The following is a 72,089-nucleotide window of genomic DNA, read 5'->3' as shown; positions in this document are numbered from 1 at the left end:
ATAATTGTTATTTTACCTATATTGAGTGATATAGTACTTTTGTGTTTTTTTGGGGGGGTTTCTTAAGCAGTGGCTTACAGCCCTTTTTTCCTTCTTCCCCCCCTTTTTTGTTTTTGTTTTTGTTTTCTGTTTTTTGTTTGTTTTTGTTTGTTTAGTAGCTTGAATCTGAACACTGAATGTGGGACTTGAACTCCTGACCTGGAGATCCAGAGTCACGCCCTCCACTGACTGAGCCAGCCAGGAACCCCTGCCCTTATGTTTTCACATCTACTTCTCTGTTGCCTCAAACTTAGTTTCTCTATTCCTTATCTTTAACTAAGTAGTTGTCTTGTCAGTACAACATCTTTGATGTGCAAGTAGGTTGGAATTTGTTTAAAACATGTCCAGAGTGGTTTAGATTGAAGAGAAAAGAGACATTTTTTTTTTTTTTCAATGAAATAACTTCTGTAACCATCATGCTTCAGCAGTGGAGTGGTTCCTGTCCAGTAGAATCTTTCATATACCTACAGTAATTTCACTGAAAGATTGCCACAGTACAGAGTAATAAAATTGCATTAGCAAGTTTGCTTGTTTTTCTTGCCACCTTTCCAGCTTGAGTTCTGAAAGTTGGCTAAAAATTTCCAATTTTTGATGAAATAACAACTGTATAATTTTTCTTTCCCCTTTGAAGGTAAAAAAAAATTAAAGCAAAAATAAATACTTAACTTACTTAACTCTGAATGATTGACTCTGATTTACTAGTCAAAAAATGGAAGGCTTTGAAAATGTACTGAAATCTACCTGTGCTGTTGGGGGTTGGCAAAGGGGATTTATGTGTCAGCCAAACAAAAAGCTGTCAGTGTTGCTGTCATAGAATGTGCTTGTTTAAGTAGCTGAAATTGGGGGCGCCTGAGTGGCTCAGTGGGTTAAGCCTCTGCCTTCGGCTCAGGTCATGATCTCTGGGTCCTGGGATCAAGTCCGGTGTTGGGCTGTCTGCTCAGCAGGGAGCCTGCTTCCCCCTCTCTCTCTGCCTGCCTCTCTGCCTACTTGTGATCTCCTTCTCTCTGTCATGTAAATAAAAAATAAATAAATAAATAAAAAATAAGATAAAAAATAAAATAAAATCTAAAAAATCTAAATAGCTGAAATTGATGGGGTCATATGCTGTACAATTGGATACATGGTTATTAAGTCAAAAGAAGGAATTTAAGTACTAGAGTCTGTTGCTGAGGATCCTGCAATAAACAGAAAGACGAAAAGTCTGCCTGTGTGCACGCGCGCGCGCGCGTGTGTGTGTGTGTGTGTGTTGATTTTGCCTTGTAGTTAGGGAGTGGGGAGGGAGATTGTGTGTTAGTACATAGTGCATAGAAAGTCCATTTTTCTCTTGCTGGCAAATGGGAAGTAAATCAGTTTGTGTCACCACAGATTGAGAGAAGTATTAAAACAACCCTGTCAGTGCTATACAATAGTTTTCAATTCCATCAATTCCTGATGTCCCTTTGGATAATAAATTACTGTAGGGTGACCTGGAAATAGGGATGTCTCTGCCCCATTTCTTTGTTTTGTTTTGTGGAAGACTTTGAAATAGTGGCTTGGTGAATGAGGATAACCTTGATCTCAAAGAATCCACTTTGCTGAATGTGAGAACAAGATCTTATCCTATTCATAATGATCAGTTTGACGTTATATGAACAAAACTGGTTTGCTTTTAGTATTAAAATGATAATCCACATGTATTGCTGCATTTGGGGTTGTGGTTTTACTAATTAGGAATATTTTCCAATGAAGAAGCCAACATATGGATGTTTAAAAAAAATACCTCAGACTTTCTCCTTACCCTCTCTGTCTCTGATGGGGCCTTGTTTGGCTTTTGAAACGTGCTGAGTTTTGCAGCTTAACCCTGAGCTCCACCACTACCCATCCTGTGACTTTTAAGGAATAATTTTCTTTTTCAGTCACGTTCAAACGAACCTTTTTGGTACTCCATACAACCTGATTCTGATTATGTAGCATGCAAAATTCAAGGGATCAAATCACCAGCAATTTGCTTCCCCAAGTTGCTTTCTTAAATCAGCTTTTAAATAGATTTATGTTGCCTGTGGATATAAAGCAGTAGAGTAAAACTAAACCTTCCTGATTTCCAAATCAGCATTTAAAGAGCTATAATTCATATTTAATGAAGAAAAACAGCTAAATAAGCATCCACAAGCATTTAACTAGAGACTTTATGCTCATAAAGTTTTTATCCTCTCTAAAAGCCCCTTTACCGTATCTTTTTATTATACTTTGATGCAAAATGCTAAAAGGAAGTTGGATATTGTTAGACTCCTATTAAATTATAAGAGAACAAATATTAAGAATAAATTTTAGCTCTGTTAACTAGGGCAAGACTGGCAATTTTCCTAACTGGTCCTCAATATTGAAGTTTTCCAAGAGAGAAAATGTTTTATTGCCAACAGAACACAATATTGAGGCCAGATGTCTCTGACCTTTTGTCTAAGAATAAAGCCCCTTCTATTTCAAGGCCAGGCACCCTGTTTATAAATGGCTACATCGTGGTGAAAATGGACTTTATTTTACCTGTGAAATTGGGTTTGGCCATTTCCCCTGAAATAAAGATGGGTGGTTGAGAGCTGCTTGCCACAGCAAAAGATCAAATTGATAACATAATGTACATCTATCTGGGGCTTGGTTGCTGTTTAAGTGTACATGGCTGGAATCTCCCATCCTTGAATAACCTCTTGTCTCAATATCAAAGCCAAGCCCAGGACTAGCTGAAAAGAAAGAGTATACTGTGAGAAAACCAGCTGATCCCTAGGACATTTCTTGATTGGCTAAAGTTGTCCAATTTGCTTCACATTTGGTCTTCCTTCTAAAGCAGACTTAAGAAAATGAATAATAAGCAGACAAGATCTGCTTAGAAAGTGTGACGGATCCAGGCTATTAATTTAAATAAATACTGAGATTTCAGCAGGGACATTTGGGCCGCTATTGATAACACTTAGGGAAGCGCCATTGCTTCTTCTGGGCATGACCAGTGTCTTACATATTTCATTACTTTAGGGAAGTAAGATGATGCCGTTGGCCTCAAAAAAATTCACTCCATCACCTCATCAGCTACAACCTCAAAACCAGTCTTACTAGTATTAAAGGCATTCACAGAGCTTTAACTTGTATTTCCAACTCTTTATGAAGTCATCACATGTAGGAATTTTTAAGTCGAATCACATTGAAGATCGGGATGAAAATAGCTTAAGTATTGTATTTCAGTCTTCTGAAAGGTACTCGCTTTTCCAGAAAATGCTGCAGGACCCGTGGTGGCACTTGATTTTCTGTCTGTGCCTCGGTTTTTTGATCACTGCCCAAGGACGACTTACTCCTGAGGAAATAGCCATATGGTTGGGAGTGAAATTTTAAACTGACCTCGGACTCAAACTCTGGTGCAAAAGGATGACTGTGAATTTCTTCTGCATTGGATGGAGTGCGCCATTGATCTTTGGAATGAAGTACAAGTGGTACCCTGTGGACTGCTATTTTAATGCAGCAGAGCAAATTCAATGAATTGCCCAATTCTCTAGGGCCCTTTAGAAAATGACTCAGAGCATGGTTTTAATGGAGAAATGGCACAAGGAAATGGAGCACAGGGTCTCCCAGTTCTCATCCATTAAGGCCAGGACATCTGAATGATTGCCTCAGGATTACTTATGGCCTTAAATAGAAGAGTTTAAAGACTGGACGGGGGTCTGACACTGAGACCCTGGATTGTTGATGTAGAATGACTCACTCTGTGTCTGAAGGATATCTACATCTTCTGACCTATTGATTGGCTTATGAAGATGAGAGAAGTCTTTAAGTGTCAGGATCCTCTATAGAACGTATTCTAATTGGCCACCATGGGAAACATAACACACTTGAGAGGATAGTTAGCTTTGGGCACTCTGATTTTGTGTCTCAGGTTAATATTTTTGGGCGCCCCTTCCATCTATATAGTCCTTCTCATGAGCTTGAAGTGGGCCCTTCCTGTGAGTGGAATGGGCACAATTATGATAATGCCATGTGGGAGTGCATTGAGTTCTTCATCCATATGAAATAACATTTTAAAAATATCCAAGGTAGATAAAATGGCTTGAATAATGTGTATATGGGGCATTGGTGTTGATTGAGTAAGGACATGGTACATACACCTTGAATCTGATGATGAAAACTAGACCTGTGTGTTAGAGAAATTTGGAATTTTTGAAAAAATCATAAAGCAAAAACTCTTACAGCTTAAATGTATTTGTTTTATTAGAAAGCCAGGGGTGGGGGGGAGAGAGAGAGAGGTGGGTAGAGCGAGAGAGAGAAAAACATGGCGCTGGATCTCCTGACCCTGAGATCATGACTTGAGCTGAAACCAAGAGTCAGGCACTTAATCGACTGAGTCACCCAAACACCCCTCAATATTTCTTATATGAAAAATATTCTGTATATGTTAGAGTATGTGATTTACCTTCCATTTTTACATGTTGTACACATTAATAATTCTACATGATTATTTTTTAATTGCTCTATCACATTCTCTATAACATAATTCATTTAACCAGTTCAATAATTTCAGACCCCTGTTTCCAAATTTATAATGTGATAAGTACTGCTATGATAGGAGTAACCCTTCATAGAAATTTTTGTTTCATCTTTGCTGCTTCCTCAGGATATTTTTTTTTTTTTAAGATTTTTTATTTATTTATTAGACAGAAACACAGCTAGAGAGGGGACACAAGCAGGGGGAGTGGGAAAGGGAGAAGCAGGCTTTCCACTGAGCAGGGAGCCCTATGTGGGGTTCCATTCCGGGATTCCAGGATCATGACCTGAGGCAAAGGGAAACGCTTAACCCACTGAGCCACCCAGGCGCCCCCTTCAGGACAATTTTTAAGAATGCAAGTATTTTAATACATGGGGTGCTCATTCTAACTTTGCTTAAATACATTGCAAGTTGCCTACCGTAGAGAGCAGGCCAACTTTTATTCCCACAAACATATTAGGAGAATTTATTTTCTCATACCATAGCCAAAACTGGGAATTAGTATTTTTTAAAAATAGGCCAATCACCAGACAGGAAATGTCTTCTTTTTAAAATTGGTACATTTGATCGCTGATTACTTAATTTTGAGTGGTTTACACTTACTAATCAGCAATTTACACAGCTAACTTGGTGCCCTGTCTATGTTATCTGCCAAAGTCTTTCTTACAGGGTGTTTGCTTTATTCTCTAATTTTTAAAGACCTCCTTATAGTCTAATGGTACCAACATATCTTTTTGTCATAAGTATTAAAATTTTTTTAATCAGTGTGGTTTGGAAAGGGGCACTTTCCAGCAGGTTTCATTTTTTACATTTTACTTAGCATCATTTATAAATGGGCAGGCACAGTGACTCAGCATTGGAGAAGGAAGAGAAGCCAAGGGATGTGTTGGACCTGAACTAATAGTGGAGTGAAGAGAGGTGATGAGAGACCAGAGTTCAAGTTGGTGTATTGTGAGCTCACAGAAAGGCGAAGAATTTATTGTATGGTCTTATATAAAATTTATTCCCACAAAGAGTAATTGGTGGTGGGAGAGAGATGAACTGGCAAATGATAGGTCAGGTTGAGGTGAGTGAACTCTTCTGCTTGAAGAAGGTGTCAATTAGAGAGTCACATTCACTCTGAAGCTCGTTAGGCTTCCACATGGTATGCTGCTGTCGAAATTTATAACTGACCTTTAAAAGTTGGTGAACTTTCAAAAGCAGCTGTGTGTGTGTTTTGTTTAAAGAGTGATTTACTTGATGAAACCCACCCAGTGGGACCTGGGGTGCATGTGGGACCTGTATTCCTAGGTTACTAGATCCCATATCTTGGGCTGACAACATTAAGCATGATCAGATTGCTGAAGAGGCTGCCTTTGGTCCCCAACATTGTCCATGTGTCTGTCTGTCTGGTATGTGGTAAGGAATTATTTTTCTCCAGAGCTTTGTGGTTCTAGCTGAAAAAATTTTGTCCCCTCCTGGGAGCCTTGTTTGTTTCCTTTCATTGCCATAGCCACTACTCCAAGGACTTTAGAACCATTAGGGAGACGGATATTGCATGTGGTTCCATAGAAAAGAAATTCATTCTAATCAAGAGGCTGTCACTCTTCATTCTGTTCATGAAGGGATGGAATGTTGAATGGACTTCAGTGACAGCTTTCATGAGCCCATCGTTTAATTTAATGGATAAAATAGAACGTTTTATTGAAATAGGGTTCATTTCCTAGAATGGCATGAATACACTCATATCACTTTTGTTATCAGTACAAACATGTGGTCAAGGGGGAATCGATTAACAGATATATTGTGATATATTTTCTGGTAACTCTTGACTAAGTTTTTCTTTTCCCTCTTCCTCCTTAGTAGGACAAATATGGCTGATGTCTCTTTGATCCCAGCATGCCATCCTGAAAAAGATACTCTACGTAGCTTAAGTAGATACTGTACAGGAATATTGTGAGGATTCAGAGTGATAAAACTTGGGAAAGTGCCTTAAAAAAACAGCGTAAAGCACTCAAAAATGCTAGGTACAGAGATGATTATTTGCAGGCAAAGTACAACCTCTTGGCCTTTGCTCCAACTTTTGAAGAGGTCATTACCACTGACAGAGATTGAATGAATGAGAACATTGATGAGGGTAAAGATGAAGGATAAAAACACGAGGACAGGAGAAGCATATGTGCTAAAATAATTAAACATGAAGGAGGAAGAATTTCTTTGTGTGTGTGTGGTGGGGTGTGTGTGTGTGTGTGTGTGTGTGTGAACGGTGGGGTTGCTTTGTTTTTGCTTAGACATCTGTATAGACATTTAATCACGACGTGGAGCCCAGGAGTGCAGTCAGTTTTTAAAGTTGCCCCATCCATCATGCTCTTCCTTCATGGACTTGAGTCAGCATGTTATAAAGCAGCCTGTGTTGCAAGTCAAGACAACTGACTGTGAGTCCCAGCCATGCCACCAATTATGTCAGCAGCCCTGGGACCCAGCTGGTTCATCTGAAAAGATGTATGGGAGGAGATGAGTATTTACAAAGGTGAGATCTGTATATAGTGATAGCAGTAGAGATGATTTTAGGTGAGAGATGCAATGCATTATTTATTTGTTTTATGTTAGAATAAATATAATTACTATATAAAGCATGAGTTTTCCGAGTATTAATGTTAAGTAAAAAAAAAAAAAAAAAGGTGAGAAATGAAAAAAAATAGTAAAGTAAAATAGAAATAAACTCGAAGAGACCAAACTGGTTGGTTGGTTGTCAGAAAGGAAGGGGATTGGAAGGATAGGCAAAATAGGTGAAGGGGACAAAGAGGGGCAGACTTCCAGTTACAAATAATTAAGTCACAGCAATGAAAAGTACAGCCTAGGGGACAGAGTAAGATTGTAGTGACCTTGTATGGTGACAGATGGTAACAACATTTGTCACGCTGCCTGTTGTAGAAAATTGTCCAACTGCTGTTTGGTACACTTGAAACTAATAGAACTTTGTATATCCAACTGTACTTCAATAATAATAATAATTTTAAAAAGGTAAAAATATCGGCAGGATACAGACAGAGCAAAAATCATGAAGAAAGGACATTTGGGAAATGCTAAGCTAGATTATCTCCAATTTCATTTGAGATCTACTATGTAAAGTATGTGATTTTTTTTTTAAAGATTGATTTATTTTAGAAGAACAGAGAGCAAACGAGTAGGAGGAGGGACGGGGGGAGAATCTTAGGCAGACTGATGTTTGAGCACAGATTCCCATGTGGGGCTGGATCCCAGCACTCATGTGATCATAACCTGAGCCAAAACAGAGATGCTTAATGAACTAAGTCACCCAGGTGTCCTAAATTATATGATTTCTTAAGGGACATACCGTACTCACAATCTTATAGAAATATCTATTTTTTTATAAGAGATTTCTGGTCCAGATTTGGCCATAGGTATTCTCTATGTGGCCTCAATCATCGCAAAAATTTCAGCATGATCCTAGACCGCAATGAGTAGAGTCTGGCATGAGCCTCAGTGGACCTCAGAGACAGGACACAGAAATGGGAGAACTGGATCCAGGATCATGCCAGAGAAGTGACAAACCTCTAATGCACAGGATGGCTCAAGGGCCGCTGACCCCCTCTGGCCACGTTGGTCCCATCTTCTCTGGGAAGCCAAGACTGCCTGGCACACTCTGCACATCTCCTTGGTTCTCAAAAGCAAACTATCCCTTTCTAGAATAGGGAAGACTGAGAGATTGCCAGTGATCCTTTTTTGTCTTCTTGTGCCATTCTCTTAGCCAGATATTTTACAGAAACTCTATTCAAAGAATTCTTAAGTCTTTTTAGGTACCACGTAGAGCAGAATTTCACCCACCATGAAATTGCTTCAGGATACCCTAAGCGTCTGGTTGTCTTTATTTTGGGGGGATGGGAGAACCCCGAGCTTGTGTTGTTCCCTGCTGAATCTGAGAGACCAATGATCAGGGACATCCACTGGGTTGACATCTACTCATCAACAGTAATCAAGCATTTTATAGAACTCACAGCAAAAGTAACCAAGTTACCTGTCTCACCTACTTTTGGGGGGAAGTAGAATTGTAATTGAATACTCTCTTGATTGCTTTGCTCTTTCTATTGAATCTATCAGCCCACAAACAATGGTTGATTGTACAGATTCTAGTTCAGGATGACTGCTCAGTGATCCCCAGGTGAATCCCAGGCAGAGCAAATGGTGAGAGGAAACGTCTGCATTTTCTGACAATTAGAGCAGCTTTTGTGGAAGCTCTGCCAGTGACCTCTGGTTACACTGGTGGGAAGAGGATTGCAGCTCACAGCGCTTAAGATATTGTGCTGGGGTGTAGTTGAGTAACCTGCTAAGAATACAGTGGTTTTAACCATTTCTTTTAGTTTGGGGAAAAGATAGCAAGTGTTTCTGCCATCAGGGATAGATCCTTCATCAACTGACACTTTCCTTAATTTGTTTGGAACATGATCATGCTGGAAAGACAGTGTCCTGTGGTAGTTAGCAGGCCACATGGTCCAGCTGACTTTCCTTCCAATCTCAGCTATCCTAATTAGAAGTAGTGTAGCTTGGGTTGGGTTAAGCATTACTTCTTGGGGACTGGTAGGGTAGAGATAGTAAGAGTATCTAGCTCCCAAGTTTGAAGTAAGGATGAAATAAAGTATCAGGGCCTCTAAGGTACCATTTTGATTCTTCTTAATCCTATTAATCGTTCTTAATCCTATTTCTCATTCCAGCTTCTGGGCAGGTTCTGTGCTGATAACTTTCACTTCCTGCTCTGGGGGGGGTTCTCTGATGCCTCACACAGAACCCACGGAGCTTGCTTGCTATCCTTGTTCAAGGTTCGTGTTTTGTATATGGGGTAAGACAAGGGCCAGGGTTCTATTTTTTTCTTTTTTTCTTTTGGTTATTGAGTTGATTGAATATTGTTTGTTGAAAAATTGTCTCTTTCCCATTCATCTGACTTGTCCCTACTGGGAAAAAAAAAAAATCCATTGACCATCTGTGTGTGGGCCTATTTCTGGAATGTCCTTTCTGTTTCATTGATGTAAATGTTTATCTTTCTGCCAAAACCAAATTACCTTGATTGCTGGGGTTTATACTAAGTCCTGAAATTAGGTAGGATAAGGACTTTAATTTTCTTTTAAAAAATGGCTTTGGTTATTACAGGACTTCTAGATTCCTATGTAGATTTTGGAATCCAGTTGCTAATATTTGTAAAACTACTTTAAGAAAAGTTTTATGTAGTCGTTTTAATTTTTTTCTTAATGTATTTTAAATGTATTTCCTCCTAGAAATTTCCTTTCTTGAAAGCTATAAGGGGTGCCTGGGTGGCTCAGTTGGCTAAGCGACTGCATTCAGCTCAGATCATGGCCCCGGAGTCTTGGGATCGAGTCCTGCATTGGGCTCCCATCTCCACGGCAAGTCTGCTTCTCCCTCTGACCTTCTCCGCTCTCATGGTCTCTCTCTCTTTCTCTCTCTCTCTCTCTCTCAAATAAATAAATTATAAAAAAATCTTTTAAAATCTAAAAAAAAAAATCTTTAAAAACAATCTTTTAAAAAAAAAACCCTTAAAAAAAGCTATAAGGATATTTACCAATGTTTGCTTCTAGAAACTTAATTTCATTTTTTATAGATAAATGTCTATTAATATGTCCATATGTAGATACATTTAATAAATAGTTGTCTAGTTGTCTCAATATCCTTTACAGAAAATACTCTTTAATTTTTGAGTGAAGATATACCATCAAATGAGGTTTTCTATATTTACTTTTCTCCATTTCTTTTTTTTTTTAAAGATTTTATTTATTTGATAGAGATCACAAGTAGGCAGAAAGGCAGGCAGAGAGAGAGAAGGAAACAGGCTCCCCGCTGAGCAGAGAGCCCGATGTGGGGCTCGATTCCAAGACCCTGGGATCATGACCTGAACCGAAGGCAGAGGGTTTAACCCACTGATCGACCCAGGCACCCCCTTTTCTCCATTTCTCAAGCATAGCTTGATCCCTAAATCTCCCATTGTTTGGAAATAATAACATAATTTATAATGTCCATTATATATATAATGTGTGTATTTATCCATATATATATACTTAAAGTTGAGTGTCAATGTGTATCCTTGCCATTCTGCTTAACAGGTGTTATACTCCTAGTTTTGCTATTAAGACCTTATTGCTATTCAGCAAATGGTTTTCTTTCCCACTTAGACAGGGATATACCTTGAAATTTATGCATTGATTTGGTACAAACTCTTTACATGAAAGGCACAGATAATGGCTACTCATTGTATACCATGGCTGATCATAAATGAATGATACATAGTGTTTCCAGGTAATTAGTGTTTGCTGAAAGGTAAAGAATGATTTATGGAGGCAGTTTCACTTAGAATATTGGGATATTATTGCTGAGAGGGAGAGAGCAAATGAAAATTTCTGAGCCCTTAGAGCGGTAGGCACCATGCCAGGTAATTCTGTGGCTTATTTCGTTTAATCCTTATAACAAATCTTTAAAATGGCAGTATTAGCACCATTTTACAGATGACATTGCAGGCCAAGCGATGTATATTAAGAAACATGACTATGGCCTGTTCAAGACCTTAGATTAAAATCTGATATCTGTAATTTTTTTTTCTTTTTATAGTATTCCTGTGGTCTGGGGGAGGATCAAGAGCAACTTCTTAAAAAACATTATTAAAAGGAATGAACTTGGAAGAGTTGAGTTTTTGCTCAATTTTGTGAAAATTATGACAGATCCAGGACAGATATGCACTTTTTTTCTTGCTTCTTAATTCTTAATAATTTTTACCTTGCCTTTTTTACCCAGAAAATGACAGCATTGACTCACTGTCTGACTTTGAGAGCAGCTTCATCATTTACTGGATATGTGATCTCAAAAGTCTATAAAAATGGTTATATAAACAGAATCTACCTCTTAGGGTGTTGCAACTAAATAAATGTATAGAGTTTTTGTACAAAATAAATGCTCAGTAATGGTTATTTTGCCACAGGTGGTAAACCCAGGACCATTTTCTCTCTCCTCTCTTACCAGTGTCCAATTACAAGAACAAATCAGTTGTCACTTTTTACAAAAATATTTATTTATTTATTTTAGAGAGAGCAAGCAAGCAGCCAGCCAGCAGGGAGGGGATGGGCAGAGGCGAGAGAGAAAATCTCCAGTAGACTCCCCTCTGAGCCCAGAACCTGATGAGGGGCTTGATCCCAGACCCCCAAGATCATGACCTGAGCTGAAATCAAGAGTCTGCTGCCTCACTGACTGAGTCACCCAGGTGCTCCTCAGCTGTCACTCTTAAATACACAGATATAAATTTAATCCCATGTGTTAGCTTTCCTATAGATTATTTTATGTCTTGTACCTCATTTTGTCCAGATGTGCAAGCTATAGCAATGAGATGGAAAGGCGATTCAGAACATGTGTTGGTACAAAGAGAGGATAAATAGGCATTTTAGGGAATTGCCGGAATCACATTGCTTGACACAAAGCCATGTACCAAGTGTATGCCTAAGGCTTACAGTGAGATAAAGACAGTCTATGTTTAAGGATCATGTTCCATGGAGGAGCAGACATACTCAGAAGCACATTCTTGAATGACAACATAGGACCTGGCAGGGGAGTGAGCTACTTGGAGATGCTAGCCCAGAGCTCTAGGAGAGTTCATGTGTGCAGCATTAGTACCAGAGGCAAACAGATGTTGCTATTCAGATGTGTACTGGAAAAAGAGCCAAGGTGATCCATTATTTTACGGAGCTGAAAAACAACAACAGCTCTACATTGAGTTGTAGGGGGACTGTTTTTGAATCATGACCTCGATACTGCATCAATTTTTCAGAAAAACCACTTCAGCCTGTCCACAAACAGTAGCCACAAGTTGCCTATGAATAGTTAAGCTTAGAGTGATTAAAATGAAATAAAAGTGGAAACTGAGTTTCTTTGTTGCTTTAGCTGCCAGTGGTCATGGATCCCATGTCACTACAGGCTGCTAGGGATAACAGGGTAGAATATTAGTTCCGTCATGGTGGCAAGTTGGTGACAACACTGAAAACCTGGCCTTCCCGTAGAGGAGACTTCATGGTTTCTCCTAGTCTACCATTCCAAGATTTGTGGGATGACCGCTTAGACTGGGATGGGAAAGGTCAGCTAGTTTTCTATGACGGTCTCTGTGAAGTTTCCAGGAATGTGTGGAGGAATTCTGTGGGGAGCAGATGACCCTGTCACCGGTAGGGACTGCATTGTACTTCGCCTTCCTCGCTCCCTGCTCTTTCAAGATCAAGGCCGTTCTATCCACATCACAAAGGTCAGCCAGCACATTCCATACATGGCACCTTTGTAAAGGTGGCATTATTTGCCACTCTGAACATGGTGGTACTAATGAAGACAGGCTGGATTATAAGTGTGACAAACAACTCCCAAACTCCGCTTAAAACACAGGTTTATTTCCCTCTCACATTAAAAACCCACAGAGGCTGTCTGTGGGCTCGGTTTTGCATCATCTTTATTCCTGGATGCACCCTCTGAGAGCAAGCAGTTCTTCAGCATAGCAAAGAGGAAAAGGGAATGGTGAATCACAGCTTGGCATTTAAAGCTTCTTCCCATAATACAACTGAAAGGAATACAAGTGGTTACTTACTGGTGGCAGGAAAAAGATAAGACAGGATTGTAGTAGCGATTCTCAGATGTCTTAAGACAATTTTGACTATTGAGATTACTAAATATGTCTACACAATAAAATGAGTAAAATGAAAAAACTTGAAAAATTGCTGGGTTGGGGGAAGAGTATTCCTTTTTTTTCTTTTTTATTATGTTAGTCACCATACAGTATATCATTAGTTTCTGATATAGTGTTCCATGATTTGTTGTTTGCATGTAACACCCAGTGCTCCATGTAATCCGTGCCCTTCATAATACCCATCACTTTGCTAACACTTTCCCCACAACCCTCCCCACTAAAATCCTCAGTTTGTTTCCCAGAGTCCCCAGTCTCTCATGGTTCATCTCCCCCTCTGACTTCTCTTCCTTCATTTTTCCCTTCCTTCTCCTAATGTCCTCCATGTTATTCTTTATGTTCCACAAATAAGTGAAACCATATGATAATTGTGTTTCTCTGTTTGACTTATTTTATGGAGCATAATCCCCTCCAGTTTCCATCCACATTCATGCAAAAGTTGGGTATTCATTCTTTATGATGGCTGATCAATATTGCATTGTATATATGGACCACATCTTCCTTATCCATCCATCTATTGAGGGGCATCTCCGCTCCTTCCACACTTGGGCTGTCATGAACATTGCTGCTATGAACATTGGGGTGCATATGGCCCTTCTTTTCACTACATCTGTGTCTTTGGGATAAATACCGAGTAGTGCAGTTGCTGGCTCATAGGGTAGCTCTATTTTTAATTTTTTGAGGAACCTTCACACTGTTTTCCAAAGTGGCTGCACCAACTTGCATTCCCACCAATAGTGTAGGAGGGTTCCCCTTTCTCCACAGCCTCTCCAACATTTGTTGTTTCTTGCCTTGTCAATTTTTGCCATTCTAACTGGCAGAAGGTGGTTATCTCAATGTGATTTTGATTTGAAATTCCCTGATGGCTAATGAACACTATTTTGTGTGTCTGTTAGCCATTTGTATGTCATCTTTGGAGAAGTGTCCATGTCTTCTGCCCAGTTTTTGACTTGATTATTTGTTTTGGGGTATTGAGTTTGAGAAGTTCTTTATAGAAGAATGTTCTATGCCATTTATTCTCACATTTCTTTGGCCAAAGTGAATTCATGGCCAATATAAGCTCAAGGGCTTAGGTAAGTACAATGCTAATACGTCCCTGAGAAGCCAATAGGAAATATTGGATCGAGAATATTAATGACCCCCACAATATTCATAGGCTAACCCTATAGGAATGCTGCCATGGGGCCAACAAGGAAAGATCAAATACTTGGGCTATAGTGGTGAGTGGCATCGGCTGCTGTGAATTACAGACTTCATGTCCATTGTCCTGTGAATTGATGCTACACAGAAATGTCTGATTGGGTCTTTTGAATCTCCCTCCTCCTCCTCTTCCTACCCTTTCTCATCTTCTTCCTTTTCAAGAGAAGCTAGAAATACATATTGTTATGTGAAGTAACTTCATTTAAAAAAAACTGGCTCATTGTTTATGAACAATGTATGGATGAAAGAATGTACAGTAATGCCAAGTAGAGTGTGCATTCACCAGGCTCTGTTTGACTTATTTCATGGAGCATAATCCCCTCCAGAAATGTCTGATCGGGTCTGGGAGGGAGGGCAGGTGAAGGAGACAATACAGAGATAGTGGTCTGGAAGATGGGTGACCTGAGGACTGGTCCTAGTATTATGGCAAACTATGTGACATTTGTTTGAGTCACTGAGCCTACCCCCTTCTTCATCTATGGAATAGGTAGCCTGGGCAAGATCCATGACAAGGCTGGGTATTTAAAATGATCCCTGCAGTTTTAGGAGCTACTTGAGTAATAGAAAAAGTTGTTTCTTCATTCACCTTGCTCCTGGTTCCATAAATTTTATGAAAATGACACCATACTTTCTTTCTCTATTCTGCTAGATACTGGTGCAGAGGGGACCAGTGATCTGAGAGAAGGTGATGGAGGTTTCACAGAGATGTCAGTACCCCAGACATAGACTGTAGTCAGAGATTGCCTAGAACAATGTAGTCTCTTGTTCACAGAAAATTAGTGGCAATGTATGGAGTGTTTTGAAAGATGGGACAGTTAATAAGAGTTTTGACTGTGGTTTTAGATTTGGGTTTAGACTGAGTTCTCCTAGTTACTAACCTGATGTCATCACTCTTCTTTCTCTTCCTCTGTTCCTTCATCCATAAAATTGGGATGAGAAGTAACAGCACTTACTTCATAAAGCTATTGGGAAGGTTAAATTAGACAATATATATGAAAAGCCTTCTAATTAATATTTCTTTTTTTTCTAAATTTAAACTTTTATTTTTTCAGAGTTCCAAGATTCATTGTTTATGCATCACACCCAGTGCTCCATGTAATACATGCCCTCCTTAATACCCACCACCAGGCTCACCCAACCCCCCCCAAAACTGTTTGTTTCTCAGAGTCCACAGTCTCTCATGGTTCATCTCCCCCTCCCATTTCCCCCAACTCCCTTCTCCTCTCCTTCTCCCAGTGTCCTCCGTGTTACTCCTTATGCTCCACAAGTGAGACCATATGATAGTTGACTCTCTCTGCTTGACTTATTTCACTCAGTATAATCTTCTCCAGTCCCTATTTAACATTTCCGAGCCATTGTTGCTACTGTTGTACCCACATCTCTTCTACCCACTCTCTCCCCGGCACAATATTTCTGGAATAGAAACCTGTCTTCCTCTGATTTTCATGGAAATGGTACTCAGTGTGCAACAGAAGAAAACGCTGTGTTTTGACTTCCTTTTTTTCTGATCAGATCTTATGTAAATGTAGCTTTGTGCCTCTGTTCTTAGGAACCCAGAAAGAGATGTCTTCAGGAGGATTCTTGTCCTGCATTTGTTATACCATGAACATTTCGGTTTTAAAATCCTACTTATAGGGGCGCTTGGGTGGCTCAGTGGGTTAAAGCCTCTGCTTTCAGCTTAGGTCATGGTCTCAGGGTCCTGGGATCGAGCCCCGCATCGGGCTATCTGCTCAGCAGGAGCCTGCTTCCCCCTCTTTCTCTGCCTGCCTCTCTGCCTACTTGTGGTCTCTGTCTGTCAAATAAATAAAATCTTTAAAAAAAAATAAAATAAAATCCTGTTTATACTAACAAGAGGGGATTTTCATTGTGCTCTGAGTCTGGTAGAAACATAAAAAGTAGCAGCTTAGAGCTTCCCACATCACTGATGTGAATCCAAGTGGCATAACCAAGACTAGCAAAACTGTTCTTGGGACTCTTGTGTCTCGAAGTTAGAATATTTGAAACATGCTGGTAATTATCAAAATCACTATTGTTTGGATTTTACTGAGGTTGTATTTTTCTTGTGATAAATTTGGAGATTGCTGGGTATCCAGGCCAATGGGAATCATCTCAACTTCAAAGTCCTTTCCTTTGATTTGAAGCAGTGAGGATCTGAAAGTTAAGGTACTCTGGCATCATTTTCTTGGGTGCAGATTTAGGCTCCCATTACAAGGATCAGAGCTGATCATTCATAATGGAGTATGAAGAAACTAATCACATGCATTATATCCATGATGCTAGGTAAAGTGTACTTCCACTAGAAAAGAGTCTCTGCATGTGTTAGATTATATTCAAGTAAAATGTCTTCAACCAGTTGTTACATATACCATATGATTTGAAACTACTTACTTTAAAGATGACTTAAGGTAGTTTTTGTTGTTGTTGTTTTGTTTCGTTTTTTAATCATGAACACTCTACTCATCTGTTAAGACATTTGGCTTTTATTACACTCATTTTGTTTGTGGAGAAAATCCACTTTGTTTCTCAAAGGCAAAATTGAGTTGCTTTTTCTCCTTCAAGTAGGTACTGTCATAAATGCTGGTTATTAAATTCAAAAGGAACCTACACATTTTGGAATCAAGTAAAATTTTAAGTCTGTGTTGGAGTGGTTGTAACAAAAGACAAACTCTGTGTGAGTCTTTTATAGATGTACAATGTGTTCTTTAAAAAGGTGTACCGCTTTTTACCCAGATTTAAAAATTATATATGTTCATTGTAAATACATAGTTGTATCACATTACCTTACCATGCAGAAATCATACTGTTGATTTTTGGAAATGCTTTTTTGTTTTTTTTCCCATGTATGTAGCAACCTAAAAATCACAGTCCCAAATAATCCCAAATTACTTAAAACAGATTTCAGTGGGGGCATTTTTACATGGTTCTATTTTATTCTGCCTTTGAAATATCTAGATTCCTTGTTACAGAAGACATTGGCTGGTAGAAACTGTAATTCTTCCTTCAGTCTTCAGGGATACAAATTTATTGATGGATTTTCTTTGCCTTTTACTCACCTTTTCTTTCTTGAACTGAAGCTGAAAGTAATGGAGAACAAATAGATAATAATTAAACAGTTAAATGTACAAGTGGAGGGTAAGGATAATAAGCAAATGACATCTGTAATGTGTTTGTACCTTTTCTAAATCAATGTAAAGCCTTAACACAGCAATAAAATGACAACTGTATTTTAATTGAGATAATTGAGATAAAGGTAGTTAACCATGTTAAAAACAAAGTCTTAAATCCAAATGTGTCTGAGAGTCATATTCTGCTTTTTCTGGAAAAACTATTGTTTGTAGAGCTTTGGTTTTTCCTTCACCAAAGTGCCTATTCTTATTAAAAAATGTCTAGATTCTGTACCTACATAAGTTATATATTTATTTTTAAAGTATTCCTGTGCACATCATCTTATGTGGACTTCAGCAGTTATCTGAAAGGAAGTTTGCCTGCCTTCTGGGATCAAACATTGGTTACTCCATATTCAAAGGACTATAGGCAGGAGACTGTTAGACTTGTCTGTAGCTTGGAAATCCATAGATTGTCACACATTGGAACATAAGAAAGTGAAGCCCAATAGTTAGCATGACATTGGGCAAGGATTCACTGAAGTCCTTGAAGGAACAAGAGAGCATCTCACTGTTGCTGCTGGTGAGGGACTGTACTCTTCATGCTTTTCTAGGTCAGAGAGAATCATCTTTTCAACCTGCTGCTTCCAGTGAGTCAACTGTTGATCAGGTATAAAGTTATGAAATGTAGTTAAGGAACATCATTCAATTACCTGTTACTATTAAGAGCTTGTCTCCTTCAAGTCAGAGATGACCCCGTTTCTTTCAACATCCATGGTCAGGAGGTGACTCACAAATAAAGGTTAGAATTAAACTTGTAATATCCAAATCCATTTTATGGTCTTGAACTAGAAATGTCTCCTCGCAGCCTGCTGGGCAGTCTTCCCAGTTCCCCTGCTTTTTTTCCAAATGGCTGAAGCTGGAAATAATTCTGCTTTGACAATCAGCTAATGAGCCCTTACTTCCTCTTTCCAGCTGCCTTGTGCTAAATGGAAGTGATCAAAACACAAAAGAATATTCATATATCCAAAGGTATTAAGGTACCTACTTTCTGTAGGTTCTTTAAAGATGAATTTGGCTCTTTCCTATCCTCCAGTTCCAATTCCATACAGTATCTCTCTGCATAGAGGTGAACTCTGTTGAAGTTTGGTCATCCATTGCTTTGTGCAGCCTTCACAATGCTTTGAATTCCTGTAAAATAAACATGAATGAACGAATGAAAAAGCTCTTCAGAGACAAGAGCTACAAATGAGGATGTGTGATGGCCATCAGGAAAAACACAGGAAGCCATTCCAAAAGGGGTAAGAGAGCAAAAATTCAAGGGTGAGGAAAACCTAGTGTGTTTCCAAGGAACAGCAAGCCATTCATTTTTGACTGAAGGTAGAGTGAGTTAGTGAAGAACAGACTGGAGAGTTTGGTTCAGTCTAGATTTGCCCAACCTTTAATATCATATAGGGATTTTTATAAAAATTTCTACTACTGGCTTTTACATTTTACCATCCCTACTAGAATATAACCGTTAATCCACAAATGAAAGCCACATAAGCCTAGAATGCATGTGGTCCATTCTTAGCTTGGAGTTAAAGTAACTGCAGTCCAGTTGGAACACATGCATTTCATGTATATGATGATGATTACACTAATACACACACGCAAAGATAAAGTAGCAATAATAATCAGTTGAAGACATTACTGTACAGCCCAACTGCTTAAAATTCTTAAAGTTTGTTCTCTTATTTCTGAACATTCCTACAGTCTGGCTAGTTCTATGGGTACAGTATTCTCTCTTGCCTTTGCATTTCCTCCTATATTGAAATAGAGCTCTTTCTCCCTCTCCAAGGCCTAACTTGAACTTTGTATTATGTAGATCACCTTTGCCTCTGCGAATCTGGTCTTAAGGTTCCCCTCCTGCTTCTGAGATTCTAAAGGAGCATCTTGGATCTCATTTAGCAAAAGACCCTTAGCAGGGGGTCAGAAAATGCAAGCACCTTCTCCCCCCTTAAGTCTGCCATACAAATAATTGCTAATTGGGAATAATGTGCTCGAGAGGAAAACAAATGGCATTGGAGGACCAGGGCCTAAGTCTACAATTCCAGTCTTTCTCAGTGGGTTATCTTGGGCCAATGATTAAACACCAATCATTGGGCTCCTCATCTGTTAAATGGAGATGATTATACTAATTTTACAGAGAAGAATGTGTTGTGTGTTTTCAGTTGCAAAGAGCCACATGAGTGACTGACAGTTATTAGTTACTGTATTTGAGATGATTGGTAGAGTTCATTCCTTAAGTTCCTTCGGGGAGAAAATCATCTTTTCAGTTTCTTGGAAGATCCCATCCTCACATTTCCAGTGATGATCTGCGGTGTTTCTGTTCAGTCCTGGGGGATCCTGTGAGGGCTCTTGGCTGCCTAAATGCGCTCCCTATTCGGGGTCCTCATTAATACTCTGCTTTTGGGGACTTTCTTGTCCCAGACACATGGTCTCATTTAATGCCTATTTTTTCTCTTTGTGACAGTGCCATTATCATTTCCTGAGATTCCTGCACCTTGTTCCCAAAAGTTAAAGGCTGTTTTCTCCATCTGTAAGCATGCGCTCCCTCTGGAAACTAAGCCTTACACTGTCCCTTCTCTGTCAGTTCAGGATGAGGTAGTTTCAACCAGTGACTTTTGTCTTCCCCCATTTAAGTAGCTGTAACCAAATACCACTGACTGGGTAGTTGATTAGTCACAGCAATTGATTTCTCAGCGTTCTGAAGGCTGGAAGTCTGAAATCGGGGTACCAGCATGGTTGGATGGGCCCTTCCACAAGATGGCAGGTCTCTCTTTGTATCCTCCTCAGTGGAAGGGAAGAGGATACTATTGGGCCTCTCTTAAGAGGATGTAAATCTCATCCACAAGGGCTCCACCCCTCATGACCTAAGTATCTCAAAAGTGGCCCGCACCCTGACACCATCATAGTGGGGTTAGATTTCAGCAAAGGAATTTGGGGGTGGGGGGCGGGACACACACATTCAAACCAGAGCAACTTTGATTAAAACGAAACCAATCCAGAAGGAAACTATATCCGCTTCCCTTGTGAAAAGCACCAGCGGGAATTGTCAGAATATACAATTTATTGCTTTTCTTCTATTTCACAGTGAAGGGCCATTGGGGCGTGAAGCTATGTTTTAAATAGACTCGGTGTACTCTTGTGCCCTCTGATATCTATATTAACAAGGTCAAAATCAAACAAGGAACCAGGAAATGCTCATAATGGGGCTAAACGTGATTTGGTCCCTGACCTTGTGCATTAATCGCTATTAGCTATGTCTTAGTCATACTTTGATCTACTGCTAGTGCCCAAGGAAAAGACCTGTTTTGAGTCAATAGAATGATTAAATCCATAACTCTGATGTCATTATTTCTTAATGATTGAGATTCTAATTTAATTTACGTGCTACTTTAGTGCAGGAAACTAACTGACAGGTCAATTTGTTTTAGGCACATAATTGTAAAGCACAGATGTGTAGCAAGGCTTTCGAATTAGAAAGGATATTACTTAACTTCATCCCCTTTGTGATGGTTGGCTTTTTATTAATATTTTAGATGTAAAATCTGATTATGTGAGATTACGCAAGTGGAAGCCCCACGAAGTGGATGGAAGCCAGGGACGAGGTCTCTGGGATCTATTCAGGTCCCTCATAATGCGAAGTAAAGCAGAACTCATCATGGAGACTAATCTCTTATCCTATGGGGAGTGGCTTTTCCTAGGTTGTCTTCAGGGGGCAGGTGGTTGCCAGGACATGAGGACAGGGAGAGGCTGACAGCTCATCTGTACCTGTTTTGATGATGGTCAGCTCGATGCAGGGATTTGTGTTCTGAAAATATGCCTTCTGTCTACCTCATGCCATAGGAATGCTTTCTGTGGCTCTCAGGACTGGTTTTCTGGGGGTGAAGATAGGCGGAGATTCCTAGATCTAAATGCACAGCACTTTCCATTTTAATACACACCTGCAGATGGGTCATTGCACTGTAGGTGCCTAGACTCTAGTTGGGGTACTCTTAGGAGAATTCATGGAAGAAAAACATAGGCACACTGTTTTTAGATGCCCTTAAGATCCTCCTGAAACCTCTGTTTCTTTTAGGATCATGAACTTTGGACTCCATCTTACTTGTAAATTGTTTTCTAGATAAAGATCTAAATAGCTCTGTGACCCAGTGGATACCGCTTAAAAATGACCAGAACCCAGTTACTTATTTTTAAAACTGAGCACTTGAGATGTGTGTGTGTGTGCGTGCGCGCGCGCGTGTGTGTGTGTATGCGTGCGCGTGCACACACACCTGAGTGATTGAGAGGATAAAGAGGGAGGAAAGAGAGAGGGATAAGACCTCAAGCTTAAAGTAGGGCCTGACACATAGGCACTCAATATATAGTCTCCTATCTTTAATTAATCTCACCTTCAGTGATTGGCTCACTCTGACTCTGAAGCTCCTTGTAACCTATTTGTTCCAAGCAGGGTGTTTTCTCGGATCCCGACAATGTAAGTAACAGGAGTTCTGAATCAAAGTACCATTTTTACAAGATGAGGAGGGGACAGACTCAGAGCCGAGAGGAAATAGATTAATTTCAGCTTCAATTTTTATAACTTTATTGGTGTGACATAGTACAAATGGGCTGCCAAGGCGAACAAATTAAGTGTTGGTGTCTAGGGACAGATTTTAAATCACATCTCTCCCTGTCTCACTAGGTACCATCCCCTCCCCCACCCCGAAATTCAGTTTTGATTTTAGCTGTTCAGCTAACTCTGTTTTCCAGGGCAGAATTTCTGTCTTTGGAAGAGTGTGTTTTCTTCCATGTTTAAAAAATATGAACTGAGATACGGAGAGTTGAAAGGTCCACAAGAACAGTGATGAAAACCATGGCCTGAATAAACAGATCTTTAAAGACAGTCTAAAGTAATTCTGGTTATTGAATCTCAGGAGGAGAGTTTAAAGGTGATGAGTGGAATCAACAGCTCTGCGGTAAGTAATATACACAAAGGTATGAGTGTCTGGGCTCTATCTCCCTTTGGGGAAAGAGAGGGCTTCTTTTCATTACCAAGACTGATTTGGATGCAACTGTAACACACAGTTCTTGCCTGTGATGGTTAGCAGATCCGGGAGCCCATGAGAGTTCTTCCTCAAAGGAATGTTGTTGAAAAGAAGATTCAGTCATTCTGATGTGGATGAAGAGGGTTTTGCCCAGGGGCAAGTGAGTTGGCCATTTCTCCCCTAGGAACTATGGAAGAACTCTCTCTAGATACAAATCTCAACCTGTACTCTGTTTTCAGCCCATTTCTTTGTTCAGAGCTCTGTGTAAGATTTGTTTAGGAGTGATGAGCCTGGTGAAAAAGTATTTAAAATGTACTGGTATAATGGGAGCTTCAAGAGTTGAACTATCATTGGCTAAAGGAAATGAAGACTGTGTATGGTGCTTTGGAGATTTTCCAGATACCATTTCATTTACTCTTCACCAACAGTCCTGTGAAGTAGGCATTATTATTTTTGTGGATAATGAGACAGAAACTTAGGGAAGTGACCTCACTTGTCCATGCTCCATGTGACCTCCACTCCTGAGCATCTGTGGCTGAAGATGTGAAGGCGGGTGACACCTATGTCTTCTCTGAGGGCACTCCCAAGTATATAGGACAGAGACCATGTTGAGAGGATGGCTTTTGAAGAGTTCTTCTCTTGGGTTTTCCTACTTTTTAAGAAAAACTGTCTTGTGATTCCCTAATTAGAAAAGTAACCTTCCAGAAATGAACATAGACCCTAGGATATATCTGAAAATGGGAGAATTTAATAAGGTAACATTAATTTTTATACTTTAGTATTATCATTTGGATACACATGTATTCATGGGTTCATTTTTTTATGACATTATACATTCATGTGTTAATATTCTTAATATGTCAAAACATACCTTTTCAGGGAGAGATTTTTAAATCTTGGGAACATTTCACCACTGGGTTAAAGAGAGTATAAGGACACTTTCCAGATGACATTATTTGTGGGAATGTAAAGGAGAAAATGTGAAAAAAAATTAAGAAACAGGAGAAACTCAGCAAAGAGAAAATAAACAAAGATCTAACACTTGGCTTCTAAAGTGAGAAATCTCTCTGATTCTATGTAATTTTTTAGAACCAAAGCCTCTTAAATTCATGGCTTCAACCCCAGACTAATCCATGACTTTGCTTGTGTTCTCGTCTTGATCTTAGAAAATCAATGTATTCCAAAAATGTCATCATTGCTTTATAATGGACAAAATTTCAGAATGAAATTAGTTCATCTGTATTAAAAAATATTTTTGAGTGATTTTTTTCCCCCCCGTTAACACACTGGGAGGTGGGTGATAATTTTTTTTCTCTTAATTTCTAGAATCCTCATTTTTAGGGAAACCTAGTACTTACTGTAAAAATATATAAAACTAGAAATTACCCAAATGCCGAGTAATAGTGGAATGAATAAATGTGTTCTGTTTAGAATTTCACACAGCAATTAGCTTGAAGCTGTATATCTACCTGCAACAAAATGAATGAATGTCACACATGGGATGTTGGGCCAACAAATCCAGACCCCAAAGAGTCCACAGTGTATAACTGTATATACTCTCTAGTTGTATTCATCTGAAAGTCAAAACTATACAAAACTAATGCCATTGAAAGTCAGCCCAAGAATTGGCCCTGGAAGGGAAATAGGAACTAGGAAGGAGCCTCAGTGGAGTTTCTGGGGTTGCTGATAATGTTCTGATTTTTGTTTTGGGTCCTTGGTATAGGAGTGTGTTCAGTTTGTGATAATCCATTGAGCTGTGCAATTAGAATTGTATGTGTTTCTATATCCATGATGTTTCAATGAAATATTCAGTAAGAGTTTAAACAAAACAAGTGACTAGAAGTGAGATACACTTGATTGGAAGTTTAGACACCAATACTAGTCTTTTCATATTAGAACACCATGTAGGGTTACCATATTTACTGATTTTTATAGGGCACTCACTTTGAAATTGTATCATCTTTGAAATGAAAAGATGTATCATAGTTCATAATCTTAGCACTGGTTTCTCCTTAATTTTATATAAAATAACGGTGCCTTGCTATTGATGGTGTGCTAGTTTTAATGAAATACAGTATTAAGAACATATTACCCTATTTGCTTAAATAAATGGTAAGTTGATATTTACAGAGATGAACTTACTCTGTTCCTTTTGAAAATACTAAGGAGGGTTTATGATATTCTGTAGCACTTTAACGAAATTTGTTGGGATGAATCAATGTGTAAGCAAACCCTAATTTTTTTTTTTAATGTGAAAGAGAGAGAGAACAGAGGGAGGGGAAAAGGGAGAGGGAGAAGGAAAGAAGCTGACTCCCCACTGAGCATGGAGTCCTCCCCAGGGCTTGATCCCCTGACCTGAGCTGAAATGAAGAGTCTGGTGTTTAACCGACTGAGCCACCCAGGCACCCCCTAAATATTTCTTAATAAGACAAAGATTTAATTGACTGGATTTTAGATACTGTTCTGAAAGTACAGAGTTACAGTGAAATACAAAGGTAAAAAAGTAGTGTCTTTGAAAAAAAATCATGAAATATGTAGGAGAATATAACATATATCGAAAGCGGCATTTAAAATCAGGGTGGAAAGTTTAGGGGGAAAAAAGAAATTGAATGAAATGTGGCTGGCCCTTCCATCTGTCACTTTGAGTCTGTGCTTCCCAGAATTATGCATGAGAGGTAGGAGGTATCTGGCTTGTGGCTCATGATAGACTAGCCTGTGGGTATGATAACTGCTCCTCTCTATAGAAAGTGCTTGTCTTTGTCTGAGCACCATACTTGGCTCCTTTCACTTCTGAGATCCCATATTAACTCCTGGATGGGCAGCATATGAATGTATTAGTTCATCAACGGAGAAGAATCTCAACCCTGAAGAGTCACTTAAACAAATGAAAAAAAATGGCATCTGAAAGTTTGCTTGCTGCATAGATTTCATGTGATGACCCCCTAAATTCAAAAGGATCCTTCCAGTCTAACTGCTGAGATTAACTGATACTTGAAAAGAGGTGTCATGAGGTAGGGGTGATTGGGCTTTTTGAACATACGACTTATTAAGGGGAAAGGATGGTTTCTCCTGGAAATAGACTTTCCTATTTCTTATTAATGGAGTAGATGAAGCTCAGAAGACATTGCCCTGATTGCTCTCTTGTCAGTTTAGGAAAAAAAAAAAAAAAAAAAAAAAAGTTAGATCAGGAGGGAAAAAAAAAAAAAACCCAAAATTTCAATTACATTTACAGCAGCAGCTGAAGGGGAACAAAAATCAATGAAAGGAGCATACTTATTAGAGACCTGCAGTTGCCATAAAACTGAAACTAAATCACAGTGACAGTGTCTGAACTTCAGATAAATTGCTTTGAATTCAGAATGGGAGCCTGGAGAAATAATGGAAATGATATTGCGGTTGGTAGGGGAAACTGGGTTAGAACTTTTTATATCCTTTCCTTCTCTGGATCTGGTAGATATTGTCAGGATCAAATACTGATTTGTGGTCTTTACTTACTTATTTGTTTGTTTATTTTTTATTGGGGGGGTATTCTCTTTTGGTAATTCCAGATAATTCTGTCTCCTCCGTTTTCCTGGCATGGAGAGGACGGAGGATTATGGGACTCAGATGTTCAGGGTGGAAGGTGACCTTCAGTAAGAAGCCTGTTCTCTCTGAAGAGTGGGCAGGTTGACAAGGGGATGGGTGGAGGGTCAGCCAGCCCTGCTACACTTCCTCAGTGTAGACACAAACCATCTCAGTCCAGAGATGTCTCCTAAACCCCGTCCTAGTGCGGAAAATCATGATGTTCCGCTCCCACTCCACTGCTCTGCTCCCTGAGCTGTCTCTTTTGCTAGGCTCATTGGGCATGCCTCATGCTGGGCTTCCAAGCTTTGGCCCATGGTGATGCTGTTCCTGTTCTTGTTAAGCACAGAGGGCTTACCATGCACTTTTCACCTAATTCCTGATACATATGTATAATGTAAATATTGCAACTAAAGTAGTTACATTGATACAACTAAGGTAGTTACTGTTACTTTCCTTTTTTCCATTCTCTCTTTTTTTCTTTGTTTCTGCTCTGTATCTTCCTGTGGGTCACTTAAACATTTACTTAGAATGTTTTATTTATCTCTAAAGAATTTTAAAAAATATTTGTATAGCTTTTATAGGAATGGCTCTAGGTAGTACTTCATGCATGTATAACTTAACGTGAGCCTCATGTTGACGTTACTTTACCATTTGGAGAGATTTACAGTAACTTTACCTATCTTTTTGTCCCTTTACCCTCTTCTCTTTATAGTAAAATTGTTTTAAAAATTTCATCGACCTATGTTTAGAACTACGTCCGAGAGCATTATAGATTTTGCTTCTATAATCAAACGTAATGTAGGCAACCCAAGAGGAGAAGGAAAGCCTATTGTATTGACTAAATATTTTTGCTCACAGTGTTCTTTCATTGTACTAGAGTTCCTTCTCCTCATTTCCATTCTGTTTAGAAGATTTTCTTTAGGGGCACCTGGATGGCTCAGTTGGTTAAGCATCAGGCTCTTGATTTCGGCTCAGGTCATGATCTCAGGGTGATGAGATGGAGCCCTGTATTGGGCTCTTCACTGGACATTGAGGCTGCTCCAGGTTCTCTCGCTCTCCATCTCACCATCCTCTCTTTCTCTCTTAAAATTAAAAAAAAAAATTTTTTTTTTTCCTTAGCTATTCTTTCAGGGTAGTGATTTTCTTTTTCCCCTAGTGTAGGGATGTCGATAAGAGATTCGTAGCTTTCCTTTATCTGAGAATGTCTTGTTTTGCCTGCTATTCCTGCTATTCTGGGGGATGTTTTTACTGGGTAAAGAGTTGGGTTGACAGTTCTTTTTTAGCCCTTGAATATAGGATACTACTTCCTCATGACTTTGGTTTCTAATGTGAAATGCATTGTCATTCAGATTTTCTCCTATAGATAAGGTGTCATTTTTCTCCTGTAGCTTTCAAGATTTTTCTTTGTCTAATGTTCTAAAATCCAATTACAGTGTGTCATGACATAGATTTCTTTGTATTATTGTGTTGGTGTTCATTCAGTTTACCAAATCTGTAAGTTGGTATCTCTTGCCAGATTTGAGATGTTTTCAGCTGTTATTTCTTCAGGTATTTTTTTTAGCCCCTCCTTCTTCCTCCTCTTCTTTTTATGACATGAGTATCAGCCCTTTTGTTTGGCACCACAGGTCCCTAACTCTCCCTGGCATTTTTTTTTTTTAACATATTTTCCCTATGTTTTTTAGATTGGGTAATTTCTCTTGCTTTGTTTTCTAGTTCACTGGTCTTTTTGTTCCTTCCAGTTTGCTCTTGAGCCCACACACTAAGCTTTTTATTTCATTTAATTTGTTTTCCAATTCTCAAATTTCTCCTTACTACTTTTTTACTGATACTGTCAATATCTCTGCTGAGACATGCTATTTTTTTATTTGTTTCAAGTTTATTGCTAATTACAAATTTTTATGTTCTTCAACATTACTTCTTTAAACTCTTTGTCAGATAATCACAGTATCTTGTCCTGTCCTTGTTGGCATCTGTTGGTTGGTTGTTAAGTTTGTGATCTTCCTGAATCTTGGTATGAAGTGTGATTCTTTGGTTAAAAGCTAGACAGTTCATTTTATGCTGTGAGTCTCTGGACCTTATTTAAATGTTTGGCTTTAGCTAAGTTCTTCTAATAACAGGTGTGTGAGATTGGAGTGTGCCATCTCATTCTTGTCAAGTGAGTATAAAAGTCCGGGCTCCCTATTCTGTTGACTCCCAAGGGTTGGGGGTTTGGAGGTCCTCATAACTGTCAGAGGGTCAAAAGTCCAGGATACATATACAGTCTCAAGTGATCACTAACAGTGTTGAGCTGGTTACCTCCTATTGATGCCTAATTACAGCCTGTGCATGGGGAAAGTCTAGGGCAGTCCACTCAGTCTGGGCTGGCATGCATGGGTGGGCTCACAGGTTTTTTTCTGTGGTGTTGGGCTGGAATAGAGTGGCTCATGTTTCAAGTTTTCTATATTTTTTTTATTTTTAAAAATTTTATTTATTTATTCCAAAGAGAGCTCGTTCGCCTAAGCAGGGGGAGCAGTTAAGGGGGGAGGGAGAAGCAGACTCCCTACTGAGCAGGGAGCCTGATGCAGGGCTTGAACCCAGAATTCTAGGATCATGACTTGAGCCAAAGGCAGATGCTTAACCAGCTTAGCCACCCAGATGCCCCTCAAGTTTTCTATCTTGCTAAGCTATCCTTTTCCTCATTATTTGGCAAGAGAGGGCAGGCTTTTGTCTGTCTGTGCTTGTTGGCATTTCTGGTTTAATGGCTTTTTCAGCTCCAAGTCTGGGATACGGGAGTCCAGAACAAGACAAAAAACAAATAAACAGACAAAACCAGGGAACTTACCACTATGAGTTCCCTAGACACCCTGAGGTCCCTAGACAGTCTGTCTTCACTCCAGCTCAAAGAGTTTTCTTATGTTTGTGTTGTGTATAATGTCCAGAAGTTTTAGTTACACTTAGCAGTGGAAATAAGGAAAAACTGGACTGTACCGTATTTTCCCTTTAATATGTTTTTATTCTTTTTTTTTTTTGCCATTTTAAAATCTTTATGCCTTGTTAACTATGCACTGAATTTATGCTGCAGTCAATATGAAAAATGTCATTAATGCAGATGCCATTGGTAAGTTATTTCTGAGAGTAAATGCATTTCATTACCTTGCCAAATGGAAATAGAGATAAATGGTTCATGGGCTCCCAGTGTGAGTCTGTGTGAGTCAGATAGCACATGAGAGACTATGTGAAGAAATAGTGTTTGTTATTAGCCTAATGTGAAACTGGGTACAATGACATGCTTCTGCTGACTCAGAAAAGACTGCCATTGTCTAAATTTGGCAGTTGTTAGCATTGACACATTTAGGAATCACTCATTTAGAATGAAAATCTTGTGAATAGCTGTTGTGGGTAGCTATTGTGTTGGGCTATGTCTCGATCCTGCTTGAAGAGTTTAGACCTTGTTCTTTGCTCCTTGTGTGGGTTTCTGGAGGCATCGTGCACGACATAGCTGCTCTTATGTATTCCTAAAAGTTGAAGATAATTGCCAGTTTTTGCTACACTTCATTTTACACATTTCCTATTCCCAGTAAGATTTTATCTAGCAAGTCAAGCAAGGGTAAATATGCATATTTTATTTTTTTAAGAGTCAAGTTGCAGTGAACTCTTAAAACTTATTTGCAAATTTGCTTCCCTGGGCTATATTCCCAAAGAAAGTTTACTTGAATTTACATAAGACCATAATGTTTGTCTTGAAAGAGCTCAAGACTTCCTAGAATTGCTAAGAACACATGCACTGAATTTCCCCAAGAGGAAGGAACTCTAGGCGAAGCTCCTAAACCAAGAGACTCCAGTCTTTCCTGTTAGCTTATTTTCTCTGGAGGAAGCGTTCTAATTTATTTTCCATCTGGTAGCCTTTGCTGAGATGGAGTTCAGAGCCATGCACCCTCATGGCGTAGATCGTCCTGGCACGTAACCTGCCTGTGGATAGATTTCATCAGAACTCGTGGGAAGATGAATGTGTTTACGTCTGAATCCAGAGCTTGTCTCTTACCAGAGTTGCTCTGTGACTTAAGACATGAGACAGAGGGTAAAATGAGACCACGGGCAGATTAAAGGTAGCCAACATGTGAATGGATTAATGACATCTTCTGTAATTAAAAGGAGATCTCACAAAAACAATCTGGGGCTTAGACTGGAAGAAGCAATGTCTCTGTATTACAGTCTGTTCTCTGTCGTTTTTGCTCTTTCTTAGGTACAAACAGATTGGTGTTTCTATTGGTTATGTCAAAAGCTCCATGTAGAAGAAGTGGTATTTCTGGAGCTTCATGCAAGTGCATGATGTCCTACACCACTAACATGCTGTGGTAGCTCGGTAAGATTTATTGACTCAGGAGCGGAGTGGTAGTAAAAAGAGTAAGATACATCAAGTGTGGGTGGTAGCTCAACCAAGAACATTGCCCTGACTACAGGTTGGAGGTGCTCCAGGAAGCTCTCTGGTAGGGGTAATCCCCCATTTGTACCAACTTATATAGGTTTAGGCTAGTCTAAGTGGATATGGAGGAAATACTCTTTATCAAGTAAAAGTAGCTGTTCTGGGCATCTCCAGGCCCATGGAACAGTAGCAGGTGACGTTGGGAGCTAACCTTGGGAGTTGTGTACTAGGGTCACTCATCGACCAGATGTCTTCCATCCTTTCTCCAAACATACAGTCCAGCTGGGCCACGCTTCAGGGAAGGGGGAGGGCAAGGAAGTCCTGTCAGTTTTCTTCCAAGACCAAATGAGGGGCTGTGTGGTGAGCAGCTAGAGAATCCAGGCAAGAGATGACTGACTGGGGGCTCTCCTAGGGTACTGTTAATAAAAGGGGAAATTGAACTATGGGGCTTGGCATATATTTGGTACTTCTGCTGAAGGGGATGTAAGGGATGAAATTAAGTGAGAAGCCAACTGGGTGTCTTGTTGGAACACCTAGGTGGATGGCAGTGTCATGTCATGGCGGGGAAATGATGGGGGAGGAGAGGGAGCAAGACCCAGGGACTTTGCCGTATTAAGATGGTGGTATTTATTAGACAATCCAGGGGTACTCTCAGGTACAAAAATGGGCATCCACAGTTGGGAACTCACCTGAGGAGTTATGAGGCATTTGGGGGCACACAAGCCAAAAGCTTTGGTGAAGGTCTATTTCTGTAAATAAATCTGGGGCCAGAGTTTCTTTCTGTGATCAAAGCTTGAGCAGGGAATTTGTGCTCCTCGTTTCAAGACTTGTCAGGGATTCATGTGTTACTTCTTAGAAAAAAAAGTTTAGGTGAAACATCCTTTCTCATGTCAGGAGAGAGAGGAGTCCATTCTTTGGCTTTTTTCTTGGGGATTCATTCAGACACAGGATCTCACATTCTTGGATTTTATTGCCTCTGACATCAGTCATTACATTTCTATAGAAGTTCAAGGCGAATGTTGTTGAAAAGTGTGTTCAGTTCAGTCTGCCCGTGGGAACAGGAAGGGTATGAGGTGAGGATGAACTTGGGAAAGATGACAGCTGCCCAAACACAAGTGGTATTTTCAAAGAAAGTTCAAACTGAGCCTGTTTAAAATGGACAATGCTAAGGTGGGAATCAAATCTGTTCTCTGGCAGGAATTGTTCAGTGATTATTTTCATTGGGTTCTAGTTTATAGCTTGTTTATTTATGCCTGGCTGGTTCTCCCCGCAATCTGAATTTGTTTTCCAAATATTTAACAAATGTGCAGAGGGGATGAGCTGGGCTTCCCGACCTTACCTATTCTTTATTGTGAAAAGTAGAAAACAGAAAAATACCTCTTTTTGAACTCTTAAATACAAATATACTTTGGTGTGAGGGGTAGCCAGAAAAATGTCAACTACTGAATTCTATCATACCTCCTTCGCTAGTGACTTTGAAGAATAATGTTCTGCAAGACCCAGGGATTATTTTTTAAATCAGTTTTGAGAGGTGTGTGCTTTAATAGTATAATAGGAATTCAAAAATTAGAATGTGTCTTAGAATTATGCATGTGTTGGGGCACCTGGGTGGCTCAGTGGGTTAAAGCCTCTGCCTTCAGCTCAGGTCATGATCCCAGTGTCTTGGGATCGAGCCCCACATCAGGCTCTCTGCTCTGCAGGGAGCCTGTTTCCACCTCTCTTTCTATCTGTCTGCCTCTCTGCCTACTTGTGATCTCTGTCTGTCAGATAAATAAATAAAATCTTTTTTTAGAAAAAAGAATTGTCCATGTGTTTTATTTCTTAACAATACATAAAATAATGGGGTGTTTTACAGTGGAAGACATGGTATGCTGCTGAAGGAAACTAGTGAAGAGAATTAACATCTGAAAACTGATAGAGGACCAACATGTGAAAAAGAGAAATGGATGTTCAGTGCCACTCTCTGAATGAGGGATATAAAATGAGAATTTGTTGGCCATTCCTTGATTCTGATATGTTTTTGAGAGATAACCCATTAATTTTATTTGGAACACCCAAAGCAAAGCTTTTATAGTGACATGTAAACTGTTTTCTCAAAAAAATTCTATTAAATATTCATAAATTTGAATTTTAAGGAGAGGCATTTAAAGCTTTAGATGATGTTACAGGGCTTATGGTTGATTCTTCTTGACCAACTCACCTTATCTCCAGTGACTTAAGAAATCCAACAGAAGACAGAAAGAAAAAATCTCAAGTTTAAAAACCTGTAGATCCAGGTTGATTTCTCTTGGTTAGACATTTAGGAATTATGGGCATACTTTTGCAGGCTGAGTGATACAGTCCAGAGATTCTTCTTGTAATTTATAATAATAAATTGTTCATTAGCATTTTCCTCCTTAAATAATGGGTTCAATAACTCATTTCCCAGAAGCTGTCAATGACTCTCTATGCCTTGTGCTTTGTAGTCATGCCTTGATAAAGAATCACCTGGATTGGGTAGGACTTCTGTCAATATCGGATTTATGGGTGATGGTGTTGGCCCAGTCATGCCACTTTTCTAAAACCTTGACACCTAGTCCATCAGTCTGCCTGTAAAAGGACAACTCAATTTCCAAAGCTAGTGAGTCCATTCGTTGTAACTCAGTCAGGTAGCAAAAGCTTCCTATGAAATAGAGCACAGAGGAAAAGGTGAGAGATAGGGGTATAAATTTAAGATCATCAGGAGAGCTCAGTTTGATGAACAGAGCTAGATATTAGTCTACCTCTTAAGTCAATAAAAGAATTTCTTGGAGACAATCTTTTGATTCCAACCCCATGCCCCATAAGCCAACAGCAACTTGGCAATTTATTTGCAGATGTTCTCTTGTCACTCTCTGACTAGAGAAAAGCTTTTCTGGGAGGCAGGGGCCCACGTGGTGTTTTCCCTACATTGTGCAGTGTGGTATGGCTGATGGGTTTTGCATATGTTGTTTTTATTGTGGTGAGACTCATATTTTTCTCTTCACGCTTTCCTGGAGCAAGACACTTTTCTGCCTCTCTCCCTGGGCCCCAGTCCATATCCAAGATAGGATAATAATCCAAGGAGTTTTTGCTAGAGAGAGAGGAGAAAAAAATGTTTTGGCATCATATACCAGAGCCTTGCAGAAGGGATAGACAATATTAGCAATAGAAAGAGGAGTTTCTCTGGTAGCTGCTTCACTCTGAGGTGAGGCCTGAAAGGACCATTTTCTTTCATTTCTTCCTTCAGTGAGACCTGAATGGTGGAACAGCCCCACCTTGGGTAGAGCACCAAAAAAAGGCAAATGAGGGTTTTAGTAACCCTACCACCAGAACGCCCATTGGCCCCCATTCCCAGAGTCATGCTGAACTATGGTAAACAAATAAAAAACTCTTAATTAATGCTTGTATTATAAATAGAGTTTTAATAAGTCTACTTGTCTCTACATCCCACCCCATCCCCACTTTACAAGCTCTTAAATACCATCAGTGTAGAAATTCTGGAATAGCCCCAACTCCTATTAGTGCCCTTGGTTGAAAACCTATCTTTAATGGCAGCTGGGGGCAGAGGCCATGAGGACAGAGGAGTAGGACCTTCTGGGCTGGGCAGAGGAGGAAGAAAATCTGAGGGCACCATGTAGGGAACAGATGTGTGGGGATGAACCAGAGAGGAGTTTCTCTGAAGTTGGCTGAGGTGGGCTGTGCATGGATGGGAGAGGGGGAAGAGGTTTAATTGCAAGAACTTTTAAACAATGGACTGATACATTCCACTGTTCCCAATGGTAAGGGCGTGGCTCTGGGGGTCACATTATCTTGGGTGAGAACATGGTTAATAATGGTTAATAAGAGTTGTTAAAGCCGGAAAAGTGACTCTGGTCTTTGGCACTGTCTTGAAATGAGAGGAGAAATTATCTATTTCTGAGAACCTGAGCTAGCTAGCTAGTCAGTGATCTGTTTTGGTGACTCCCCCCACCCCCCCAAATGTAACGTAGTAGCATTGGATCAGATTCTAAGTCCTAAAGTCTGTCCATCTCCTTAGAATTCCCTATGCCTGGATTTTAATCCTGACTAGACCATACTTCCTGTTTGTTAGCTGGGTAACCTCTAGTACTTATGTACCTCAGCCTCTGTTTTGCTAATATGCATAACTGAGATGGTTTCCTTTGACAGTTAAAAGATGTGTGATATGGTGCCTACTCCATGGTTGGCTCTCCCAGGATGGTTATGACGTAAGTTGGGCTGTGATCTTCTCTTCTCTTCTCTTCTCTTCTCTTCTCTTCTCTTCTCTTCTCTTCTCTTCTCACTCGTGGCTTCCCCTAAGCTAAAACAACACCTAGATTTTGTCTGATACAATATGATTTCTCTCCTCCTTAGTTATATTTTGTGTGATAGTGAAGGAGTATTTGCAGAATATTTTACAACTGTTCCTTAGAATTTATCATTTTTATGGGTGCCTGGTAGTCCTTTATTCAGTGACTTGAACTTGATGCTAAAATGTTAAGTACATGGAAGGATTTGACTAATTGGGTGATAAAGAAGAAGTCATGGAGAGCAAGTGGGATGTTTATCTATAGTAGTTACAGGACCTTTTTCTATTACTCTAGATACCAGACTTGTTTGGGAGGGACCACAACTGAGCTAACCTGTGGGGAGATGTAGTACTGATTGGAGCCATTTCCCACACTCCTGAGCTCATAAGGAAGCTATTTTACTCAGGAAATATTTATTAAGTAAATAAAGCTCAGTGACAGATGTGAAGGAAATAGGAAAAAATAGACCAACTGGTGTAGGAAGGACTCCCAAGGGAAGACAACATTGATACTGGGTGAATAGCAACTTGGATCATCTGGGGTTTGCCAGAAATACATTTAAAATTTCATTAATAGGCTCTATCAGGAAATCTAGGGTGTTTTTTTTAATGTGAAAATGATTTTCCCAATTAAATAATTAACTTGCAAAATATTGCAGTCAAAATTGACCGGTCAACCTCACATTTCTCAAAAACCAATATCCAAATTGCAAACTGTATCAAAAGATCAAAAGACCTAAAGCAAGGGTTAAGTTGCCACACACAAAAAATACGTTCATGTTTGGTTTTTGTGATGGCCTAAGCTTTGTTTGAACTAGTTAGAAGACTTAAAAATGGGAAGATTTCAACAAAGTACAGGTTTCCATACTGTCTTGAAAGTGAGTCCTCATGGCCACTTTATGTTGGAGCCAAGCAATGGCTGCCCCTATGGATAGGACTTAGGGTTTAAGGATAGCTAGGGTTCCCCACGTCATCCTCCAGTCAAGTTGGCTTACCCTTTTTAGTCACCCTCACTCTGCTCTTCTGACAACGGGATCAACCTGTTTTATCCATCTGTATTACCTGCTTAATTCCTGCTTAATTCCTGTGGCCATTTGTGTTTATATCATGATTGCATTTTTTATGTTTACTCTTGGAATATTCCTTCATGCTCAAGTTGTCTCTGTCTTTTCATTTAAATATTACTGAGGGTGAAGAGAGTTCTTCAGTAGTACCTGTTCAAGGAGAGGCTGCTCTTAGAAGAACTCTGAAGGACATGAACTTGACTGAACATCCTTAGAGCATGACTGGTGCCCTTCTCTGAACCATTCTTAATGTCTCTGTGGTCTTATCAACACCTGTTTGAAGGGGCTCACACTCCATGCTTTTTAAGAGATTTTCATTTTTGGTTCAAAGATCTTAAAATAGGAATTTTATTTGTTAGCATGTCCACGTGTCTTTCTTGCCAAGATGAGTGAAATATCCAGGGAATGTGTTACGGACATCAGTGCAGAGAAAGCCTTTGAGGGCCGTGGTTTCTTGTGTGGATGGAAGTTTCTCTGGATGAGCTAACTCACTGATGGGTATATACCCAGTACCTACTGTGTATCTAGCCTTGTTCCTTAGGTGCTCCTTATGTACTTACGCATTCACCACTGTGGTGTAATCAGAAGGACAGGTGGGGATTAATCCTTTAATTATGACAGGAGAATAAATGAATGAATTAAATGACTTTGTGAAATCAAGAAATTCTTCTTCTTTTTTTTAAGATTTTATTTATTTATTTGACAGACAGAGATCACAAGTAGGCAGAGAGGCAGGCAGAGAGGTGGGGGAAGCAGGCTCCCTGCTGAGTGGAGAGCCCAAGCCCTGGCTTGATCCAGGACTCTGAGATCATGACCCGAGCTGAAGGCAGAGGCTTTAACCCACTGAGCCACCCAGGTGCCCCAAGAAATTCTGAATGAACCCATGACAGAGGTGATAATTTATTCCAGAGTTCCCTTTTATTCCTAAAATCACAAGTAGTTTTCATTCCCTGTTAGGTTGGTACCACCATCGCACTTTACCTTCAGCGAGAGTATAGTTTGATTTTTCAGAAAGCAATTTCTGTTCATTTTTATGGCCAAGGTCTTTTTATTTTTCTCCTTTAAAAATGAAGAAGCTAAAACAAACTTCTCTGGAAGCCAATTTATTGGTTTAGTCAGTTATGGCACAAATGGGTATGCGTGGAGAGCTTGTTCTTCTCAGACAAAAACAAACCATAATAAAACATGTTCTAAGTATCCCATCTACCAGCCAGCACGTGCTTGCTTGATGTTACTCCATATTGGTCTGTTTGTTCTTTAAGACATCATCAATGACTGCTACAAGGGAACTAATCTATTTTAACTAGTCTCTAGGTGGTCACTTTAATCTTGGGTTCATGATACTCTTTTTCACTCTATTCATTTTACCTCTGAATTTATAGTTATCAGATTTAGAAAAGTGACCTAGAGGTCTGGTCATTACAAGTGAAAGCACTGAGCCCAGTGCAGAGTTCATCATCTGCTCTTTCTCTATAAAAATTGCCCTTCCATTTCTGATCTTGAATTAATTTGGCCATAAAGAGTCAATATTAAAAATTTCTTTGACAGGCGAATTAAACGTAGGGTAACTGGTTCGTTTTCTTTTTCTTTCTTTCTTTTTTTTTTTTTTTTTTTTTACAGAGATCTCAAGTGGCAGAAAGGGAGGCAGAGAGAAAGAGAGAAGGGAAAGCAGACTCCCCACTGAGCAGAGAGCCCAACGTGGGGCTTGATTCCCCTGGGATCCCCAGGGATTCCCCAGGACCCTGGAATCATAACCTGAGCCAAAGGCAGAGGCTTTAACCAATTGAGCCACCCAGGTGCCCCGAGGGTAACTGGTTCTTGATAGAATTACGTACTTCATGAGTTAAGGACTTTCGTAACTGTTTCAATACTGTTTTCCAGTAATGGATTCCTTTATTTTTCACTACCTCAGAAAAACCAAGACAAGGCAAAGAATTGTTTTTAAAAAATAAGATAACAAAAACCAAAGGATCAGGAAGAGAATTAATATGGGTCTCTGTTACACTCCTAGTATTTGAATTTCAGGCTTCTTTAAAACAGTGATAGATTTATGCCTTCATCTTTCTATTACCTTCAGTGTTTTTCTGTGTTTCACCCTAACTGTAGTGATGCCATTGGCACTGAAGCAGCCCTACAGTTAGTGTTTCTCACCATATTAAAACCATCCTCCCAGAGACATACATAACCCCCCTGTGGTGTCTGATTTAGCATTTCTTTAAAATGAAGGGACAGGAACAAGAATCGATTATTTTATGTTGAAGGCGTTACGCCTTCGTGTACTTAAAATTCTACTTGGCAGCACTTCTCTCGAGAAAGGGAAGACATTTGGAAGAGGGTATCAAAGGAAAAAAAAAAAAACTTGTCATTGAGAAATAAGGACCTTGTTCTTCAGGACAGAAGGAAGCTGCAAAATACTTAAGACGCTTGGAGAAAAACTCATCAGGGTTTCGTCTGGTCTAACTAATAACCGACAGTCCTAAATCTGCAGCCAGCCTTCAGCACGTGGAGAAGATTGGGCCCTGGCACTTCTCCTTAGCTTCGTCGTTTCTTAGCAGTCCTGTCTTGGCTCACTGTAGTCACAGAGGAGGTAAAACCTGGTAGGGATTTAGTTGATGCCCCAAGAGGTTGCCCTTCCAAATGCTTGCACCTATTGCCCCCACCTCTTACTGGCTATGTTGGTATACACATGCTAAATTATGCTCAAGTTTGAGGTCATTTTGATGCAGAAAGACTATTACGCTTGCATTTTGTCATCTTGAGGACAAATGGTTCCTGGTGCTTGGTCACTGAGTTGCACGGCTCCCCGAGGGAGGCTCCATGTATATGATATCTCACCTACACAGACTAGCTCAGGATTTCTCAACCTACTGACATCTTGTATGTAGGAGTGAGGCTCAGCTGGGACCCCTCTGATGAATCTTCCAGGAATCTTTTTAATAAGCGTCCTTTGGGGATCATTCTTTGCAAGAACAGAAAAGTCCCTGCTATTCCTAAAATGCCTGAAAATGAAACACTATATAGTCTCAAAACCAAGTATCCAGAGTTCCTCTGTATTGTCAAGCATGAGGACAGGGCTAGTGGGAAAGAAAAAAAGCACAATTTGATGTAAGAGGAGTCCTAATTTGAGTATTAATTCATGGAGAATTTTGTTCTATCAATCTTAGAGGTATCTCCGTAAACTTGAAATACACTACTCCTTCCGTGGATGAGACATCATTTACCCTCTCTACACTGTTTATGTCAGGGTTTCATGGTTTTCTGTGTGATCCAGTAGAGGGTCTGGCTCTGCAAGTTGGGAATCTCTGAGATAAATATCAAAGAAAAGCAGAAGGTCCTTCATAGACAGAGCCTTGTTTGATTTTTTCATTGCAAAGAAACTACAGAAAATTCCTAGGTAATATTAGTTAATGGATTGGGAAAGCATGTGAAGCAGAACATATTGAAAACAGCCTGTAAACACACCAGGTCTGATCAAAGAATAAATAGCCCTTTTTGAAAACCAACAATGGAAATATATGTAATATGAATCGTGCTGAAGTTTCTACAGTGCTTGCACAAGGGAAGCAGTCACTAGGAGTCATGTAAGATAGAAATTTCTGGAATTGCTAGTTAAAATATTTTTAGCAAAGAAACTTCAAGAATAAGCAGCATAATAAAGTGTCATGTACACATTGTCCAGCTTCAGGTTAACAGCATTTTGTAATTTTATTTCATTGATTGTTGCTGAATTATTTGAGCAAAACCCCAATATCATAAATTCTTCAGAATCTATTCCTAATGCCTACTGACTTTTTCCATATATACATTTTCATTAGCATAACTCATGAACGATAACATCTAGTAACCAGTCTCCGTTCAGTTTGCCTAAATATCTAAAATAAAACCTCCCTGTTTTCTTTTCGTTTAGGGAGAGAGAGGCCAAAGGAGAGAGGAGGGACAGAGGGGAAAGAGAATCTTAAGTAGGCTCCACACCCAGCATGGAGCCCTACAAGGGGTTTGATCTCATGGCGCTGAGATCATGACCTGAGCTGAAATCAAGAGTGGGACACTTAACTGACAAAGCCACCCCGAGCCTCCCTAAAATAAAGGCTGTCTTCTTACAGTTGGTTCCAGTCAAAATCCAAACAGTCTAAACATTGCTCTTACTTAATGTTTGTAAATTTCTCTTACTTTGTAGCAGTTCTCCCTGCTATTTACCCCCATTGTAATTTATTTGTCAGAAGAGAAAGGAGGTCTAGAGGAATTTTTCGTAATTGGCATTTGTCTCATTGCTTCTTGGTGGCATCATTTGCTTAGCTTTTTCATCGATTCCCCACATTTCCTGTAAAGTGTCGAGTCTCAAGTATTTGATTCTGAGTCTCCCTTTCTCTCTCCATTGCTCGCTCTCAGCAAAACAAAACAAAAGAGCTTGGAAAGGTGCTCGTGGAGGTGCTGGGACTTTTCTAATACATCACACTGGGAGGAGGGTGCACTTTCAGTGGCATTAAGATAACACCAATCCTTTAGAGCCTCTTGGATCTGTGAATTTCCCATCAGCCTTCACCTAGCGCTCATCCGTGCATAATCCTTGCCAAGATGTTTGCTTTCTTTAGAGATGACAGCATCATGATTTTTAATGTTATCATTCCTTCTGCATTTATAGCTGAAATTGTTCCATAAAGCATAATGTTCCTTCATGCAATATTATTATCACAAAATAGGGTTTGTACAGAAACAGAAAACATATCTGATTATGCATGAAACCCAAAGCAGTTGAAGGATTTATGGAATGTTAGGAATGGTGGAGAATCCAAAAGAATTGATTATGTGTGTTTGCTCATTTGCATAATAATAGTTTATATTTTAGCACCCTTAGAGTTGACCAATGAGGGTTTTTTTAGAAAACATTGTTGTGTGCTCTGATCAGTTGCACACATTATTCACTCTGATTCTCAAATTACCCTATTTTTGACCAATAGGAGCTTGTTGGCTCTTTTGTCCCTTTTTATATGGCTCCAGTAATTTTTGAAACCTGTCTTGGTTTTTGGCACCAGATGTCCCAGGCTCTTTTTGAATATTCCCAGACCTGAAATCACACAATTTTCCCCCCAAAAGCCTTTGTTCTCTTAATAGGAAATGACAGTTTGAATCTAAACTCTTCTTTGCTACTGCATTCCCATTTCTTTTAGACTTTTTCAGGAGACTTTTTCAGGAGACTTTTTTCAGGACCTGAGAATCCAAACTTACTTACATAGTGAAAATATATCATGAGTTCATAGGAATATTGGTCATTTAAATTTCAAATTAGAGGGTATTTACTACTTTTATTTTATATTCACATCTCTCTCTCTCTCTTTTGTTAAGTCTAAAAATCTTGGTTCTTAAGGGCATTAACATAGTTACTTAGATCTTTATCCTATGATATAGTAGTCCCAAAACAGCAATGCCACCATTTCTAATAAGACCACTGAGGACAGTGGAAGATTTCTTTCTGGTTCTTTTTGTCCTTAGGATATATCCCAAAAAGACTGGAGAATGGAAATACTGTCTTAATTCCTCAACCTCATTTCTTTATATGGATTTTCTACCAACCTAGTATACTGTTACTAGGTCCATTTGCTCCAATTACTTTTCAAAGTACAGGGATAGCTTTTTTGTTAACTTCAGTTTTGTTTATTTACTTAAAACACTCACCATGCTCCAAAGTAAAAACTTCAAACAGAAGCCCAACTTTCATCTGTATCTCTGCCTGTTCTTAGATGTAACAGTTTTTGGTCATTTTTGGTTGATCTTTACATATTTTAAAAATAATATATATGTATGCACACACACACATATGTATACATGGACACATACAAACTTGTGTGTGTGAATCAATACCCCTGTATTGTATGTGTATCTTACACATTTCCAGTCTGTTTCTTACGCAAACAGTAATACAATGCTATTATTGTATGTAGGTTTCTGGTGTTTTTGTTTTTTGTTTTTTTTGTTTTTTTAAGATTTTATTTATTAAATAAGAACAAGAACATAGAATGTATTTATTTATTTATTTTATTTATTGCTAGAGAGAGAGAGAGAGCACAAGCAGGGGGAGTGGTAGGCAGAGGGAAAAGCAGACTCCCCGCTGAGCAGGAAGCCTGATTTAGGGCTCCATCCCAGGACCCTGAGATCATGACCTGAGCTGAAGCCATCCAAGTGCCCCTGCATGTTGGTTTCCCACCTAACAGTTGGTCCTGGTGCTCACTGGGTAACAGTAGAGTGGATCTTTCTCATTCATACTTATAGCTGTAGTGTACTTTGTGGAAATTTGCTCAGGGAGCCCCCTAGGGATGGGCCTTGATTTTTCCTATTATTACAAATACTATTAAAATTAATTATCTTTGCATGTAATCTTTTAGACTATTCTCAGTGAATACGGGGAAAGTCCTGATAGTGAGGACCGTGGAGATAAAGGCTACTAAGTTAGCCATTAAGTGCTCTTAGGTGGTATCACTTAACATTCCCTCCTGTAATGTGTGAGAGGACCTGATTCCCTGTGGGCCAACCATCCATGGAGACTGTTGTCAAGATTTTAGATATTTGCTGATCAGATACATGAGAAGTTGTATTTGAGAATAGGTTAATGTGCATTTTTTTTATGAATGAGGATGAGCATCTTTACATGTCTTTAATCTTTTTTAAAACATTATTTATTGGTCTTCTCAAATGCTCTTTAAATTTCCTAGGATATCTTTACTGTGATAGGTTACTGATTTTATATGTGTATATATATATATATATATAAAATATATATGTAATATATATATATATAATTCCTAGTTTGTAATATATATATATATAATTTCTAGTTTGTACAATTTCTAGTTTGTAATTTGCTTAGTATATTCTATATATTATATATAATTTCTAGTTTGTATAATTTCTAGTTTGTAATCTGCTTAGTATATTCTGTATATAATATATATATTATATATATATAATTTCTAGTTTGTAATTTGCTTAGTATATTCTGAACTTGATGTACTAACATCCGTTTCTGAGCTTTTTATTCTTTTTGTCAGTACCATATAGTTTAATTATAGATGTTTTATAATAGATTTCAATAACGGGGGCACCTGGGTGGCTCAGTGGGTTAAAGCCTCTGCCTTCGGCTCAGGTCATGATCCCAGGGTCCTGGGATCGAGCCCCGCATCGGGCTCTCTGCTCAGGGGGGAGCCTGCTTCCTCCTCTCTCTCTGTCTGCCTCTCTGCCTACTTGTGATCTCTGTCAAATAAATAAATAAAACATTAAAAAAATAGATTTCAATAACGGCAAGAAGCAGCCTCCCACTTCTTAGCACTTCTCTGGCTGTTACTGTCCTTTAGTTTTTTTCCTGTGAACTTGGAAATGAATTCATATAGCTCTAGAAGCAATTCTTAGGGTATTTGTATTGGGATTGTATTAAATTTATCAAGTCACTTGGAGAAAATTATCTTCATATTGCTGTATTTTCTTATCCAAGTACACGGAATGTATTTTTACTTCTGCAAGTCTATTTTGGTGTCTTTCGGCAATGTTATACAGAAAAAAATATTGTAGGCAAAGCATTTAATAAAATATATCAGAGCCAGATTTCCTTAGTGCTATTGACAACTGAGCTAAACAGTCTACATTGGAATATCCACATTAATATGGAGACAATGAACATCTCTCAGAGTAAATAAGTTTTACTGAAAAATATACACCATTCAAGGAATCAATCCTCATTACTTTATAAACAATTTTGCTGTCTTATTTATTAGATAACTTTAAATGAGGCCAATAGTATTTCTACTTGAATATTCTGAATAGCATATTTACCCCATAATAAAATTAGACCTCTGGTTGTACATCCTAATTTACATATAAGGTGGTCTTGGGGTTAGGTTAGCTTCGTATTATAATCTCTTTACTTCAGCTTGAATCTCAGTGCATGCATGATTAAATAGAAAGAGATGTGAATTACCTACTTATTGAAATGCATCAGTATCTGAGAAAAAAAAATTGGTAGTTTATTTTTGTGACCTTATATTTGTGTCTGCATGATCCTCTGTATTATTTTGACCAAGTTAAATAACTGAATATTTAATAATGCCAAATGTAAATCCAGATGAAAGGAAAATAACCTGAGGCATGTGTAGGCCCTGTGGCTTGACTCTTTTATTGAATATGGAACAGAACTGTCTTGGTTACTTGGGAGTCCTGGGTAGACAGCCCTTGGAGGCAGCATGGTTGTAGTGGTTCTCCAATGAGAGTAGTACCTTGCCATCCATGGGCATCTGGGAGTAGGTAGGGGGCGTTGTTTGTCTGACGTAACAACTGAGAGCTGGGTAAACATGTTCTTGCCAGTCTACAGGCAGAACCAGATATTCAATTCTCTTGCTATAAAGACAAAGTCCTCCATGATGGAGAAATGTCTTGTCCAAGTTTTGTGGAAGGTATTGAAAATCTGGGAAATCTAGGGGCGCCTGAGTTGCTCAGTCATTAAGTGTCTGCCTTGGGCTCAGGTCATGATCCCGAGGTCCTGGGATTGAGCCCTGTGTCAGGCTCCCTGCTCCGCGGGAAGCCTGCTTCTCCCTCTCCCACCCTGCAGGCCCCAGCTTGTCTTCCCTCTCTCATTGTATCTCTCCCTGTCAAATAAATAAATAAAATCTTAAAAAAAAAACAAAACTGGGAAATCTGGGATCCTTGCTTTGTGTTCCATGGCTAGAATTACATTAATCCTGCCTTTTATTTTTTTTGAACAAGTGAGTGAACCGGTGGCAGGGAGGGGTTGGGGGGCAGAATCCAGTTAGCGCAGAGCCCAGCATTGGGCTCGATCTCATGACCCTGAGATCATGACCTGAGCTGAAATCAAGACTTGGATGCTTAACTAACCGAGCCACCCAGAAACCCAAAAAGATGGATTTAGAATTCCCACTGAATCCACTTTTTTAAAAAATGAGGGCAGAATTAGACCAGACTAGTTTCTTATTTGTCACATTATTTATGTGTGACCAGGAGCAAAATGGTGCCTTTATTTTTTTAGTAAAACCCATAAATCAACAGACACTATTCTGTATACCAGAGGATCTGAAGTTTTATTTGTGAAGGATTGTTTTTCTTGGACTGAATGCTTAAATATTCTTATGGTGAGCTTTGAGATTGTGCAGAAATTAATTAGGTTTTTCCCTTATGCATGTCTCTGTGGGATAAAAAGGCATAGTCAAGGGAAACTGAAGGCCCTGGGAAGACTTTATTATTGCCAATTCTTACACTCCAATAGCTATATAATGGAAATAGGTACTTTCCTTAACGGTGCTAACCAGTATTTCACTGTTGCCATGAAATTGAAGTTTTAACACCCTTGTTTTACTAGAGAGTCCTAACTACTTGATCCATGGTGTGGCAAAATGGTTCTTCCTTTTCTGGAAAGAAAGATTTTGTCTCAGTTTGAGCTCTTGAATCTGACTACTCCAAGAAATGCTGCTTTTTTCCTGAAGTGCCATTTCTGGAAACAAGGCTATTAAACTTCACAAATGAGAGAGTGGGTCCTCTTATTCGAATGATAATGCTTGGCAAGGTGTTCTTTGGGAAAAAGAAAATAAATTTTATCATGATCTGTGTACTAGCTCGGGAAAACAGCAACAATAAAAACCAGAAGGAAGTATTAGGTCATCACTAAGCTTTTCTCTTGGAGGAAGGAGGTGTTAACTTCAAAGGTAAACAGATTCATCAAAAACCTACCAAGATAGAAAACAAATGCTAGCAGATCATTGCTAAGTATCAACAGAAGATTTTTCTCTCAAATGCCAGCCACCAGAGATGATCAGAACTGCAAACCCTCAATCCTTCTAGTCACCACCACAGTGTCTTGCTTCAGTATGTCAGAAGTGGGCACAGGAAATCATCGTTGGCGGTTTTCCCACCCTTTAGAAAAAAGCCGGAAGCCCATCATGAATGAAAGCACACAACACTGCGTTTGCCATCTGCCCAGCTTCCAAACCTCTTGTATTTTATAGCAGTCGCCTGCCAAAACCCCAACACGCCAAAACCAGAATAAAACCCCCCATCTGAAAGAGAGAAGATGGCAAATAATAAAATCAGCCAGACAGCAGAGAAGTAAAATTGCAGAAAATCAGGCTAAAATAGCAAAACTGTCAGGCAGCGTGGAGAGAGCTTAGGAAGTGGTGTACAAAGGCAGATTTAGAGAAAAAACCGAAAGCTGAGGATAATGCAGACCATTGCTCAGTAGAAAGGTTTTCCAAAGCAAATATGCTTGGTGGTAAGAAAATATTAAGCTTTTCCAGAAAATGTGACTTCTTCCTTTGTCTGAATATTCAAGCTATGTTGGCTTAGAGCTGTCGGGTTCTGTTTTAGTTTGATAAAAGAATAGCTTTCTGGGAGCGAATCAAACTTAGGGTCTCGCAGTTCTTAATTTGTCTTTTGGGATATGGTCAAAATTAGAAGCCAGATAAACAAAGCTTTGAAATGTTTAAAGCCAGTAATTCATTAAGACCTTTTCAGGCAGATGCGAAGGGGATTGTGACTTTGATCTTATGTAGGTTAGTAGTCCTACTCTAGCAATCGAAATGTATCAAGCTCTTCCAATTTATGTTAATAAATTAATCAGGAAGAAATTTACATATAAGTTAGAATGTTTTAAGGTGCCCAACACTTTACCTGAGGGACAAAAGGGAAATTTTACGTGAATTCCTTTTTGGAGCTATAGGCCACTTTCATTCCCCTTCCCATCCCTCTTCACATTCATACTTGTATCCTACAAACAGTATTAAATGCCTCCCCCATTTCTCTAAACAATATAGCATAAAAGCCTGAGAAGTAAGATATTTGCCATGATGACAGATTTAAAAAATGTGTATGGATGTATCTTTTAATAGTTAGTTTGTGCTATCTTGTCCTCAGATCTCTGGTGGGGGTGTTCTTTTTTCCAAAATCCAGTTAATGTTAATAGGAGACAATTAGGTTTTCTGTCCAGTTGATAACTGCACTATAAGGGAGTGTTCTGCAAACATGATTCCTGTGAATGGTCATCCAAAACTGAAATGCCTGCACATTTTATCACTAGCCCCCGGGATCTGGACATCTCCTTCAGCTCAGTGCTTAAAGCCTATAGATAAGTCTTATTCTATTAGGTCCAGGGAAATAGCTCAAGGAGTAGTTTGACTGGGCATGTCCTGATCTTGCTATGCATTGAGAAGGCTCCCTCACACTGGAGGAGGTGGGTAAGCTTTGCAAGAATGGAAAACAAGATGACTTTTCTAGGTGAGGGTTCCTGAGAATAAGGGCAGTTGGCTTATGCTAGGATATAATGAATGATGAAAATACGGGATGGGGAAGATACATTGTTGAGGACAAAGAGAATGTCAATGAGAAGAAAGCTAGGAGAGCTATGTCTTAATGCTTGCCTCCAAGAGCTTTACCAGGCATGGGACAGAAGGGGAGTCAGGCTATTTCTGGGTACCCTTGTCCTCTTCTGGTAAAGGGAAGGGGAACAGAGCTCCTGGGCATAAAATATCCAAGTTGACCAGTGTCTTTGAGGCAAACTCAAGGAGCAACATACTTGATTTGGAACTTTGAGGGATAGTGGCCGCCCCATTCAGATAGAAACTCCTTTTGGCTGTTTTTCCAGACAGCCCTGAGCTGGATCTTAGTTGGATCAGAATAAACCTTGGGTGGAGAAAAAGGACCAGTGATTTTACTGGTCCCAGTGAGGATGAACTCAGGGTATCTTGCAGAGCACGGAAGGAAGCAGAAAGCAGGAGGCTGTCAAGATCACTGCAGATGAACTTGGAAACTCAGTGTTGTCCAGCCCAGCCCAAGAGCCCAACAGGCTCCTTGAAGACAGTGACTACATCCCGTGTCCCTTGGCGTCACCAGTTTTAACCACAGTCTTTAAGACCCAGTGAATGCTCACTAAATGCTTTTGGAATAAATGAAAGCTTTGAAGTCATTTAGGCTAGCATTTGAAGGTGGCTCTGCTCTTGATAAACTGTGTACTCTTGGGCAAGTCAATTAACCTCTCTGAAGCTCTGTTTCCATATCTCTAAAGTTATGATAATGATCCTCACATTGCTGTGAACATTAAACAAGTGTTTCTGTTGAACAGATCCAGCATGATGCCTGTGCTTGCCTCTTTACTATCTTTTCTCTGGGCCGACTTGTTTCCTTGAAGTTGATATTCCTTGGAATAGCTTCCTGTTTTTGTTTTTGTTTAATGCTTTTTAAATTCATTTTTCCAACACCAATCTCAAGCACAATTTCTCTGTGAAGATAATTCTACCTCCCTGCTTTTCCCATCTCCTCCCACCTAACTGGGTATAAACTCTGTTTCTTCAGAGCTCATGCACTACCGTATTTGGTTTGTAAACGTAATTCAGAGTCAGTGCGGCTGTGTTTTATTCACTTATTCCTGATTTGAGGAGTGGGTTGCATTTTTTCTTATTGAGATATTTTTTGCATGTGAGATAATAAGAAAAAAGTAAAAAAAAATCACTTGGTTTGCAGAAGGCAAGTTAAATCTGGAAAAATTTTCTGCCTAGTTGGAAATGTGTGCAGCTTGAGTAAATCATTTTGCCGAGATGAGCTGTGTACAGTGATTGTTTTTAAAGGGTTGGCATTTAAAATATATTGATTTTTTTTTTCTTCTGCCCACCTGGAACTTATGTCAGTAAGTTTTTGTTCTGTGTGTCTTTTGACAAGGCACAAAAAACAAGATTCTTTATGAAAAATGTTATTTAAATGTGCAAATTAGAAGAATAGATGGAGTTTCTTGTCCAATGGATGAGTCAGCCTCATCTCTCGCTCTCTCTCTCTCTCTCTCTCTCTTTCTCTCTCTATTTTGGCTAGATCTAAGTACGTTTTAAGATGGTGTTCTAGGGGCACCTGGGTGGCTCAGTCTATTAAACATCTGCCTTTGGTTCAGGTCGTGACCCTAGGGTCCAGGGTTTGAGTCCAGCATTGGGCTTCCTATTCAGTGTGGAGTCTGCTTTTCCCTCTCCCTCTTCCCCTCCCACCTGCTTATGCTCCCTCCCTCTCTCTCTCTCAAATAAATAAATAAATAAATAAATAAATAAAAGCTTTAAAAAAAGATGATGTTCTAACAGCTTTCCTGAAGAAATATCTTCTGATATTTAGAACAATGTAAGTGAAGAATTAAGGATAATGAAGTCAAAATCTAAACAAAACTTGTTAATGAAAGAATCCTTACAAATGATCTAATCTAGTGCCCCCAATTACTTTATAGGCAAGGAATCAGATTCACAGAAGAAAACAACTTAAATTCAGAACTAGTAAGTAGCAAAGAGAGGAACAGATTCCAATTCTGGCATGCTTTTCCCCATATCCCCAAGTATTCTTTTTATTTTTAGTTGTTTTACTAACTTCCTCACCAGAAAAGCCACTCTCTCTAGCTGCTCTGTGAAGCTGATGCCAAGGAAAGAACTGAAGTGTAGAATATTTGGGATCATCCTGTTTATTCTGATGGAGGCATATAGCTAATCATGGTTAATGGAATGGGTCAACCTTTCTCAAAATAGCATTTTGAGTGGTGAAAAATAGATGCAGTGTTTCTACCTTGAAAGCAAGTATATGAGGAAGGATCTGAGGAGGTGATGAATTGAGTTTACTCCTTACCGTACAGCATGCTCATTGCAAGGGTGGTTGTCGCTTCCTCACAGAATAGAAATTTGAGGACTGTAGAGGATCTAAATTGCAAATAAGATATTTTTATCCATTTTCTAAAATACTGCATAATTCAGGGTCATTACTGTTCCCCTATGGGGAAGAGAGTCTTCACACTTCTTTATTAGTTGTAGATTCCAGTAATCAATCACTAATTACATAATAAAGAGGTGAAATTGGGTGTTTAGCATGAAAATATGTAACTGCCACGTTCCTGTATTGTAATCAGCTTCTGTGATTGTGATTATCAATGATTGGGGGGGAGCAGTTAGAATGCCGTCTTTCTGGGATTTCTGAAGAAACCCAACTGAGCAGTATCTAGAACATTGACTTACTCTGTTTCACTTTTTCTGCTGTGGTAGCAAAAGTGTTACATTTGTATTAACTATAGGTATAAAGGTATTTTATATTTGTACAAGCAAACAGTATTAGGTAACTTGATTTTTCAGCAACAGTGTAACCTTTGTACCAAGTTAATGCAAACAGATCTACCTTACCCTTTTTAAGAGCTCATAGAGAATTCTCTTGAATGGGTATAACATAATTGATCAAAACATTCCCTAATAAATGGGCACTTAGGTCTGTTTGCACTTGTTTTTTCTTTTACAAAGTCATTGTACTCTTATTTCACTTGGATACATTCCCAGAGCAGGATTTTAGGGTCAAAGGGTATGTGACTTTGCAGTTTAATAAGTATTTCCAGATTGCTTTTTCCAAATATGTATCCTAATTTATAACCTTACCAGTAGCGTCTGACAGAAAATATGTTCCTAAGCCTTTATCAGTACTGAATACTGTCATTCTTTTTAAAGATCTTGTCAAATGACTGGACAAAAGTTTGGTACTTTCTTTTTATAATTTGCATATTTTCTGATGACTTCTAAGATGGTTATTCTTTTGCATTTTCTGGTATGTGAAACATCTTTTCATAACCTTCGTCCATTTTAATAATGGGTAGTTTGTTAGTGATTTTTTGCATATTTGGGATACTAAATATTTTGCAAAAGTTTTCTCATCTTTTATTTGTTGACTTCACTATGTCTAGGGCTGTGTATGTGTGTGTTTTTGAGTCAGTATGTCTACATTTTCTTTTCTCACTTATAGGCATCTACTCTTACTTAAGATTTCCCTAAGTACAAGGTTATAAAATATTCTACTAGATTTATTTCAAAAGTTTCATATTTTTTTGCACTTAATTCTTTGATGCACCTGTAGGGAAATTTTGATACAGTGTATTAATATTATATTTTCCCAGCTAATGATGGATCTTGTAAAAAAATAATCCCTAAGTTCTAAGAATGAATGAACAAGGGCTTTAGAAAGCAAAGTGAGGGGTGCCTGGGTGGCTCAGTGGGTTAAAGCCTCTGCCTTCGGCTCAGGTCATGATCTCAGAGTCCTGGGATCAAGCCCCACATCGGGCTCTCTGCTCAACTAGGAGCCTACTTCTCCCTCTCTCTCTGCCTGCCATTCTTCCTACTTGTGATTTCTGTCAGATAAATAAATAAAATCTTAAAAAAAAATAAAAAGCAAAGTGAATTGCCCCAGATCACCCAAATTAATTTTTGGTGTGCTTTTGTTTTCTCCATCTTCTAGAATCCAAGCTCATAAGAGTAAAAATCTTGTGTGAGTTGTTCCCTTCTGTATCACTGACACCTGACTCTCTTAATAAATACCTGTAGAGACTTCTCTTGATCATTAGATATGACTGTATCTGCCTTTTGCCGTAATGTATTTTGTCAGTGTGGTGATGCTAAGTAATTACACTATTGATGAGAGGGTTTTCCACTGTGAAGATGTTCAAGTAAAAAAGAAGGATGTTGCAGGGAGAGGATCAAGTGTGGTTGTGGTCAAAGAGTATCTCCACTTGATTGGTAAGGAAAAAGGAATCCAAAGGACTCAGAGAAGAGAGGAATTCTCACTGGGGATGAGCTTAATTGTCTCAGTTAAGTAGAAGTATATGGATTGCGGATCATTGCAGTTAAATACATTGAAGTGTGTGCACACTCTAAGAGAAGCCATAGGTGTATATACTGTTGTATACTGTGGATTACTAGAGGGCACTATCCTGTACGAGGCTGTGGTTTGGCTCTGGTTCCATTATGAATCATCTGTCGCTTAACCATACTGGGTTTCAATGTCCTCAATTCTTAAACAAATAGTAGGTCCTATATATCCTACCTAATATTTACTGAGTGCTTACTATGTAGAGAGATGGCACTTCCTCCAGTCCCAGAATCCCCATCTCCCATAAGTGTAACAATAGCTCAGTTTCATGGGGAGATAGTTTCATCTTTGGTGAATTATTATTTTCAGGATCATTTAACCAGTGAGTAGCAGAGGGAGGTTTGTATCCCTAGTTGTGTCTGACTCCCTGAGGCTCTCAGTCTTCCTAGTTGGAATATGTGAAGCTGGTACCTGTCTGCATGTGGGTAAGAGTCCCTTAGGTTTATCAGTATCTTTGGACTCTGATACACATTTGTTAAGTAGTAACATTTCATGGTTCCCATGCCCAAGCCAAAGATTATGTGATGATCTTTCAGGTTTCTTTGCTTATGGTCTTGGGACACTGTAAATGACAGTAGATTCCAATCCTACTGAGATGTTGGAAGCTAAAGAAAGTCATGGTTTCTTAGCACACACTTTTCTAACAGTAATTTCTCTCCTACCTCTGCACTAAAGCAGTGAGGGGAACCATTCTAGATAGCTGAGAGTGTGAAAGATCTCTTGATCACTACAGAAGTTGGAGCTAGAAGGAGCAATCATCAGTCTCAAAGTAGTGAGCTCACAGATGTCTTCAACAGACTTCCTAATGTTTTGTGTGTTTAGCGAGCAGTGGAGAAAATCCAAGTGCATCAACCAACCTGTGGTCATTGAGATTAAAGATTTCATTGTGTAGCTATTACAATTATGAGTCATGATGTACTGGAAAGTTTTCACATCCGTCCACCATCATTGTCCTCTGCCTTCTGATGTGGTACTGTCTTTCTTTTATGCATCCCCATGAACTGGGGATTGTGGTAGGAGTTCTTATAGAGAACCCCAACTTAGCTGTGTACCTTGTCCTCAGACTTGACTGTGACATGCTCTGACTTCAGGCAGCAGCTGAAGGATCCTCAGTCATCTGTCCCATTGGACACACTGAAATAAAGGAATACTCTGAATTTCTTTAGATTAGAGCTCTGGCTTCATTGTTCTCAGACTTGCTGCTCAAGCATCACTGTCAGATCCTGCTCCGTTGAACTCCGCTTCCTCAAAGATTAGCTGTTTGTTTTGATTTTGAGTAATTAGGTAAAAAAAACCCTGAAAGTCTGACTAGCATTTCATCTTTGTTCTGAATATGAGACGGGAGGTGTTTTTCCTTAAGTGTTCATATGCGTCTCTGGGTTCATTTTATTTATCTCAGAAGTATCCTAGAGAATATTTTCTGTCTCAAAGTCTCTCAAACACCTTGCCTGGATCTCCATCTTGATGTTTCTACTTATACTGTGAAGATGCTACAAGCCACAATAATCAAATTGGATATAACTTCAAAGCTTGATTTAAAAAAAAAAAAATTATGTTGATGGTGACCGACACCCATCGTACTTGTCACTGTCACTCCTGCTAGAAATCCCTGTTCTGATCAGAAAATGCATCAGTGGCAGAGTCTGTGGTTCCCTAGGCTGAGTAAAACCATGTTAGAGATGTTACAGTTGTTTTCACTGAAAGTTGCTGACCTTACAAATGAACGTTCATCAAATGAACTTATAAAAATGAACTGCTCTCAGAAAAAAGATGCTGAAGCAAATAGTGTTGGTGGTGGCCTTGGGCAACTGTCACATTATTCCAAGTGTTTGTTATATGATGCCACGTAGAGGGGACCAGGTGGGTTTCCAGTGTCTCCCAGCCTCATGCAGCAGAATGCTTGTGCATATACGCGGGATGCATCCTGGTCCTGTTTAACTCTATTTCCTTATAGGGTGGGCATGAGATTAGTCTCAGAGGATGAAATAGACTCCGTAGGTGGATGGCATTGCTGGTGCCTGGGGGACTCTGAGAAGTTGAGGCCATGGGTAATCCCTCCTGCTGTAGTTGATGGCCAGGGTGCATGGAAAGAGCCACTGGAATTTTCTCATGGTCATTCCTTTCCCCATGTAGTGATAATAAAATGTCCATTGAGTAAGAAGGAAAAATTAAGACACAGGTGCCTGTCTTGGATGGTTAGGGAAAATAGGACAATGTATAGAAATGCATCTTCAGCTCTATAATGCCTTGGAAGTCTTTGCCCTATTAACCACATTGCTCTCCCTACCTCACCCACTGTGTGCTGGTGATTTTAAATCAATTTAACATTAAAACAGTCCACTAGGTTTCTTTGAGAGTATTTAAATTGACCGCTTCAATTCCAAGTACACACACAAAAGCCTGCTCTTTGTCCATACATTTGAGTGAGCCTCATTAATGCCAGTGGGCATTGTGAATGTGTATAAGGAGTACATAAAATGCATTTGAAAACCCTTTAACGGATCATTCACATAAGCCCTGTTTTGTGTATTAGAATATGATGAAATGTGCTCTTACTCTTTTCTCTAAGTTGAAGCAATATGTGTCAGTGTTCATTTCTTTAAATGTCAAGATTGTGCATTTTCTGCATTCAGGAAATTAATCGGAAATGTAGAGGTAGCCAGAAGCATGTGCTATTCCAGGCCAAGTTTTGCAGTGTAGTAAGTGAATTCCTGATAGTATTTTCATTGCAGTGGTTGTGGTCATGGCTTTGAAAAGTGGCAGTTCTGAAATTGACAATGTATCATCATCATCTTTTTTTTTTTTTTTTTAATGCAGGAAACACCCACTTAAAATGGTTGGCTTTTTTCTCTGAATTCCCGTAGGCAGATAATTTTTACAATCAAGTTGCATAGAAACCCTTCATTCATAAAGGATAACATCTGAGATATTTCAATGAAACATTCATGACCTCTGCTTTTTCTAAAGCAGTAGGCAGTGACTTTGAGAGTGCCCAATTCTTTCCTTTGAAAAAGATCAAAAAGAGCACCTTCACAAAAGGGTGTGCGTGTGTGTGTGTGTGTGTGTGTGTGTGTGGCGGGTCTGAAATCCTTGAGGGCAGAGGCTGTGTCTGCTCATTCAGTACTCCCAGTGCCTACAACTGTGCTTGGCATGGAGTGGGTTCCTGTGAATCTTTAGAAAATGTGTTTGCCAGTGGTGTTCTGGAAACCTCCAGGCTCTCTGCATAGGCAATGTCAGCCTGCAATAAAGTGACCATAGTTTGTAGTTGAGAGTCAAAATGTTGTCTGATTTCCTGAGAATATCTTGACACAGTCAAGACAAATGAGTGGGTGTTTCCCTTATGGATTTTATGATGTTTACATGCCTGTTTATCAGAAGTGATACTGTAAAAATTGAATGATGACGAACCTTGCTGTTTTGACAGTCTAGTGTTTTGTTAAAAGCAGCAAAGGAACTGGAGTGGAAAATATTTTAATACCCAGTCTATCCTTTGTCACTTATTTTAAAGAGGAATCATAAAAGCATCATTATTAATTTCATGTAAAATGAACAAGGTGATCATTTACAATGTAGCTGTTTGTCAGTTAAAGTTTTTGTGTGTAGCTTGAGCTAAGTACCTGATATCAGTATGGAGAGGTCTTTGGTCTTCTCTTCGTGTGGGAAAAATCTACTAGAAATTCTGCCTGTGATAGAAAACTAGCAGCAGCGCCCAGTGACTAGAGAGCTTGCATAAGGATTGGGGAATCTGGGTATTTTAAATTCTGCCTTAGTTCCAACAGAGTCAGATCCTCCTGCCTCACTTCAGAAACATTCTTTATGAGATCTTGACATTTTACAATCACAGAAGTTTCTTTAAGTACTTGCCTAGAACTTTTTATTAAGATTTGAGAGAAAGAATATATAGATTTATTATTGTAAAAGTTAGATTATGGGAAAACAGCAATTTAAGGAGAAGGAATAAACATTAGATAGGGAGAGTATACTATTTCTCTGCTCCCCCTTTTTTTTAAAATAGACCCAAATTAGTATGGAAAACATGTAACTTAATTCCCTTTTTATTACCTTAAATATAGGGAATCATAATACAGTAGGAGATGAGATGAATATTTTTTGTAAGTTATATAGGATTGGAAAAGGTTTCTTAGAAGCAGATTTTGGGTTTTAAATGCCTGGTTTCTTCATATTCCTATGCCTTTCAGTAAACACACATTTTCATTAAAACACAGTGATGAGGTTTAGGTCACAGATCTGGTTGCTTTTAAATAAGAGAAAAACTGTCTCACTTAGAAATGGAGGGGTTTTTGCCTCATGGTTGCTGTTCTTACTGAGTTTTATTTTTTTAATCTTTCTTAAAAAGTTTAATTCTAGTATAATGAATGTGTGATTTGTTAGTTTCAGGTGTACACTATAGTGACTCAACAATTCTGTATGCTGGACTGAGTCTCTTTTACACAGACTCCGCTAGGATAGAAGAAAAATTAAGCTATGTCATCCAATGAACCTTCAGTTATTGTGAGCAAGCTGACAACTCCAGCAGTTTTTATAGCAGTTCTGAAGATTTTCCCCTAGAGCAGGAAGCCATCACGAACTTTAAAATGTGGAGCGAATCATCTAATTATGAACATGTTGGGTTCTGCAGAGCGATAAATCGACTGTTGAAGCCTATTTCCTATCTATGAATAGTGACTCAAAGGAACTTGAACTTGGGTTCTCTTAGTGTGTTATACTCCAGACTCATGCCTTCCATAAATACTTTTTGAGCACCAAACCTGAACCGGGTACAGTATGGCCACTGGGGAAACACCAATAAAAGTACAGAGGTAGACAAATCTATAATAGAATGTGAAGAAAGAAGGACTATAAACAAACATGAAATACGGAAGGACATAAAGAATGACAGGGGCTGTAATTTTATATTTGGTGGTCAGGAAAAGATTTCTCTGTGGAGGTGATCTTTGCGCAAAAACTTTAATGAGGTGATGAATAAGGTGAGGGTGTGAACCACAGGTGTATCGGGAGGATTAATGTTCCAGAGAGTGAACCTTGAGTGTGAACCACTTGAGGCATGAGTTTGCTTGGTGTGTTGAATGGTGAGAGGATCAGCATGGTGGTGGGGGAGGGAGGAAGGGTATGAAAGGAAGCCAGAGGTATAGCCAAGCTCCTTACCCTGTGGAGCCTTCTAGATGTGGTGAGGTCTTAGAGTTCTGGCCTACGTGTGATCCCTCAGTATGCCAAGTAGAAACAGGCTCTCCTTAGGAGGCTTTTGAGCTCTCAGCTGGAGATGTAAGTGACTGGACCGTGGATAATGATAAACTTGGTGAGAAGGAGTTAGATTGGAGGATAGTTAGGGTTTGGGGTACTTACTGACATTGGAAAAAAGCCTGAGGATTTCCTGCTGAATATTTTCAAACCAAGTATTTTCAGGTACTGTTATTCTGGAATCAGTAGAGTTTGTCAGGCTTTAAAAAGATGTAATTGAAGAAAAAAAAAAGATGTAATCGAATATTTTTGTGTGCTCAGAAAATCTATTAAGTTTGGTGAACACCCCCTGTTGGTGATATCCATCATTCTTTCATGTTCACCCTGTGGTCCGCTCTTCCATAGGATACTGGCCTTCTCTTAAATTAACACAATGCTGATAGGCACCCAAATGGATCTTTCTCTTCTAGCTATAATTGTACAATCTAGTTCATGGGTCTTGTTTCATCATTCCTGACCTAGAATTTACTCTGTATTCCTCATTCATTAATGTATGCAACAAGTACCTACTCATTTTTTTAACAAATATTATTGAGTCTCTACTGTATGCTAGGTATGCAGGACTTGACAAAACAGACAGTATTTCACCTGCAGGATTTTCAAATGGAAGGAGAGAGAAGATAAGTAGATGAGTAAATGTGTAGTTCACCATATGCTGGTAAGCATTTGGAGAACACTAAAGCAGGAAGGGGTGGGCTCCCTGGGTTAATGGGGCAAGACGGGGGAATGGTGGTCTGAATCAGATGTCAAGGAAACCCTCTTTGAAAAGGTGCCATCAGAGAAAGCAGATGAAGCAGGTAAGGCAACAAGCCATGGAAGGAAATTGATCCCAGGGAAGGAACTGCCATGTGCAAATGCAGGGAAGTGGGAGTGTGTCCAGTGAGTTCTTGGAAGAACTGGGAGGCCAGTGTACCAGATGAGCTGGGGCAAGGGGAAGAAGGGGCCTAGATGGGGCATGAAGGGCAAGTGGGGCAAGGCTCAATGATTGGATGTTAGAGAAAGGAACACTGGAACATTTTTGAGTGGGGGAGTGACATATTCTTGTGTTCTTACTAGGATCACTCTGTTGGTGTATTTAGAATGAGAATGAAGTGTGGGGGACAAATGTAGATGGAGGACAGATCAGGAGGCTGTGTTAGTGTCATTTTTATTGGTTACACAAGCACAGGGCTCCCTGCCTGTGTGAGGATCTGCCTGCTGTCCTTTAGGAGTCATTGTCACTGTTGAATGATTTCTCCCGTCTACACGGAAACTTTGTTACTGTCTCACCCCACGTGGTTTGTGTGTGTGTGTGTTTTAAATTCTCCATTTTCCTTAGTGTTGAGATTATAAGCCTCCCCTCCATAAAGCTTGAAATCTTCTGAGTTTTTAGTTTTGTTGTGTTTTACTAAACACTTCCAAGGAGAGGGCAAAAAAGGCTTACAAACCGTCTCAAGACTAAACAGCCCAGTACTTTTCTGCAGGTAAGTGCCAATGTACAGATCTGCAAAGATGCTAAAATGGCTGGCTCTAATATCCTAGAGGAAATGGTCAGATGGACTTGATTTGATGTTGCAGTAGGGGAAAGTCAGTTTCATTTCATTGATAATCTATGAAAATGTGTCAATAGAAATTTAAAGCAGAGCAGCTCCTGTCTGTGTTTTCGTGAATCTGCAGGTGTATAATTATATCCACATCTGTTTTTTACAGATAGATGCACTTTGAAGTTGATTTGCAGTCCCTCGAATTAGAGCTTGCCAGACTTTAAAAATTGACTGCAAATGGTAGCTCTAATCTCTTAGCAGTAGCCAAATTTCTCAAGGCTCCATTTGAGTTGTGATCGCACGTGTCTGACGGAAGGGTTTATGTCAGGCTTCTGTACTAAAGTGCAGCGAAAGCTAAAAACATACCAGTGGACAGTTCCACTTACTCTCAAAGGGTTGTTTATCTGAAGTCAAAAGAATAGAAACAGATTCGCAAGCAACTTTAGGGCTATAATTTTTGCAAGAAAAACCCAACTATAGCCAATAGTGTCAAAAGAAGGGTTAGAAATACAACATAAACCAAGAAAAAAATGAGTCTCTGAGAAAAAAAAAGATATCCATGAAAGATATAGCCCAGTTTTTGTACCCATTGGAGACATATGCCATATGTGCTATGAAATTAATAGGATTTAGCTGCTGGAGATGATAGGTGACCTCATTTTTTAAAAGATTTTATTTATTTATTTGACACACAGAGAGAGATCACAAGTAGACAGAGAGGCAGGCAGAGGGAGAGAGGGAAGCAGGCTCCCTGCTGAGCAGACAGCCCTACTCAGGGCTTGATCCCAGGACCCTGAGATCATGACCTGAGCCGAAGGCAGAGACTTAACCCACGAGCCACCCAGGGGCCCATGACCTCATTGTTACAAGGAGTTCAGTCGAGCTGTAAGTGGGCAATCTAAGAACTACTGATAGGTCCATCAATCCCTGCCAGTGGAGGACTTTTTTCTTGCAGTGGATGTAGCAGTCCTCCTCCTGGGTACAGTGGACCTTGTGTTCACCCTGCTGGGAGAGAGCTCTGTCCTTGTGCTTCTGCCCTCCTGCTTGCTGAGGATGGCGCTTCTTAGCACATACACAGAGAGAGGGTGCAATAATGACATCTAGTGAGGAGCCAAGGGAGAGGGAGTTCCAGAGTCTCAGGAAGCAAAGCTTTTGCTAGATGTTAATGAGAAAACAAACAGTGTGTGTGTGGGGGGAGATTCTGATGTTTAGGTGACTTGTATGCAATGGAAATGATGTTAAGAAACACGTGTATAAGCCAGCTCTCATTTGTTTGTGTATTTGAATTCTCATTGGGGTCATCTGCCTTTTGTTCTCTCTCCTGCTGAGAATATTTTCAAAATGGGGATAGGCTTCAAAACATCAAGGTATAAAGGTCTGATCTAGAAATTCTCGCAACCTGAAAGGATGTGAGGAAGAAATGGCATTTTCTCCCAGTCTCTTGACTTTATTCCTCAGAGACAAGCATTACTAATAGCTATGTGCATTTGTACATTTAAAAAAAAAAGATTTTATTTATTTGGGAGAGAGTGAGTGAGAGAGTGTGCAGAGGGAGGGGCAGAGGAAGGGAGAATACTCAAACAGACTCCTTGCCGAGGGTGGAACCCGATTGAGGGGTGCCGGGGCTTGGTCCTATGACCGTGAGATCATGACCTGAGCCCAAACCAAGATCAGATGCTTAAGTGACTGAGCCACCCAGGTGCCCTTATTTGCACATATGTTACCAACACATTTTAATTAATCTGTTAACATACCATACATTCCATCTGTTAAACTATAGCAGTTTACTTGACACGGCTTCATGAACATTTTTGTGTCCATTTCTTTCCCATTTTGTTCGCTGCAACATGTCATTATGGAAAAGTATTGTAATTAATTTTTAATCCACCCACGGCTGCTGTTGGAAAGTCACTACCCATATTTTTTTCATGTAAACAGTATTGCAGTGAACATTCTTATATGTTATCTCTTTGCCCTCATATGTGATTTCTTTTTCAATTAAATTCAGAGAATACACTTACTGAAATTGGGATATATACTTTTGTATTGCCCCCTAGAAAGATAATACTAATTTGCAGTCTTATCAGAAGTTCATGAGAGTACCCTTTTCATCTGTATCAAAGTCAGCATGGAATTTATTTTTTACTGCATTTGTAAAGATTAAAAGTATCGATATTTCATTACCTTTTTAATTGAATGTATTCAGTGATTTGTGGGATTAAATGTATTTTTATTGCCCATTAGCCCTTGTATGTCTTTTGAGACTTAATCACACATTTTACCAATCAACTGTTCCTTATATAGTGTACTTTTCAGAAATTAAAATTTTTTAGTTAGTAAACCCACTGGTCTTCTAATTCGTGGTCTTTAATAATACTTTTAGGGCTTTTCCTGCCCCTATTTTATTTTTTAAAAATCTGTCTCTGTTGTTTTTGTGTTATATTTTGACACTTACAACCACAAGCTATTTATAAATTATTCTAGCCTGGGCTTTAATCCCAGAGTGAACTCTGGCGATTATCCCTGACTTTGATAAGACTTCTCTTGCTGTGTCTAGTGTGGCTGAAATAGTTCAGAATATAACAACTAGGGTTTTTTTTTTTTTCCCCTCTAAAATAATACCTAATTAGCACACATCGTGGGGACAGTACAGCTCATCTGAAACACACCTGCAAGTGTCAAAGGGGGAAGGGTGAGAAAGACTGGAAGGGACCATTTTACTATAAGGTATACTTGGGAACTAAGTCAGCTGCTCCACACCTGTTCACCTATGACCAGCTGTCTGCTTTTTACCTGAGACAAGAGGAAAGAAACAAAGAAAACAACAACAAAAACACCCAAAAAACAAGAGAAAGAAGAAAAGGAAATGTCTAGGGCTTATTGTGGAAGAAGCAGCTTTGGTTATTATCCTGGTTTTGCCAGAATCCTGATGAGAATAAAGAAAAAGTAGAGAAATAGATCTGGGGCTTTTCTGCCCAGAGACAGGCTCTGCCTATCCTAAAAATATTGATGGGATTCATTTGGTTGATAACAATTTAGCAAAAGCTTATTCTGACTAGGTAGTGTTCTAGGTGTTGTGGCCACAACACTGGACACAAGACATAGTTTGGGTCATGGCAAACTGACTTTTTCAAGAGCAGACCGACAATATGTAGTATAAATGAATGTAATGTAATTGGTTCAATAACACAATGGTAATGGGGACAGTGATTTGTGTTAGCACTCTGTGCAAGGGAGGGTGGACAGGAAGGATCCCACTGGTAGAATTTGAGATGGGATGGCCAAAGAAGGCCTTACTGAGCTTAACCTAACAATAAAATTTTGTATATAAAATAATATAAATAATCGTTCTCCAGTTAGGTAGCCTGGCATATTGAACACATCATTTTATTTCTCCACCATTGTACTTTTTCATCAAAAAACCCCCAAAAAACCACACATGCTTTCCGTTGAAGATGTCTTTAGCCACTGCCCATGAAAAACATACTTGTCACTAGTGACATTATTCTACTGAGCATGAATATAAGGTCAGAATCATTCTTAAGTTACTCCTATGGGTGAATATTAGCAACAGATCAGTCAGCCTTCCATTGAACATACATATTTATCCTTTGTGTACATTTTTACCCATTCTGTCCATCAATGAACTTAGACTTGTTCCTGACGGTTTGTGATGGAAAGCTAGAGAAAGAACAAGAATCACATAAACAGGAGCCTTAAAGATGTCCAAAATAACTTTTTCATACTTCTACAAAAGATTTTAACCATGATTTTTGTCTTGTTCAAGGAGTTGCATGGGTTGCCATTTTCCTTCTAGGAAATCTGCTAGGAGAAAAGTATTCCCAATATTTCCTGTAGCTGAGCTTACATACTGTTAGAACTGGAGGGAAAGATTGGGGTTGGAGGATAAGGGAGGGAAACTTGGAGAACCGTATAGGAAACCTTGTCCAGTCACATGAAAAAGTGAAAGTCAAATGAAAAACTTCCTTCAGGTGCTTGGTAAGAAATCCAGCTGACCTTTGAACACTGTGGGAGCTTAATGCCAGCCCCTCGTGCTGTCAAAAATTTTCAGTATAACTTTGGACTCCTCCCATACTTAACATTACTAATAACGTACTATTGCCCAGAATCCTTACTGCTAACAAAAAAAGTGAAGATCTATTTTGTATGTCAGATGTGTTATATACTGTGTTCTTAAAGTAAGCTAGAGAGACGACAACATTAAGAAAAAAGGCAGAGAAAATACATTTAGGGTACCATACTGCATTTGTCACGGGAAATCTGTGTGTAAGTGGACCCATTCAGTTCAAACTCAAATTTTCCGATAGTTGTTTATGTGGAGGGATAATTAAAGTGAAAATAATGATAAAAGCGATATATTACTAAATCGAAAGCCCTATATTCATGTTTTTAAAGTATTGTTTCAGAGCAATTATTATACTAGAAACCAAACCCAAAGTACTAATATTTCAGTATAATTCTTCAGCATTTCAGTAACTGTTAATTATATCATAATGATCTACTAAGATCTAGCAAGCATTGTTACATCTAATTTTACAAAAATATGTGAATATATATATATTTATACACACATCCATATATACACATGTATCTGTCAACTATCTTTAAATGCTAAGTCCCATTTCATAGTATATTAATAACAAAGGCAAATGAAAACCCACATCTTGTCATTTTGAGAAAAAAACTGTAGACTGTGTATCAACTCATCTTATTGCCATTGTACTGGGGAAAAAAAAAAAAAAAAAAGAAAACCCCAAGCCTGGTCTGGGAAGGTTACACTTAGTGTTACTGGTAATGTCAGATTAGGTTACTAGGTATATTGATTTTCAGCCCAGTTTTTGGTCCTTTACTGACCAAGAAAACTCTCCTGAGATTGACCTACTTGATGGATACCGAGCTGTGCCTTGAGAAGTGTTATTTGCCCTTCCCAGCCTATGAGGCCAGTGGGATCTGACGAGCACATACTTAAAATGCAGCCCTTCTTGCCCATCCCACTCTCCTGAGTCATTTGCCATCTGTGGTTTTTGGGCCCATGTCTGCCCCCCCCCCCCCAAAAAAAAAACCAACACAAAACAAAAAAAAAAAACCCTCAATGCATAAATAGACTCTGCTTGGATGGGAGGGAAGCACAGCACACCCTTTTCCTATGGGTACTGAGTTTATACTCCTCAAATTTCTTTGCTCTTGAGACAAAGTGCAAGGAGAAAATTCTGCTCGCATTGAAAACTTAATGCTTAGGTGCAGGACACTGCCCTTTTATGCCCCAATATGCAGGTATATCAGTGATTCCGTCCGCCCTCCCCCTTACTCCTGCCTCCTCGTCTCCTCTGTCATCTCTTCCCTCCCTCCCTGTCTCTGTCCTTCTCCCTCATCTGCATGGTTCATACCAATAAGGAATTCTAAATCGACAGACTTTAATACTCACATGCTTGAGTTTCCTGTTCACCTTTAGTACTCTATTTTGTGTTTACATCTGCTGTCTCTGGGGAAACCGGGGCACATGAAAGTATGTGTGTATTGTAAGGAAGAGAAGAACTTCAGAGCAGTCAAGGAGCCTTATTTGATAAAACAATGAGTAGAAAAGAAAAAGTAAATGTTACATAGCCAAGTGAATTTTATGTACTCTTTTTTTTTTGAGGAATTTAATGAATGAAGAATTATAGTCACATACCTAATACTCAGAATTAATAATGGCCAATATATCTTCATATCTGTTTCAAGATACATACCTTGTAACATATATATATATATATATATATATATATATATATATATATATATTTTACTGTATATATATGTATATATAGTAAAAAAAATATATATTTTTTTTCCTAAAAGAGATCGTTCCATTATGGGTATTAGAGTTGTGACCAAAATTATCTTTTACCTACACCTGTGTTCCTATTATTCTTCTTCCAACCCCAGAAGCAGCCAATATCTCATATTTAGTATTTTTCCTTTCGTTCCATTTTTACGCACCTAAGTATGTATGCAGAAACAGTCCAAGAGTATTATTTTTGTTGTATTTTAACTGCCATAGATCATTCTACATTTTGCAGCCTCATGTTTTTGAGATGTTTCTACATTGTCTGCTTTATAGTGTTCTTTCCTGAAATTGTGACCCATTATACACATGTGTTTATCTGTTTCTCTGCTTGTAGACTCTTGGGTTGTTCCCTTGACTTTACTCTTAAGGAAGAATGCTTCTCGGTATATGTCTCTTTGTATACATATGTAAGAGATCTCCTAGGTATACACCCAGAAGTGCACTTGCTACTTGAGCTGTGTGATCTACACATACTCGCATTCACTGGGGATGGTCAAATTGTCCTCTAAGTCACTGTATCCGTTTATGATCCTGCTAGCCATATCTGAAGGGACCATTCTTTTTCCAGATCTTCTCAATACTTGACATTATCAGACACAGCTGTTTTTACCAAATTGGTAAATTAAGTGGAATTTTGGTTATATCAATAATGAGTTTCTTCAATTATTAGTGAGGTTGGATGACTTTTTATTACTTATTGGTTATTCTGGTTTCTACTTTTTGTCTCTTTACTGATTGGCTGTATTTTTGCATTACTGATTAAGTGTTTACACATTCTGGAATCCAATTAAGGATGACTTCATGTTCTTGGCTTGAGAACTAGGAGAATGGGGTTGATATTTACTGATATGGATGGTTGTTTTGTTTTTTTTTTTTAACAGACATCAGTTTATTAGCATAATAAAACTATTTCAAGTGGATTTCTTCAGTCTTATGTAAGTAATGTTGCAAGGAAAACAATAAATATGGTCTCAGCTCTGAAAGCCAAGAGCAATGGAGTTTTTAGTTCTTTGTTTTTACCTTGGGAAGAAGTTAATTCCATTTGGCCGGCACTCTTGTTGGTGTCCAGACATCAATGATGCAGAAGGGTCCAACTAACATCACTTCCTCCCTTTTCTGTGACAGTCTCGAAAGTGGCCTGGGGCCAGGTTTAGGGTGGGATTTAACTTTCTACCGGTGTGTGTCTCGCACCAGTTACAGATATTGTTACCTTCTAGAGGATCCCACGTGTTCCTCGGTCTGTTGAAAGAGCAAGAATTATTTGAACATTCTGGCTCAGCCAATGTTGTAGCCGCTGGATGGCATACAATATACATCACACTGTGAATGTCACTAGTAAATCTAAATATATTAATGCTGAACTAAAGAGCTGGTTACCAGCCCTTTGCTTTTCTACATGTTGTAATACTGTCTTGTGTCAGTTACTTGTATTTGCACTTTGCTCCTAGTGAACTTGGATGTTTACAAGGGTTTCCTCTTAATGTAATCAAATTTATTACTTCTTCCCTAGGGTAGGTGCTTTTGGAGTCTTACTTAAGAAACCTCTTCCCACGTACTTAAGTTTTACTTGATTCTATATAGATTTAATGTTTGTTGCTTATGTTTATTTTTAAGTTCATATGTGGGAAAGATCATCTTTTTTCCATTGAATTCCAGCACATGTTGTATGGAAGTATTGAGAGGGGATGTCCTTGTCTCCATCCTGACTTAAGGAAGAAATCATTTAGTTTATCTACATTAAGTATGATGTTCACAGTCAGCTTTATGTAGATTTTTAAAAATATCAAATTGAAGAAGCTCTGATCTACTCCTACTTTTATGATAGATTTTATTGTGCAGTGGCATACATTTTCTCCTATGCTCTTTATGTGTCTCTTGATAAGATTATATGATTTTTCTTCTTTGGCCAATTGATATGATGGATTTTTTTCATTTTTGAAAGTTGAGCTAGCCTTTCATACTTGAGGTAAGTCCCACTTGGTCATGGTGTATAATTCTTTTTACTTTTTTCTGTAGTAAGATTTAATTTGGTAATATTTGGTTGAGGATTTTTGCACTTATGTTCATGAGAAACATAGGTTTGTAGTTTGACTTTCCTTCAGTGTCTTTGTTTTTGGAATTAGGGTAATGCTGTCCTCATTGGATTAGTTGGAAGTAATCTCTCTACTTCGATTTTCTGGAAGAAATTATAGAAAATTTGTATCACTCCTCCCTTAAAAGTTCAGTAGAATTTTGTTTTCACACTCTTAATTTTTTCCTTGAATCTTCTATTTGTGGAATCATTTTTATTCTTTCTGAGACAGAGCTTTTGGTAATCCTTTCAGTACACATTTGTGTGTAGAAATTTTTTTTTGGATACCTTATATTTAAAAATGGCTTCATTTTCATGCTACTTTGTGGAGATTTTCAGTTGATAAATATATTTCTTTGGCACTTTGGCAGGATTATTATTCCATTGTCATTTCATTTCTGTTCTTGATGATGAGAAGTGTGCTATCCATTTGATTGGGCCGTTGTTCATTCTGTGATGGGTCTGATCTCCAGGCATTGGTTACTGAGTGCTGACATTATTCCTTATGTAGAAAAAGTTAAGACTTTTTTGCTAATAATTTTTATGTCTAGGTAAAATTAAAATATTCTTGGTATTCAAGAAGTACTTTTAGTCTGAAGAATTCTCTTTTCAGTTATTAGAAGTTTTTATCCTGTCATTACACATTTCTCACACATTCTTACTATTTGTTCCTTCTGGAATTTCTGTGGGTTTTCAGTGATTCTTACCTTTTTTTCATCCCTCTTATCGTTTTGTAACTTTGTACTGCATTGTGGGAGACTCATGGTTTGTTATTTCATTATAGTGATTTATTTTTCATCTTTGTTGTTTTAGTTATTAAATGTTTTTATTTCAGTGACTATGTATCATTTGTCCTTGGTTATTTTCTGTATCTACTTCCTTTCAAAAGGACTTTTTATGGATTCCGTTTTTGCATTTTAGACATCCTTTTTGGATTGTTCTGTATTCTAGGTTGTCAATTATAAATTGACATACGTAAATTATTGATTCTATATTTTGTGTTGTTAACATGTATTTTTCTTCCTTCGGTATCCTCTGGAGGATTTCTTCATTCCATTTTAAAGTGACCCTACAGGCTTCACCAGATCTGATTGACCATTTAGATACCTTTTTCAGTTCAGGAGTTTCATAATTAATAAATGCGCTTGTGGTTCTTACTTGGTTTGGGTGGGGATTCTCTTTTTCCACATATGTCCTGGGTAACCAATTTGTTGCAGGCTGCTGGAAGCTGGCTGCTTTTCAGAAAATTTCAATTCACCATTTCCTTAAGTAATATTCTCCTTCCCCAGTCCCAGCTTTATACAGGGAGCCCAGTGCTGTTTCTCTAACATTAGTGATAAGACTACCTAAATCTGCAGTCTTTCAATAGTGGCTTAAACCTTCAGCCCCTAGGGCATATATCTCCTCGTTTTCTCCTGTAGTTCACATGGCTTCAGTTCTTGCTAGATTTCTGGTACGAGGGTAGTTTCCTTCTTTGCCTTCAGACTTGGCTATGTATTTTCCCCAGATAGCTTTAATTGAGAAGAGATGGATATACCTACATTTGCTCAATTCATCATTTTGACTATAAGTCTCCAAAACTATTCTTCTCTGGTCAGAAAAACACAACACAACACAACAAAACAAAACACCAAACTTTTCAGTGAAGTTCAAGTGTTTAATTGGTGGCTACAGAAGTTTTCAGCCATCCTTTGGAGTGAATGTCTTTAGAATTCTTACTTGTAGCTATCCTTTTTATAATTAACTTTCTTTGTGCTCAACTCAGTAGTTCACAAAAGAAGATTCCTTTAGTTGCTCATGTCACTTTTCCTGTGGGGTGAAAGTAGAATGTTGGAACCTGGATTCTGTCTTTAGTTCCCATATTTCTCTAAACTTTCTGTTCTGTTTAGGACACCTACTGGAAAAGTACAGGTATCTTCACTAAATTCTTAACCTTCTGTGTTTGTAGTTTTCCTAAGACAATCAGGCTTACCAAGAGCAAATCTGAATAATCAATCGACCACTTAAAAGCAAACAATTACATTATTATTTTTTTCTTGTAGATGAGAAGCAGAACTGAAAACACATTTATGCCCTCATAACTGATTAATATGGTTCCAAAATTTTACTCATTTACTGACCTCTTGATTCAGCCAACAAGTATATATGCTGATTGTATGCCAGGTATTCTAAAGGGTACTGAGATAACACTAAACCATACAAAACATGCCCAGTGCCTTCATGGAGTTTATACCATCCAATGAAAGGATGGGCTAGTTACAGCCAAGAGGGTGCTGAAGCCCACCCACATTCATTTGTTTACTTATTGTCTATGGATACTTTCTCATGATGAGGGCAAAGTTGAATAGTGGAAACAGAGACCCTATGTCCAGCAAAGCCCAAAATATTTACTCTCTAGTCTTTTAAAGAAAAGATTGAACAGAAGACCGAGACCTTAAGCAGTGAAATACAAAACTCCAATTAAGTAGAGTTTCTAAGGAGGAAGAATAGAGGCTCTCGAAGCATGAACATGGGAAGTATGTCTGGTCTGAGGGCACAAGGCAATAGTGTTGGGTCTAATGGGTGCTTAAGAATGTTTAAGACTCACATATTAGGAGAGGGAGGAAGGAGAAATTCATTAGACCATTTGGGGCAAGGAGACAGCATGTGGAAAGAGTAGGCTTAGAATATAAGAACAGAAAGGAGGATCCTGTATCTGGAACACAGGAAGTTAGGGTCGCACAAAATGAGGCTGGAGAGGTAGGCAAGGCCCAGGTAGTGGAAAGGCAATTAGTTTTCATTAGTAGTTTAGACTTTTTTTCTTGGAAACAAGGAAAAGCCTTTGAAACAAAAAGGAATAGTTAGAAGCCTATTGTAATCCTATGCATGAGACCCAGTGGTCTAACCTGGTTTTGAGTAGTGAGCAAGCTGAGAAAATAGTGGATGAATTCAATTTGATGGTGATGAAAGGAAAAATTGATGGGGATGTTTTAGAAAGTGGAGAAATTACTGTGACCCCCAGTCTTCCACTTTGGAGATTATAATTTATGAAGATGATGGACATGGGGAGAGGGTCAGGATTGGGTGGGACAGCTCATGAGTTAAATTTTAGGGTATGTTGAGTTTGAGGTGTGTATTGAATCAACAGTGGGCTCTGTTCATGTGCAACCAAGAAGAGAACAGTTAGGAGTATGAGGTGGTAATTTTAAGCTAGTGATTCCCCCCCGCCCAAGAATGAACAAAAACAAAAGAGACTTGATAGTATATTTCTGACTCTGCATGTGTTGGACCTATGAGAAAGCCTCTGTGAGGTTAGCTGTGTGTGGGCTGGAATTGTAAAGAGCCATTGTATGGAAACTTTTGCTGCAGCCTTGTCCAGTCGTTCTGTGTTTTTGATCAGGGAAACATCTACTGAACTTCATTTCTATTTCTCTGGGCTAAGTTGGCAATTAAAAAAAAAAAAAGCATAGAGCTGGGTGTGCAGAAGGGTCTAGGCATTATATAACCTCCTGCGTGTTACAAATCCCCCCCAAAGGTATAACATATTCCCAGCCCACAAAATTGAAATGATACATCTAGATTTCTCAAATGGGCTAAAATTGTATGTGTTCTAAATGTGATGAAAATATGACTTATGATAGGAACTAATAAATACATTCTCTATATAGGACCTTTGTGATGATAAATTTCTTCTGTTCTAGTTAATGTCCTTCAAGGTGCAATTTTTAAACCTTGCCTTGCTAGGTGAAGTAGCTTATGGGTAGATGCATTTATCTGCTTTCTAATTCCTTTCCCTATCTTGAGGGCCATGAGAATAATAGCTTCTCATTTTATCAAAGGATATCACTCCTGACGTGATGGAGTATATTTCTAATAATAGAAAATATTAATCCATGTATGCTTATACACTTGTCTTTAACTGTACATTTTTATCTCTAGTTATACAAATATTGGTGCCAAGTAACCAGTGTTCACAAGAATTTATTGTATCATTAATATGATTGTTTTTGTTGTGTGATTTACTTAGCATTGTTTGCATAAATTATGGAAATTTATACAATAGCCCCAGGTATCAATCAAGTACAAACCTAATAGAAAAATGTAGGCAGGCTGATTTTTCTGTGTTTTGTTGGGTTTGTATTGTTAAAACCACATTTTCATTTTTAGGATGGTGGGAGATGTTTAGAAATAGCCCCTGAGCCTACGTGTCCTCAATAAAGTTGCCCTTCCTAAAAGGAAATGTCTGCACTGGTAGGCAGGAATAAAAAAGTTTCCACATTTCAGGGTCATTGATAGGAACATTAAGTACTGAAATTAATATCTTAAGCCCAAGGCTAGCAGATCAGTTAGGTTATTTTTCAGCGAATGGCAGGGAAGTGACAGAATTCTGTTAAAGGAAAAAGAAAAGAACATTTTCACTGCCCTTTAAATCCATGGTCATCTGCACAGAGATGTAGCCAGTATCTCGACAAATGGCTGTAAAAATAAGGTTTCTATGGTGTAGATACTTTATTAGGGTAGAGTGACTTAGCAGTAAATGGGAGCGTTATAAAGGTAGGATGTAAAAGTGACTGGGTGTAAGACTTGCATAGGTAACACTTTTTGAATTTAGAAGACTAAAAGTGTAAGTAGCAATGTAATCCATTAGAGAGAAATAGCATGCTTGTGAAATATTGCTTCAAGCTTAACACTGATGGTTTGGAGGCTTAATCAAACTGAATTAACTTCCACAAATGTGACCCTAAGGTAGATTGTTGATTATCATTCTCAATTAGTGAGTCCTCTGTTTTTCTCATGCTTAATGGTCAAATTTGGATCTATCCAGGCAGGGACAGCTGTGGGTGATTCCTTTCCAAGCCACTCAGTTCAATTCTTGCCAAGATTTCCCCAGTGTCAATGGCAATGTCAATTGTAATGTTAGTGTTTCCAAAGGAGTGCTTGAAGATTAAGACTGTTTTCCAAAGGAAGATTTTAGATTCTATAATTAAATGTTTCAAGTTTGGTGGAATCAGCTATTTGTTCTTTTCTAACTTACACCATCATTTTAGAAAACAGACCCAAAGTAGTAGGGTGATAGGGGTAAATGTAATTTTTTTGGTAGGTTTTCTGAATTTTAAAAATGACATGTTCTGTGTTTATTTTTGTAATACTGTTTTTTCAATAGTTGTTGAAGTAAGAGGTATAATGGCTAGAAACGAAGGTGGTGCTGAAGGCCTAATAATTCAAAAGACACGCCACCCCTACTCCCATTTCCTAAAGGACTTCATTTCTAACACTTTCAGCTGTTTTATTTGTGTACACTTTTAAAATATGAAAATATACTGCTATTTTAAATTTTTTTTCTACCGATTGCTGAATTGGGTAAAGCTTTGGCGTTGTCACCACGACTACCCCCCTACCTCGCCCTTACCATGCATACTCGTGCTCACCTCCCACTTTGACTTACTACAAGCTCTCTGTACAGTTATGTCTTCAGTTTGTTGGTTTCTTTTGGTTGAATGAGACTACAGGGGTTATATAATTAAGACTGTCAATGGCTATGTTTTTCGAAGCTTAGTCATTGACTGTACCAGGATGTACGAACTGTCTTGTCATCATTTGCTTATGCTCATCTCTACTTACCTCTTAATTAATCCATGAAATTTGTAATAATAGTAAGCCTCTCAGTGTGGTCAAATGCATCAGTTAAAATCTCAGGTTTTGCTTTGGACACATTTTTCTGGAGTGTTACATTCCCCTGCAATCTGAACTGGACTCTTT

The sequence above is a fragment of the Lontra canadensis genome, unplaced genomic scaffold, assembly GCF_010015895.1.
Source record: "Lontra canadensis isolate GAN:19392208 unplaced genomic scaffold, GSC_riverotter_1.0 scaffold167, whole genome shotgun sequence".
NCBI lineage: Eukaryota > Metazoa > Chordata > Mammalia > Carnivora > Mustelidae > Lontra > Lontra canadensis.
This window is presented reverse-complemented; position numbering follows the sequence as displayed.